The sequence below is a fragment of the Euphorbia lathyris genome, chromosome 2 (assembly GCF_963576675.1).
Source record: "Euphorbia lathyris chromosome 2, ddEupLath1.1, whole genome shotgun sequence".
NCBI classification, from domain to species: domain Eukaryota; kingdom Viridiplantae; phylum Streptophyta; class Magnoliopsida; order Malpighiales; family Euphorbiaceae; genus Euphorbia; species Euphorbia lathyris.
Window position 1 is genome coordinate 5,927,079 of NC_088911.1, and position 72,089 is coordinate 5,999,167.

Sequence of the window (72,089 nt, forward strand, 5' to 3'; positions counted from 1 at the left end):
CGCCCGGGCGGACCGGGGGGTGGACACCGTTGACGACAGATGCTGTGATTGGCGCCGAAAGCAACCAATCGCGGAATCAAGCTGCTCTGCAGGACCGGAGCCTGGAGTATGGAAGAGTCGCCACCCACGAATGGGAAATGAACACCGATCCCTTGCGAGAGACCGGTGAGGGTTCGGGAAACTTAGGTACGAGCCGAGAAGGCTAGCTCCTTTTCGGAGAAAGGCTACTAGGCACCCCGACATCGCCCGGTTATGAACCACCGACCTCCTACTTAGCGTGTTAGGCGATAACGGACTAATCGTATATTTCTTTAAGTTTAAAATTCATTTGAAACCTTTTCTTTCTTGCTTTGAAAACCGTTTTGAGCATGTTATTGAAAGCCATTTTAGTAAAGAATCACCCATTTTGCATAAATTTAAAGTATATAGGAGAGAGAGGGAGAAGAAAGAATTGATTTATTCACAGTGTGATTTATGCTTCAATTTATATATTAACTCTAAGCTCATCTCATTCCCCAAAAAACGAGTTTATTTACACGGTTCGTACCTTAATCGCCTTTGGAACGATTTAGGTACATTTCAAAACCCCGTCAATTTACATGATATCGACTCGAATCGCCGTTGGAACGACTCGAGCGTTTGAAAACGTGAGATGAGAAGCTTTAACAAAAAAACGTGATTAAGCATACAAGTCCATTAATTTTTGTACAAAACCGTTTAGTTGGGAAAACGATTCAAAACTCTATTAATTATAATTAAAAGACGATTTTAATTACAAGGTTCGCTTAATCCGTCTTTAGAACGAATTAAGGTTTTAAAACATGATATTTGAGGAATCGTTTGAAAACAATAAAGAATTAAGAAGAAACCTTTTAATTACATTAGGAACCTCTAGAAACCATTAGTTTAAATAATCAAGTTAAAAACTCTTTTGTGGTTTATTTTTCCCTTTTTCACTCAATTTACTCCTTACTTAAACACAATTACAATAATAAACAAATTAAATCCAAACTCACCCTAAATACATTTGAAATATATATATATACACAAAAATGAGTAATAATACCCATCAAAACCAAATAGAGAAAATAATACATATTAATAGGTAAAAATAATGGTGAAAATACTATTAGATATCATATACCTTTATTCAAATTAAAATCATGTAAAACAATGAACAAAGTTCATAAATGTAGAAAAACAACCTTTAATCCAAAATAGTTTTTTCCTAATAAACTCTAAACCAAGGTTTGATACCCCTCAACATCATCTATTAATTATCCAAAAAACCCCAAAAAACTATACATATATATATACATATAATTTACAAAAGCTAATTTAGTATAAGTGGTATCAAAATAGCGAATGAATAGATGTATAAATAGTATTTAATAGTTATATACCCCAAAAATAATTTTGATAAACATATTACATAGTTATATATATATATATATATATTTATATATTTATATAAGAATCAATTCCAAAAAGGTAAGAAAAAGGTTCAAAAATGGGCTTTTAAAAGTTCCAGCAGATTTACTGACGGAAAATCCGTCGGTAAACAGCCTTTAGGACAGAAAATGGCAGAATTACAGAAACAGCACCTAACTTTCCAGATTTATTCAAACACTTTAAATCTAATCTATTCTATCGTTTTGGGTCTCCGAACTACCAAAATTGGATCATAGTCAATAACGGAGACTCCTAAAACGATGTTTTATTTCAAAACGTTATTTGGAAATATTTTTAAAATTTATAATTACAACGTTTTGATCCCGAACTACCCTCAAATCGGGTCACGGTTCGTGTTGGGATGTCAAAACGAGGGTTTTTTATTTAAAACAAAAATATTTGTTTAATACGAGATGGGAATTAAATAAACGCGGAAAAGTAAATAAACGTGATAAATAAATAACTAAATAAATAAATAAAACTATATCCTAAAAATAAATAAATGAATAGAATAAATAAAATAAATAAATAAAACGAGTCTAGTCATCGGATAATACCTCAAGATCGGTATTGACAGCTGAAGTCGGTTGATTCCACGAATTATGATTTTTCGGTGTTTTTTGGTGTTTTGGTAAAATATTTAACTTTTAGGAAATTTGGATTTTTTAGGAAAAAAATTATTTTCTCCCAAAAAATTGACTTCGAGTTGGGCGACGCCCAACTAGCGCTGGGCGGACGCCCAACGCAGGTTGGGCGACGCCCAACGCCGGCTGGGCGGGCGTGCCCTGCTCTGCTGGGCGCGCGCCGGCCGTTGCTGGGCGCTCGCCCAACGCCGCTGAGCACTCGCGAGCCGTCTACTTGACGACACGCAATCCTTCCGGACCCTTTCGTGATTTTTATTGTTTAAATTATTGGAATCAACCGCTTCAACCGTCTTGTTTTGGGTTTTCGTCACAGGTCCTCCGACTCGGTGTCTACAACTGAGTATATTCCTTTTTAATTTTGTTTGTTTGTTCATTTAAGACAGATCAGCACATAGAACAACAAGTAAGTAAGCATCACATAAGATTTATCAGTTTGAATAAAAGATGCATAAATATATATAGATGGTCAGCATTAACACAATAGAACACGCCAGTAAAACTACAAGTCAAGAACTAAGACTATTTAATCTATTTCTTCCTGTTGACTTGAGCTTGGTTAGCTATTCCTTTTCCTTTGGCGATTCTTTGGTGCTGACGCTGATTGCCCGATTTGAGCTGAGTTCCGGAACCAGATGCTTCTCCCATTTTCTGCTGAGTTCCAGCAGCTTGCGTTTCTTTCTCCCCCGTTTTGCCAGCATCAGATGAAGGAGGAGTAAATGTCTCGCGAAGAACAACACGAGTCAGTTTTGATGAGTACGCTTGGAGTTGACTCGTACTCTCCCGAAGATCGTCGAAGACTACCATGCCATCGTCCAGAGTGGAAGCGGGTATCCTAATGGTGGCACTAAGCATACTGAGAAGATACTCTTGAGATTTCCCGATCCAAGTTATAGTGTCAGTCAGCTTGGCATATGATTGATGATACATTTTGAGCAAAGCAGCATCATAGAACTGACGTTGAGCATTGGTATGCCGGACATTTTTAAATGTGGCTTGAGAGTACTGCACAATCTCATTTGTCTTTACTTGGTCAGTGTCCATTTCTTCTTTACTCAAGTTGAGTAGGCGAACGACTTCACTAATTTGCTTAATGGAACACTGGGAGGAGGAGGAGATTAATTCACGAGCTCCGGTCAGCTCAGAAGTTACCTGGGAAAAAAGTTGATTAACCTCAGCAGAGGTTGCATAGATTGAGTTCGCAGCTGACAAATTATGGAGTTGGCCCTGGATAGAATTCATATGATTGACCATTGTCAGCTGGAGTTCAGCCAGCTTCACTATTGAATCTTGCTCGGGTTGTTGAGATGCGAAGGATGTCATGACACTCATCAAGTCCTTAAGACCCTTGATTTCGGTTAAAAGTTGAGTGACAGAGGATATATGTGTTGACTCAACATGGGCAGACCCAGCAGCATCGGCATGAGGCTGATGAATATCCTGAAGTAGGGCTTGAGCTGAGTCGATGATTCTTCGTCCAGACTCAGTGGCATGCAAGAAAGCATAGGATTCATCAGTTTGTGGTTCAGAGGCCGGAATTGGAATAGCACCGAATAGAGGAGGTGTTTGGTGCTGTCCAGAATTAGATGTGCCAGCGTGGTCAGCAGCTGGTCTTTTGTTCAGGTCAGCAGTAGGAACTGGCTGGTTTTCATTCCGCGTTGAAGGATTTGGAAGAGGTGGATCGGCAAAGATATTGACCTGTTCAGAGTCAGCTTGAAGATGATTTGAAGGTGAAGGTGAAGGTTGAGGTAGTTCAGTGCTGACCTGAGTAGGATTTTCCTTTGCTAACTCTTTGTCTTAAGTCGCAGGAACTTCGAGCACTTGCTCGGTAGAAACAGGACCTTGAGGAGCTTTGGGGTCGGCTTGTTCCTCAGCTTGAGAAATAGAGGCTTGCTTTTCCTTAAGTTGATCTGGAGTTGGTTCAGTGAAGAATTGAAACTGGAGTTTTGTGAGGGCAGTAATCGGTTCTCTTAGTGGAGAATCATCCAGAAGGTCAATGACTAGAGATTTTTGAGCCTTTCGTTTGAGTTGTTTGCCTATGCTGTTCTTATTAGTTGGAGGAGAGAGATCAGCAGCAATGGAGTCAAGAGACTCAGAAGAGGAGTTCAGCCCAAGGTCAGCATTGAGATCTCTCACATCTTTGTCTTTTGTTGTTGACTCAGCGTGCTTTTCAGTTGGCTCAGCTTCAACTGACTTATTTTGCTCAGCAGCCACTGTCTCACTTGGCTCAACATCATCTGTCTTTTCAGTATCAAACTGACCTCCAATATTACCCAGTTCTTCCTCCTGGTCAGTAGGAGTCTTCTCAAGGTCAATATCTTGACTCCGTACAAAGTGAGATTCAGGAGTAATCACGAAGTCAAGTGGGTTGGCTTCGATTGGTGTCAGCCCAGAGCTCTTCTTCTTCTTTCTCAGAGGCATTTCAGGTGTGTCCTCACTTTCTTCTTCAGGCCCAACTGGACTTTTCTGTTTTTCTGCTGACTTAGGTTCCTCCTAACCTTGCTCAGCATCAGCTTTCTTCACATTTGATACAAACCGAATCTTCTTCGGAGCTGAGTCAATATCTTTGGAAGAGGTTTGGGCAGCTTTCCTCTTTTTATCCTGTCTAGTGCGATCAGCAGGTTCCTTGTTCACCATCACTTTCTTTCCTTTCTTGGTTGGCACATCTTGTGCAGCTTCAACCCCTTCTTCATTTTCTTCTGCACCTTTCCCCTTTTTAGATTTAATCGGCTGGTTATAAGCTAGCCCAAACAATAGTGCCGCTGTGATTTCTGTACCCTAAGTCTCAACTTCTTCGACCGTGCTCACCTGATGGTCCTCAAGAATTCTTGTGATGAGGGAGCCCAACCTGAGTTTCCCAGTGCTCCGTTGGAATGCACCGACAAGAAATACAGGCATGTTGAGCGGTTTGTAGGTCAGCATGTGCCAGATGAAGCACTGCTCGAAATTGGAGGCTGATGAGGTGGAGTTGACCTTAGGGAATATGAAGTTGGTCAGGATGGAATGAGCCATTTTTTGATCCTGACCCATACACGTGCTGGCTATTTCACCTTTGTGGGTTTTTGGCTTACAGAACTCAACAGGATAGTCAAGTTTGGCATTTGTGGTTCTGAATTCTGTACCTTTGGTCGGCAACTTTAGCAGAGTTGCTAGATAGGATGGAGTAATCGTGATGTCCTTGCCTTTGACCTTGGTGATAAGATGGTCAGCGTTGTCCTCATCTACTCTGAGATTCGAATAGAATTCCTTTACTAATCGGGGGTAAGTTTTACCGGGGAGAGAGAAGAGTCCTGACCAGCCATTTTTTGGAGATCCATTCACAGAACGGTTGTTCAGCTGTTACAAAACCTGGGGAGAACCACTGGCAATGAAGCACCTCAAAATTCTTCACACTGTTGTAAACCTGAAGAAATACCTTTTCCTTAGGTTGCTTCTTCTTCTTCTGTTTCTTCGACGGAGTTGCTTGGTCAGCTTGGTTTTTGCTAGGAGTGGTAGCCTTGTTTTGGTCATGCTGACCATGTCCTTGAGACTCACTTGATGTCTCGTCATAGTCCTGCTGAGCAGGAGACGGAGGATTTTCATCGGAGTGGTTGTCGTCGTAACTGGCACCGGAGATATTTTGTGAATCATCAGACATGATTCTTTTGAGAAATTTTGAGAGGTTTTGGGATTTAAGAGAGAGAGGGATTGAATGCCAGAAATTTCAGATGTAAAGAGCGACAAATGGGAATTCGTCCACTATTTATAGAAATGCCGAGTTGATCTGATACGTTGGAGTGGCAGTTTGACCTCGAGATGATCAATCGACAATTATCCTGGCATTTATGACACATTCGGCGCATGTGTTTTCTAATTATTGCACCTACATCATCCTAGGTGGCTATTTAATGCGCGTGCTAGCATTTATTGTTTTACTGGCTTTACTCAGTGTCTAGAATATAAAGCGTTTTTGTTTTTCTGAGTGCTCAGTTTTACGTAGAGGAAATATTCATGTGCTTAGCAACTCAGCTTAAGATAATCACTCAATGTGTATGTCTACTCAGCATAGGGTGATATAATTCATATTCAGCTCAGCATGCAATACTTACTGATTTAGCACAAATCACTCAGCATGGTAATCACTCAACATCCAATTTAAACATAGAATTTTATTGAAGAGGATTAGACATACCGATAGCTTCCCTTAGTATGTTAAATTTCTCACGAGCCAGAGGCTTTGTAAAGATATCCGCAAGCTGTTCATCTGTTGGTACATAGGTCAGTTTGATCTCCCCTTTGAGTACATGATCTCTAATGAAGTGATGTCGAATGGTGACATGCTTCATCCTGCTGTGTTGGATTGGATTTTTGGATAAGTCAATAGCACTCTTATTGTCGCATTTGACTTCAATTGTGTCAGTTTGTACTCCATAATCCTCCAGCTGTTGCTTAATCCATAGGACCTGGGCCACACAGCTTCCAGCAGCAATGTACTCAGCTTCAGTTGTTGACAGGTCCACTGATGATTGCTTCTTGCTGAACCAAGATACTAGACAGCTTCCAAGGAAGTGACACCCTCTTGAAGTACTCTTACATTCTAGCTTATCTCGTCCATAGTCAGCATCAGTGTATCCAATGAGTGTGAAGTCATTTTTATTTGGATACCATAAACCTGCATTAACTGAGCTCTACAAATATCTAAAAATTCTTTTTACAGCTATAAGGTGAGATTCCCTGGGGTCAGCTTGATATCTTGCACAATAACATACTGAGTACTGAATGTCAGGTCTACTAGCAGTAAGATAAAGTAGAGAGCCAATCATACCTCGATATAACTTACTGTCTACTGACTTACCTTTCTTATCAGTGCAAAGGACAGTGTCAGTACCCATTGGGGTAGATATGGGCTTACATTCCTCCATATCGAATTTCTTTAACATTTATTTGGCATACTTAGACTGACTGATGAAGATGTCGTTCTTCCCTTGCTTAATTTGTAATCCAAGGAAGAAGTTGAGTTCGCCCATTATAGACATCTCGAACTCAGTTTGCATATGTTTACTAAATTCCTTGCACATAGATTCATCAGTAGCACCAAATTTTATATCATCTACGTAAATTTGTGCCAGCAGGGTATTTTTACCCTTTTTCTTAATGAACAAAGTTGTGTCAGCTTTGCCTCTGACATAGTTCCTGGTCAGCAGGAAACTAGTCAACCTCTCATACCAAGCACGTGGTGCTTGTTTCAGGCCGTACATGGCCTTCTTGAGTTTATAAACGTGGGTTGGAAATTTTGGATCTTCAAACCCGGGAGGCTGACTAACATATACCTCTTCGTTTATAAATCCATTAAGAAAAGCACTTTTGACATCCATTTGATATAGTTTGAAGTTCATGAAACTAGCATATGCACGCAGTATTCATATAGCCTCTAACCTAGAAACGGGAGCAAAGGTCTCACCATAGTCAATGCCTTCTTGCTGACTATAGCCTTGGGCTATAAGTCGGGCTTTGTTCCTGACTACATTGCCTTGCTCATCTAGTTTGTTTCTAAAGACCCACTTAGTTCCTATGGTCTTTTGATTCCTAGGTTTTGGTACTAAATCCCATACCTCATTTCTCTTGAATTGATCAAGCTCTTCTTGCATAGCATTGATCCAGAATTCGTCGTGCTCAGCATCGGTGAAATTCTTTGGTTCATGGACTGAGACGAACGCAACATTGCTAAGATATCTCCTGAGTTGATTTCTTGTCATCAGATTGTTCTCAGCAGCATCAAGAATGGACTTCTCCGAGTGTCCTCTTGGAATTTTTATTTCTTTGGGTAATGTTGAGTTGTCAGCAGGTGGTGTTTCAACAATCTTTACAGTTTTAGATTGGTCAGCAAAGGTAATTTCGGGTTCGCTTTTACCTTTGGTCAGCCCGCGCGGTAATGACTCAGCGGCTCCATTTTGGTCAGCGGAAGCTGAGCTTGGGCCATCTTCGGCAGACTGACTTGATTTTCCTGCAGGGTCAGTTTCATCGAACTCTATATGGACAGACTCTTCTACAACTTGAGTTCATTTATTGAACACCCTATATGCTTTACTGTTAGTTGAGTACCCTAGAAAGATCGCTTCGTCAGCTTTAGAATCAAATTTGGCTAGGTTGTCTTTCTTATTGAGTATAAAACATTTACAACCAAAAGCACGAAAGTATCCAATATTGGGTTTTCGTCCTTCCAAAGTTCGTAGGTTTTTTTTAAGAATAGGTCTAACTAAAGCCCTATTGAGTATATAGCATGTTGTGTTGACAGCTTCACCCTAGAAATACTTTGGAAGCCTATTCTCACTCAGCATTGTCCTAGCTATTTCAACTAGAGTTCTGTTCTTCCTCTCAACTACCCCATTTTGTTGAGGAGTTCTAGGGGCAGAAAAATTGTGGTCAATGCCGCTGACTTCACAGAATTCATCAAACTGTTGATTTTTGAATTCTCCGCCATTATCACTACGGATGTGAGATAATTTTAAATCTCTGTCATTTTCAAGTTTTCTTATCAATGTTGAAAACATCTCAAAGGCTTCATCCTTGCTACTCAGCAAGAGAACCCATGTATACCGAGAGAAATCATCTACAATGACTAAGGAAAATTTCTTACCGCCCAAGCTGAGTGGCTGGAAAGGTCCGAAAAGATCCAAATGTAGTAATTCCAATGGACGCATAATTGATCTTTCTCAAATCTAAGTTTGGGCAATCCCTCAACTAATTGCTTTCTTGCTAATTTGGCAAGGAGGTCCATGCTTACATGACCAAGTCTCCTATGCCATAGCCAGGAGTTGTCCTCCTTTGACACTAAGCATATATTTTTTGAAAAATTCTTTTCTAAACTCAACATGTAGACATTGTCAACACGAGGGGCAGTTAAAATCAAATTGTTTGTTTTTCCCTCGAGTATCCGACACTCAGTGGCATCAAATACAACCTTTCTACCGCTGTCACACAGCTGAGCCACGCTCAATAGGTTATATTTGAGACCGCTGACTAAGGAGATTGACTCAATAGTAGGGTTACCTCCGATAGTACCTGAACCTACTATCTTACCCTTCTTGTTGTCTCTGAAGCTTATACTTCCACCTCGTTTACGCTCAAGTGTGATGAATTGAGTTTCATCACTGGTCATGTGCCTCAAGCATGCGCTGTCAATATACCAAAGCTTTGACTTTTCCATGCATCTCAGGCTCACCTGCATTTTGAACTATTCATCTTTAGGTACCCAATTCTTTTTGGGTCCTCGTTTGTTAGCATGAATAGGTGAAGCATCATATTTTAATTTGTGACGACATATGTTTATGGTGTGGCCAGCTTTACCACAGAAGTCACAATAGGTTACCCTTTTAGGGTGATTTTGTTTCTGGTCAGCACGATTGTGCTGAGCATGCCAATATACCTTAGTGGTATGGCCTTTCTTTCCACAGAAGTCGCATTGGACATTCCGCCGAGTATACCAACACACATCTATGGTGTGTCCTCTTTTCCCACAACAGTCACACTGAGTGAACCGTCTATGCTGACCAGTACCTTGATACTCAGCATTGGGATAGAACCCTTTCTTAGCCGATTTACTCAGCTGATTCTGTATGGTTGTGATGTCCTTTCTCAGCTTCTTTGACTCAGTTTGGACTTCCGAGACAAAACCATAAATGACTTTTATATTTTCATCTTGCCTGGTGTTGTCTTGGAGAAGATATCAGAGGTCACTAAGTTTGACCTCTTCAATCTCATCACATCGCCTGCTGAGTGCCTTTAACCATTTCATTTTTAAGCAAGAGTAAGGATGTTACCTCATTGGAGTGGTCCTCTTGGTCAGTGTCATTAGAGAGGTCAGCTTGCTCAGATCGACAGTGGTCAGCAGCGTCGTCGGCCATGAAGCATATATTTGCTATCTCATTTGCATCAGCTTCTGATGAGGTTGACTCATCACTGTCACTCCATGTGGCCACCATAGCTTTTCTGCTACCTTTCTTTTCTTTCTTCAGATTTGGACAGCTTGATTTAATGTGCCTAGTTTGGTGGCATTCAAAGTACGTGACAGGCTTGGAGCTGTCCTTTTTGTATTTGTCGCTGGACTCAGCTTTGTACTTATCGCTTCTTCTGAATGGCCTTTTGCTGTTCTTGTCATTCTTTCTGAACAGCTTCTTCATTTTGCTTGTAAAAATGGCCATTTCCTCATCATCTGATGAGTCAGCTTCGGTTGAGTCAGCTTTCATGACAAGTGATTTTTGCTTCTTGTCTTCTGACTTCTCTTTAGCTTCAAAGTTTTTCATAAAGATCTCGTGAGTCAGCAGGGATCCGATCAGCTCATCGTATTTATACGTGTTCAGGTCCTGAGCTTCCTCCACAGCTGTTTTCTTAGCTTGCCAGCTTTTGGGCAGACTTCTTAAGATTTTCTTCACCTGTTCTTCTTCAGTGAAGTTCTTATCAAGTCTCTTCAGCTCATTTATAATGTTGGTGAATCTAGCGTTCATTTCAGAGATGTCCTCATTGTCATTCATCTCGAACAGCTCGTATAATCTCATGTGTTGGTTCACCTTTGATTCCTTGACCTTGCTTGTACCTTCATAGGTCACTTCTAACTTCTTCCATATTTCCTGTGCTGACTCGTAACCTGAAATTTTGTTGTACTCTGCAGCATCTAACGCACAGTGAAGCATATTGATAGCCGAAGCATTATTTTATAATTTTCTAAGGTCATCTTTTGACCACTCAGTTTCACTCTTAACAACTTTTTCGTTGTCCATAGTTTTGTAAGGCACATATGGGCCTTGAACTATTGCAAGCCACGCACTCATCTTTGTAGCTTGAATAAAGTTTTTCATCCTGTTTTTCCAAAATGTATAATTTGATCCGAAAAACAACGGAGGTCGACTAATTGATAATCCCTTAGGGAGTATCTGTGTTGTTTGATTTCCAGGAAGGAAATGAGTGCTGTTCTCAGCCATTTATAGGGATCAGCTCAAGATAGTTATATCTTTGAGTAGTGAGCTACTTAGCTCTGATACCACTTGTTGGTCCCGTGTGATTAGTTCCAAGGGGGGGGGGGGTTAGGAACTAATGTAACTTTTTCGCTTAATTATGCTGACTTAATCAATTCTTTAAGTTACTTTACTTAGTTTAGGTCAGCACGGCCGAGAGATGTAAGATAGCTTTAGTCGGATGCTGACTAGAACTGTTTTACTTGTGAGTTGGAAATTAACACTTGAGGTCAGCTTCCAACTCAGCACCAAGGTTACTCAGTGTCAGCTTTTACAATTTATATCCTGAGCAATTTAATCAAGCAACACATACATATATATATATATATATAGAGAGAGAGAGAGTTAGAGATTACTCAGCAGACTTATCCTGGTTTGGCCTCTCCGCCTACGTCCAGTCCCCAGAATCCCTCCGGGCTTTTTCAATCCAATACCGAGCTCTTTAAAGGTAGAGCACAAACCGTTTACAAGGCAGTTGAATATGCAAGAGTACCTTCCTCTATTCGTCTACTCAACTCCTACTGAGCGCTATAACCGAACACTCAGATTTTTCTCTACCGCTGAGTACTAAAACCGAGTACTCAGCACCACTCTCTCAATTTTACAATTGATACAATCTTGTTCTTTCTAGATGAAGAACACTTTAGATGAATACAAATTCAATCTAGCTTTTACACAGAAATAGAAATTTGGTGTAAGATCTTCTTTCTTGTTTGAATGTGCTTTGTATGTATGCTCTTTTCTTTTTTGTATTTCAGTAAAGGATCCAAGAGTTGTACTTGTCCTTTTATAGTTGATTCTGAAGCTCTAATCATTTGAATCCGGAAGTATCCGTTGGATTCAAACGGATCTATTGCGTCATTCCCTTGGTCAGCATTCAGAATTGCAGGCCAATCCTGTCGTCTGAAATTAGCAGGCGTCAGGCTTGTCTTCTTCTGGCAGGTTCGTCTTCTAGCGCCAGTTCGTCTTTTAGCTAACGGCCAGTTGACCCATGCATCTCGAAACTGTCTCCGTGCATAATTCCAAAGCTTCTGTTATCGGTGCAGACAGTTGTCCGATCTTATCTTTTAGCAAGCGGATCAATCGCGCTGTCCTGACGAACACTCAGCTTGACTTTATTGACGTTGCTTTTGTTCTTTGTTTCTGAGTCATATTCTTACTCAGCTTTCGTGGTCAGCTTCGTCTGCAAGCTTTAGTTTAGAGGAAGACTTCTCTTCTCTGATACTGAGTTGCGTTCCACTTAGCTTCTTTGGTCAGCTTCATCTTCAAGCGTTTGTTCTGAAGATGACTTTTCTTCTATTATGCTGAGTTACACTCCACTCAGCTTGTGCTGTGTTCTCATGCTGACTTCGTCATGTCTTACTTTTTATTTCTTTTTTCGTTTATACTTATACTCAACATCGAACAAATATATTAGTACAATTAAATCAAAGCACTTAAATTTAATTGCCCCTTAATCATGGATTAACTTTAAATAGTTTTGTCAAATCAAAATCATATGGAAAGATGTTTCAACAAAAACTACCGGTAGCATTTCTTTTTCGGTTGTGGTGTAATTTAATTGAGCACCAGACAATGTGTGACTGGCATAATAAATAACATGAAGCTTCTTATCCTTCCTTTGACCTAAAACACATCCTACGGTTAAGTCACTTGCATCACACATGATTTCAAAAGGTAAATCCCAATCGGGTTTAGCAATTATGGGTGCACTAACTAAAGCTATCTTCAATATCTCGAAAGCTTTAACACAATCTTTATTAAAATCAAAGGTTGAGTCCTTCATAAGCAAATTAGTAAGTGGTTTGGAAATTATAGAAAAGTTTTTAATAAATCGTCTGTAAAAACCTGCATGTCCTAAAAATGACCGTACTCCCTTAACAGTAGTTGGAGGGGGTAATTTTTCTATCACTGAAGTTTTTACTCTATCCACTTCTAATCCTTTTTCAGATATTTTATGGCCTAAAACAATTCCTTCGTCAACCATGAAATTGTTGAAACACCTTTCCACAAGATTTTGATTTGACAAAATCATCCATGATTAAGAGGCAATTAAATTTAGATGCTTTGATTTAATTGTACTAATATGTTTGTTAAATATTGAGTGCAAAAATATATAAAGTAAAGACAGGACAAAAGTCAGCACGAACGAAGCTGAGTAGAACGGAACTCAGCATGACAGAATAGAAGCTGAGTGCAGTTAAAATTCAGAAGCAAAACGAAGCTGACTAAAGTTGAAGACTTCTTCAGGAGCGGTTAAATAGAACGGAGCTGACCTTGAAGGAACTCAGTATGAACGTTGAACATTCGAAAAGAACAAACGGAGCTGAGTAATAGTCAGGACAACATGAAGGATCCGTTCACTAAAAGACGAAGTCTGCCAATCTTCTGCACCAATAATTGGAACCTCGAAGACACCTAAAAGACTAATTCCAAGAGTCATGGGACGATGGATTATTGGAAAAAAACAACTGACGCAAACAGACAAACCAGACGCTAGAAGACAAACCTGACGCTTGAAGAAAACAGAGAAAAGGAATGGCGGTGCAGTCTGAAGCTATCCAGAAATTGTTCCCTAAAAGAGCCGTTTTGACATTAACGGTCAAGACATTTCAAACGATCAAATCTACAGATTTCCTTCTATAAAAGGACAATCGAAAAACTTCGATAAAGATGCAAGCATCAAAAGAAAAATACAAGAGAGAAAGTTTCAAAAGCACTCAAATACAAAAAGGATCTTACACCAACTTTTCTATTCCTTGTGTAAATGCTAGATTGATTTGTAATCATCTAAAGTGTTCTTTAGTTCAAAAGGAACAAGTCTGTGATCAATAGGGATATTGAGAGTGTAAAGCTGAGTGCTTGGTTGTAAGCATTTCAGTGGTAGAGAAATCTAGGTGCTGGTTGTAGCACTTAGTAGGAGTTGAGTAGACGAATAGAGGAAGGTACTCTTGCATATTCAACTGCCTTGTAATTGGTTTGTGCTCTACCTTTAAAGAGCTCAGTATTGGACTCAAAAAGCCCGGAGGACTCTGAGGACTAGACGTAGGCAGAAAGGCCGAACCAGGATAAGTGATACTGAGTAATCTCTAAACTCTCTCTTATAATTGCATGTGTTATTTGCTTTATTTACTCAACATATAAATTGCCTAAGCTGATCCTGAGTAAGTAAGTGGTGCTGAGTTAGAAGCTGGCCTCCAAGAGTGTCAATTCCTAACTCTCAAGGAAACAACTTTGGTCAACATCTGACTAAAGTTGTCCTGTGATATATCTCACCAAGCTGACCAAAGGCTGAGTTAATAAACTCTCAAAATAACATCCAGTCAGCTCAATTAAAACACGAAAAAGTCATATTAGTTCCTAACCCCCCCTTGGAACTAATCACCAGGGACCAACAGAAATGACATTTTTCCCAGTTTAACACTAAATTCATCTCTTCACATCTAGACAAAACTTTATCTAAATTTCCTAAACATACATCGAAAGAATCTCCGTAAACTGAAAAATCATCCATAAAAACTTTCATGATATCTTCAATGAAATCGTTAAAAATTGCAGGCATACAACGTTTGAAAATGTTGCTGGTGCATTACATAGACCAAAGGGCATTCTCCTATATGCAAAGGTTCCATAAGGACATGTGAATGTTGTTTTATCTTGGTCATCCGGGTAAATATAAATTTGAAAGAATCCGGAATAACCATCTAGAAAACAATAAAAAGCATGATCGGCTATCCTTTCGATCATTTGATTAACGAAAGGTAGAGGAAAATGATCTTTCCTGGTTGCTTTGTTTAAGTTCCTATAATCTATACAAACTCTCCAACCGGTGGTGGTTCGCGTAGGTATTAATTCACCTTCGTCATTCCTTACAACAGTTATGCCTTTCTTTTTCGGTACACAATGGATTGGGCTAACCCATTCACTATCCGAGATAGGATAAATGATTCCATTGTCTAAAAGTTTAGTAATCTCATTTTTTACTACTTCTTTCATGTTCGGATTTAAGCGTCTTTGCCTATCCGCTTTAGGTGGCTTATCTTCTTCTAAGTGAATTCTGTGCATTACAATACTAGGATTAATTCCTTTCAAGTCTGAAATTTGCCATCCCATACTTCCTATCCTATTTCTAACAACTTCTTTCAATTTTTCTTCTTGATCTTTTGTTAACTTGTTAAAGATAATTATAGGTAGCGAATCGCCTTCGCCTAAGAAAGCGTACCTCAAATGGTCTGGTAACTCTTTAAGTTCTAATTTAGGAGGTATTACAATTGAAGACGGAACTGGTCCATCTTCTCGAATCAAAGGCTCTGGGTCCTTATCTTCTAATTCTTCTCCCATTATAGGTTCTATTACTTCTTCTTTTTGAATAATGTCATTGACACATTCTTCAACTAAATCAAGTTTCATACACGCGAATTCCTCCATAGGATATTTCATTGCTTTGTTCATATTAAACTCGATTTTATCCTCTCCTATCCTTAAAACTACTTTCCCTTCCGACACATCAACTAGAGCACGTCCCGTGTTCATAAACGGTCTACCAAAAATTAGAGGACAATTAACGTCATATGCAAAGTCTAATATAACGAAATCGATAGGAAAAATAAATTTGTCAACTTTAACTAAAACATCTTTAATTATACCATATGGTCTTTTAGTGGTTTGATCCGCTAATTGCAAAACCATATTGGTATGTTTGATATCTTCTTCTAAACCTAACTTATTAAAAATAGACAACGACATTAAGTTTATACTTGCTCCTAAATCACAAAGACAACTTGGGAATTCAATATCTCCCAACTTACACGGAATAGTAAAACATCCGGGATCTTTGAGTTTAGTAGGCAAATTGCTAGACACTATTGAACTACAGTCTTCGGTTAGCGAAATGGATGAAATTCTTTCCCAACTAATTTTCTTCGAAACTAAATCCTTTAAGAACTTACCATAGTTAGGAATTTGCGTAATCGCATCCATAAACGTCAAATTAATGTGCAAATTTTTAACTTTGTCTAAAAACGTTAAAAGTTGTTTGTCATAATCCTTATTTCGGACTTTGTGTGGAAAAGTTGGTTTGGGTACAAAAGTTTTTGTACTTGAGTCAATTGGTGAACTTTCTGTGTTTAGTGTATCTTCTTTGGATTTTGGTAAATCAGTTCTTGGTAAAGTCGAATCTCCGGACATTTTCGGACCTAAGTAATTTTTCCCTGAACGAAGAGTGATAGCCTTTACATGCTCTTTCGGATTTTCCTCCATATGGCTGGGAAGACTTCCCTCTTTTCGGGATGGAATTGATTTAGCAATTTGTCCAATTTGAACCTCCAAATTATGGATGCTAGATGAGTGGTTTTTAATAAGCTGATCGAATTTATTTTCGATCCGTTTAAAACCATCGTCGTGATTACTTATTTTTCCACCGATAGCATCTATGAATTTGTCGATTTTAGAAGATAAAGTGCTAATCGTATCTCTTGATTGATTTTGATAATTATTGGTACGATTTTGATTAGCATTTGCATTATTATTATTATCTCTCCAGTTGAAGTTAGGATGATTCATCCATCCAGGATTATAGGTATTAGAATAAGGATTATTAGTTTGGTTTTGCCCTTAGACAAAATTTACCTGTTCAATCTCGCTCATACCTTCATAATCCACATCCGTTTGGATTGGATTACCGTTAGAATTGCACGGTGCCATAAACCTATCAATTTTGTGTGATAAGGCAGAAAATTGGGCTTGTAACATCGCAACTGGATCAAGATTCACAATACCTTTAACTGATGATGTGGTTGAGGACGATGGTTTTGCCACCGGTATATGTCCACGTTCCGCGGGCCACATACTGTTGTTGATTGCCATTTCCTCTAAAAGTTCTCTTGCTTGGGCTGATGTCTTCTTCATAAATAACCCTCCCGACATAGCATTTAATGAACCTCAAGTTGTAGGATTTAATCCATTAAGTTCTTTAAAACGTTCCCAAGCCTCATAAAGAGTTTCATTATCATTTTGAGAAAAAGATGTTAACTCTTTTATGACTCTTACGGTTTTTGCTAAAGGAAAATATTTTGATAAAAATGCTTGGGCTAGTTGGTCCCAAGTTGCAAATGTTGCGCCTGACATAGAAGTTAACCACTCTTTGGCTCTTTCCTTCAAAGTGAAAGGAAAGAGGCGAAGTTTGATTGCTTCGGCAGTCACATCTAGTATTTTAAAAGTGTCACAAATTTCAAGGAAATTTGTCAAGTGGGTGTTAGGATTTTCGTTAGGTAACTCATAAAATGTTACATTATTTTGCAACATATTAAGCAAAGCGGGCTTAATTTCAAATTGGTTTGCGGTGATTCTGGGTCTAACGATACTATTGGTTACACCGGCCACTCTTGGCCTAGCGTATTCCATAAGTGTTGGTGGATTTGCCATATTTTCTGGTTGTGGTTCTGAATTTTGTTTTTCTTTATTTGTCTTGTCTTTCTTTTTCTTTTTAATGGTCTTTTCAATTTCTGGGTCAATTGGGTTTGGTGTAATGCCTGAACTTCGAGAACTGCGCATGAACTTGAAATCTTGCACGAACCGAAACTACCTTCAAAACAGAATTTGAAAAATAAATATATTAGTAAATTAAAATTTATAAATTACAAAAGTTAAAATAAGTATGTATAAACCTAGATTCGAAATAAAACACGAAAAATCTAAATTTTTGTTAAAAATTTTGGCGTTCCCTGGCAACGGCGCCAAAAACTTGTTGAGCGATTTCCGCAAGTGCACGGTTTCGCTTGTAGTAATAAAAAATATAAATCCCACAAGGAATGTTTTTCAACAAAAAAATGTTTTTCAACAAAAACTTACTTATGTGTAGATTAAATACGACTTAAGGTTTATATAAATAGATAATCGTTATTTGAAATTGGTTTTGAAATTGATAGAATAAGAATTAGATTAGAATATGTAGAATGTTAGAAATCAATTCTGTTTTGAGTATGAATTTACAAAACAGAAACGTTTAGTGCTTAGAAAAAGAGAATAAAAGTATTCGTTTGCATTAAGCAAAGAAAAAAACTTTAAACTTTGTATAAATTATGAAAATGTAATAACGTAAACTCCTTCAATTAAAGGGCTTTGAACCGCTGACAATCCTCCTACGGTCGGGTTAGATTGCTACCTTAACCAAATTAGTACTTATATGAATAAGAATTAATTTGCCTAAGTGTTCAACAAAGTTTCTTTGTAAAGATATTGAATTCAACTACGTATTAATGAAAACACCAGAACTCACTTCGGATCAATTACAGAAGTGCTACATAAAAATCTATTGAATTGCATAAACTTTATTAGATGAAGTATAAATTTGATACAAGTTTACAGAGAACAGAAAGCATTGAAGCATTCAAAATGACATTCAAGTTCCAAGTCGTCAATCCTTTCCTCAAACCTCGTTAGAGTTTGTCAGGCTCCGGGGTCGAATCCGCTACTTAATCTTCTCGCTGAATCTTCGGAATAGAGATGGGTCGTCTACTACCAGAATGTAAACTAATATAAATAGATCTTAATCTAAATCTAAATGCTACTGTGTTTGTAATTATTTGATAAACAATGTGTGTACATCATATTGCTTTTTACAAAATCGAACTTCTAACTCTGAATTACTTGACTCAGAATTTCTGCATTAATTCTGTACTAAATCTTCTCTTCAATATATCATATCCGCTCTGAAATCAACTCTTTATTTATAGATGTTGAGGAGTCGAGTCTAAGGAACGTGTCTGCTGGGAAGAGACGTTCTTATCCAATCTAACGGACGCGTATCTTTGAAAACGAACAAGTGTATATTGGGCTACCTGAAAATCTGAACTTACCGAGAATGTAAATTCTTGGCCGAGAATGGAGAAACAGTTTTTTCAGCCTTCGAACGAAAGGGGGAAGTATCTGGGCGATGCGTGTCGCGACCGAGAATGGAGGATTCTTGGTCGCGATATGGGAGGTTTTTCTCCGTCTCTGACTTCGTCCTCGTCCTCGTTTCGGTGCGTTTGATTTTCATCGTCTTTGACTCCTTTTGTAGGGTTTTTCCTTCGTTTTTGACCTCTTTTCGTTCCTATTTGGATTTTACCAAATATTTAGGTACCTTGCATGAAAGAAACATATTCGGACGTAAAAGTACTCTAAATAGATATAAACAGCATGATTTCATAGCAAAACTGATGTAAATATTAATGATATTTTAAGTATATCTTGGGCTTAACAGTTGTTTTATGAGGTTTAGATGAAGCATCTCCTGTCCATGCGCATATATCTGCACCGCTACTTCCAATTTCTTTGACACGAGATGCCATTGTAATAGGAAACGATGAAGATAAAATCCAAGTTTCCCCCAGAAGATCATCAACTCGCACCTGCAGATAACGTTGGTCCTGTTGCAGAAGATTAAGTTGCTCTGCAACTGTCGGAGAAGACGATCTGCACATATTTTCGGTAACAAAATCAATGAGAGGGACAAATCTCTGAATTTCAAGGAGCATATAGTAAGCAATAAGAGAGTAAAGAATACAAGTTTTAATTATAATCGGAACATAACTGGAAAAGAAATCCACAAACTAAAAAATCAAATCCACATAACTGGTAGCATTATTAACTTTGTAATTTATTGATCAGAGACTTGGTTGTTCTCGAATTTGGTTCAAATGATTGTAAACCTATGTTTCACATCTGAAAATATTTTTCAAATCATTGATTAATATGATGAGACATAAGGATAATTGTGAGTACACACATGAGAAGCAAAAGTGTGAATGATGAAGATCTTGCCGAGTTCAAGGCTTCACTCGCCTCAAGTACTGGATCAATGTTCTCTATTACTCACATGCTTTTCTCAAATTTGTCGTGCTTTTTCATAATCGCCGCTGGAACAGAATCGGGTGAGATGTATGATGGAGAGAGAGAGGAGTTAGAGAGAGAAATGGTTTACATGAAAGATAGATAGAGAAAGATGGGAATGGAGAGACATAAGCGAGAGAGAAATAGAAAGGGGAAGGATGAAGATGAGGGTATAGAAGTAATTTTAAATTAGGTGGTCAAATTTTGACTTTGTTGACCGGTCAAATTGATGAAGTGGCGCATTGACTTTGCATTGACCGGTCATTTTACTTACTGTATACCAAAGTGGGAGGTCATATGTAAGTTCGTACATATTAGTGAGACAAATTGAAGGTTGTACACCAAAGTGTGAAAAATGGTAAAGGTTGTACACCATTGATGAAATTTATCCTACTTTATCCCTATGATCTAATATGTTTAACATAAACATATCTTTTGATAGGTTTCGTAAGGGGCTCCACAACCACGATATGAGTCGACTCATACTTCATATTAACTTAGTTGCGTGCAATTAGGTCCATAACAAAGTGGCACTTAATCTCTATGTGCTTTGTCTTGTTATGGTATCTCTGATCCTTAGCAAGAGCAGTAACACATTGACTATCACTATTCATTATGACTATAGTATTAGAGGTAGTAACATTCAGATGGTTTAAGAATTCGTTCAACCGTACGACCTCTTGAACTGCTGATTAGTATGATATGCAATTGTTGAAACACCGTTCCACAAGATTTTGATTTCACAAAATCATCCATGATTAAGGGACAATTAAATTTAAGTGCTTTGATTTAATTGTACTAATCTGTTTGTTCAATGTTGAAGTATAAAAGAAAATACGAAAGATATAAAAAGTAAGACAGGACAAAGTCAGCATGAGATCAAAGAGCAAACTGAGCAGAGTTGAACTCAGTACCAAAGAACAGAAGCCTAGCAAAGCCAAGTGAAATGAAACTCAGCATCAGAAGCCATCTAACCAGTTGTCGTGCAAAACAAAACTGACTAGGAGAAAATTCAGCGGAAGAGTTGACAACGGACGAAGACAACGAATCAAGTAGAAGCTGAGTAAATCTTCAGGACAGCATGAAAGATCCGTTCACTAGAAGACAAGTCTTGCAAATTCTCTGCACCAATAATTGAATCCTCGGAATTACGCAAAAGACATTTTCCGAGATATATGAGTCAAGGGATTATTGCTAAAAGACAACTGCCACAAAAAGACAACGCCTGCAGGAACAAGACAAGCCTGACGCCTGAAGAATTCAGAGGATAGGATTGGCCTGCAATATCTGAAGCTAACCAGAATCTGTCTCCCAAAAGAGCCGTTTGTGGAATTAACGGCTAAATCATTTCAAATGATCCTCCTACAGGTCTTCATCTATATAAAGACAATCAAACCTCTTGGATCATTGCCGAAGTACAAAAAGAAAAATACAAGAGAGAAAAATACCAGTTCAAAGCACTTCAAAACAAGAAAAAGATCTTACACTCATTTTCTATTCCTGTGTAAATGCTAGATTGATTGTCTGTAATCATCTAAAGTGTTCTTTGTCTAAAAGAGAACAAATTGTATCAATTGAGATATTGAGAGTGTTGTGCTGAGTATTTGGTTGTAGACATTCAGTGGTAGAGAAATCTAAGTACCGGGTTGTGGTGCTTAGTAGGAGTTGAGTAGAAGAATAGAGGACGATACTTTTGCATATTCAACTGCCTGTAATAGGTTTGTGCTCTACCTTCAAAGAGCTCAGTATTGGATTCTAAAAGCCCGGAGGACTCTGGGGACTGGACGTAGGCAGAGAGGCCGAACCAGGATAAGTGATACTGAGTAATTCTTAACTCTCTCAACTATATATATATATATATATTTGTGCTTGTGTTGATTGTTATATTTACTCAGCATATAAACTTTTAGAAACTAACTCTGAGTAAATCGAAGTGCTGAGTTGGAAACTGACTACAAGAGAGTCAATTCCCATCTCCCAAGTAAAACAGTCTTAGTCAGCATCTGACTAAAGCTATCTTACGCTAAGCTCACCCAAGCTAACCAAAGCTGAGTTGTTCAACTTAATAAAATAACTGAGTAAGCAAGATTAATTAGCAAAAAGGTATATTAGTTCCTAACCCCCCCTTGGAACTAATCACACGGGACCAACAAGTGGTATCAGAGCCAAAGCTCACTACTCAAAGATCTAACAATCTTGAGCTGATCCCGAAAAATGGGTGAAAACAGCACTCGTTTCCTTCTCGGGAACCAAACAACACAGATACTCCCTGAGGGATTATCAATCAGTCGGCCTCCTCTATTCTTTGGATCAAACTATACATTCTGGAAGAATAGGATGAAGAACTTTATCCAAGCCACAAACATGAGTGCATGGCTTGCAATTGTTCAAGGGCCATTCGTGCCGTATAAAACTGTTGACAATGAGAAAGTTGTTAAAAGTGAAACTGAGTGGTCAGAAGATGACCTTAGAAAACTTTAAAATAATGCTTCAGCTAGAAATATGCTTCACTGTGCTTTAGATGCTGCAGAATACAATAAGATTTCAGGTTGTGAGTCAGCACAGGAGATCTGGAAGAAGCTCGAGGTAACCTATGAAGGCACAAGCAAAGTCAAAGAGTCAAAGGTGAATCAACATATGAGATTGTATGAGCTGTTCGAAATGAACGACAACGAAGACATCTCCAGCATGAACGCTAGATTCACTAATATTATAAATGAGCTAAAAAGACTCGGCAAGAACTTCACCGTAGAGGAACAAGTGAAGAAAATCTTGAGAAGCTTACCAAAGAGCTGGCAAGCAAAGAAAACTGCAGTAGAAGAAGCTCAGGACCTGACTACATACAAGTATGATGAGCTAATCGGATCTCTACTGACTCATGAAATCTCAATGCAAAACTTTGAAGCTAAAGAGAAAGAAAAGTCAGAAGACAAGAAACAAAAGTCACTGGTCATGAAAGCTGACTCAACTGATGATGAGGAAATAGCTATGTTCACTAGAAAGATGAAGAAGCTGTTCAAAAGAAATGACAGAAACAGCAAACGGCCATACAAAAGAGGTGACAGGTACAAAGCTGAATCGAGTGACAAATACAAGAAGGACAGCTCCAAGTCTGTCACATGTTTTGAGTGCCACCAAACTGGGCATATCAAGTCAAGCTGTCCAAATCTCAAAAGAGATAAGAAGGGAAACAAGAAAGCAATGGTAGCAACATGGAGCGATAGTGATGAGGCAACCTCATCTGAAGCTGAGCAAAATGAAACTGCCAATATATGTTTCATGGCAGATGATGGAGCTGACCATTCTTAATCTGAGCAAGCTGACCTCTCTGATGAAACTGACCAGGAGGTACACAACAATGAGGTAACACTGTTGAGCGATTTCTGCAAGTGCACGGTATACGCTTGTAGTAATAAAAGATATCGATCCCACAGGGAACGTTTTTTAACAAAAACTTATTTTGAATTGGTTAAATATACTTTTAAGATTTATAATAAGGAAAATCGTTAAATCGGATTTGGTTTTGAAATTGTTAGAATGAGAATTAGATTAGAGTATGAAGATGTTAGAAAATACTTCTGATTTAGGAGTGAATTTGCAAGACAGGAACGTTTAGTACTTTTTAGAAAAGTAAACAAATGTATTTGTTTGCATTAAGCAAAGAAAACAACTTTAAACTTTGTATAAATTATAAAGATGAAATAAATGACGGAACCTCTAATTTTTAGGCTTTGAACGCAACAATCCTCCTAACTGGTTTAGATTGCTTCCTTAACCAAATTAAAACTCTACCGAGATAATAATTTGTCTAAGTGTTCAACAAAGTTTCCTTGTAAAGATTTTGAATTAAATACGTTTTAATGAAAACACCAGCATCAATCCACTTCGGATCCTTTACCAAAGTACTGCATAAAAATTTATCGAATAGAACGGACTTTATTAGATGAAATATAAATTGATACAAGTTTACAGAGAACATGGAGCATGGAAACATTCGACGACTTGCAAGTGAACGGGTTGTCAATCCTTTCCTTGGGTTTCGTTAGAGTTTGTCAGGCTCAGGGGCGGATCCTCTACTCAATCTTCTCGTTGAATCTTCGTAATAGAGACGGGGTCTGTCTACTACCAAAATGTAAACTAAATTTGAACAATGTCTAAACGCTACTGTATTTGTTATTATTGAATAAACAATGTGTGTACATCATATTGTTTTGAACAAAAATGAAATCTAATCTCTGACTCATTTCTAAGTCAGAGTTTCTGCATAAACTCTGCACTAATCTTCTCTTCTAACTCTCTCATAATCATCTCAACTCTCAAATCAACTCTTTATTTATAGATGTTGAAGAGTCGTGATTGAAGTGTCGTGTCCGTTGTGGAGAGCCATGTCCGCTGCGAAGAGACGTTTCTATCCACCCGAACGAACGTGTTTCTTAGATTTTAAACATGTGTTTGTTGTGCTTGGCAGAATTTCTGATCTTACCGAGAATGGCAATTCTCGGCCGAGAATGGGGAAGTGATATTTCAGCCTTCGGACGAAAGGGAGAAGCTGCTGGAGAACGCATGTCGCGACCGAGAATTTGGGATTCTCGGTCGCGGCCCCCAAATTCTCTACCGAGAATTTGGATTCTCAACCGAGAATTGGAATTTTTCTCCTGTTTCTGACTTCGTTCTTGTCTTCCTTATATCGGTGTGCTGATTTCTTCGTCTTTTGGCTCCTAACTTAGGGTTTTTCCTTTGTTTTTGACCTCTTTTAGTTCCTATTTGGATTTTACCGAATATTTAGGTACCTTGCATGAAAGAAACATATTCGAACGTAAAAGTACTCTAAATAGATATAAACAGCACAAATTCATAGCAAAACTAATGTAAATACTAACGATATTTTAGGTATATTTTGGGCTTAACAAACACCCTTACTCTTGTTTAGAAATGAGATGGTAAATGCCCTGAGTGACTTATACAAGCTAACTAAGAAATGCAATAAGAAAATAAAATCACTCAACAGGCGATGTGACGAGATTGAAGAGGTCAAACTGAGTGACCTCCGATTTCTCCTCCAAGACAATTCAGACTTACATACCAACATGCAAATAATGCATAAGTTTGTCACGGAGGTCCAATCTGAGTCAAAGAAACTAAGAAAGGACGTTACAACCCTACAGAGTGAAGTAAAAGGCTCAAATAAAAATAAACCTCATACTGAGTACGCTAGTACTAACCAGCATAACAGTTCACTCAGTGTGACTGTTGCGGAAATAGGGGACACACGAAAGATGTGTGTTGGTTCAACAAGCGGATTGTCCAATGTGACTACTAAGGTATGTTGGCATGCTCAGCATAACAATGCTGACTACACTCAGCATCACCCCCAAAGGGCAACTTATTGTGACTTCTGTGGTAAAAATGGCCACAGTATAAAAGTATGCCGTCACAAACTAAAATATGACTTTGCACCTGTTTATACTAACAAGAAAGGACCCAAAAAGAATTGGGTACCTAAAGATGAATAGTTTAAAATGCAGGTCAGCTTGACATGCGTGGAGAAGTCAAAACTTTGGTACATAGACAGCGCATGCTCAAGGCACATGACGGGTGATGAAACACAGTTCATCACACTAGAGCTTAAACGAGGTGGTAATGTAAGCTTTGGAGACAATAAGAAGGGTAAGATAGTCGGCTCAGGTACTATCGGAGGTAACCCAACTATTGAGTCAGTCTCCCTAGTTAAAGGTTTCAAATACAATCTGCTGAGTGTAGCTCAACTTTGCAAGAGCGGCAGAAAGGTTGTATTTGATGATGCTAAGTGTCAAATACTCGAGGGAAATACAAATAAATTGATTTTAACTGCCCTTTGTGTAGACAATGTATACATGCTAGATTTAGAAAAACAGTTTTCTGAAAACATATGCTTAGTGTCTAAAGAGGATAACTCATGGCTATGGCATAGAAGACTTGGGCATGTCAGCATGGACCTTCTTGCCAAATTAGCTAGAAAACAATTAGTTGAGGGATTACCCAAATTAAAATTTGAAAAAGATCAATTGTGTAAAGCTTGTCAGCAAGGCAAACAAACTAAAAAGTCATTTCATAGTAAAAATATTGTCTCAACCAAGAGACCATTGGAATTACTACACTTGGATCTTTTCGGACATATCCAGCCACTCAGCTTGGGAGGTAAGAAATTTTCCTTGGTCATTGTAGACGATTTCTCTCGGTACACTTGGATCATCTTGCTGAGTACCAAGGATGAAACATTTGAGATGTTTACCACATTGATTAAAAAGCTTGAAATTGACAAAGACCTAAAAGTAGCTCATATTAGAAGTGACAATGGTGGAGAATTCAAAAACCAACAATTTGACGAATTCTGTGAAACCAGTGGTATTGACCACAATTTCTCTGCTCCTAGAACACCTCAACAGAATGGGGTTGTTGAAAGGAAGAACAGAACTATTGTCGAAATTGCTAGAACCATGCTGAGTGAAAATAAGCTTCCAAAGTACTTCTGGGGTGAAGCTGTCCACACAGCATGCTACATACTGAATAGGGCTCTAGTCAGACCCGTACTTAAGAAAACCCCATATGAACTTTGGAAAGGATGAAAGGCCAACATTGGCTACTTTCGTGCCTTTGGGTGTAAGTGTTTTATACTCAATACAAAGGATAATCTTGGAAAATTTGATGCTAAAGCTGGCGAAGCGATCTTTTTAGGGTACTCAACAAACAGTAAAGCATATAGAGTATATAATAAAAGAACTCAGGTTGTAGAAGAGTCTGTACATATTGAGTTCGATGAAGCTGATCCTACAGGAAAGTTAGCTCAGCTCGAAGAAGATGAACCAAGCTCAGCTTCCGCTAATCATCCAGGAGCCTCTGTGTCATCAATAAGGGTTGACCAAAGGTAAGCAAGAAGTTGAAATTACATTTGTTGACCAATCTATTCCTGTAGAGATTGTAGAAACACCTGTTCCAAACGACTCAACACTACCTAAGGAAATAAAAATTCCAAGAGGACACTCAGAGAAATCCATTCTTGATGCTGCTGACAACAAAGTAATGACAAGAGATCAGCTTCGGAAGTATCTAGGCAATGTGGCTTTTGTATCAGTACATAAACCAAAGAACTTTGCTGATGCTGAGCACGATGAATATTGGATCAACGCTATGAAAGAAGAGCTAGACCAATTCACACGAAATGAGGTATGAGATTTAGTACCTAAGCCTAAAAATCAAAAGTCCATAGGAACTAAGTGGGTCTTTAGAAACAAACTAGATGAGCATGGAAATGTAGTCAGAAACAAGGCTCGACTTGTAGCTCAAGGCTATAGTCAGTAAGAAGGTATTGATTATGGTGAAACTTTTGCACCAGTTGCTAGACTAGAAGCTATACGTATGTTGTGTACCTATGCAAGTTTTATGAACTTTAAATTATACCAAATGGAAAGTGCATTTCTAAATGGCTTTATAAACGAAGAGGTATATGTTAACCAACCTCCTGGGTTTGAAGATCCAAAATTTCCAAACCACGTTTATAAACTCAAGAAGGCCTTGTATGGCCTGAAGCAAGCTCCAAGAGCTTGGTATGAGAGATTGACCAACTTCCTGCTGACCAGGAACTATGTCAGAGGAAAAGCTGACACAACCTTGTTCATTAAGAAAAAGGGTAAACATACCCTACTTGCACAAATCTATGTAGATGATATAATATTTGGTGCTACTGATGAATCTTTGTGTAAAGAATTTAGCAAACAGATGCAAACTGAGTTCGAGATGTCCATGATGGGTGAACTCAACTTCTTCCTTGGACTTCAAATTAAGCAAGGTAAGAATGGCATCTTCATAAGTCAGTCCAAGTACACCAAAGAGATGTTAAAGAAATTTGATATGGAAGATTGCAAACCCATATCAACCCCAATGGGTACTGATACTGTCCTATGCAAAGATGAGAAAAGTAAGTCAATAGATAGTAAACTTTATCGAGGTATGATAGGTTCCTTACTTTATCTCACAGCTAGTAGACCTGATATACAGTACTCAGTATGTTATTGTGCAAGATATCAAGTTGACCCCAGGGAATCTCACCTAATTGCTGTAAAAAGAATTTTTAGATATTTGCAAAGCTCAGTTGATACAGGTTTATGGTATCCAACCTCAAATGACTTCACACTCATTGGATATACTGATGCTGACTATGGACGAGATAAGCTAGAACGTAAAAGTACTTCAGGAGGATGTCATTTCCTTGGAAGCTGTCTAGTATCTTAGTTCAGCAAGAAGCAATCATCCGTAGCCCTGTCTACAACTGAAGCTGAGTACGTAGCTGCTGGAAGCTGTGTTGCTCAAGTCCTATGGATAAAGCAACAGCTTGAAGATTATGGAGTGAAAACCGAAACAATAGAGATCAAATGTGACAACAAGAGTGCCATTGATCTATCTAAGAATCCAATTCAACACAGCAGGATGAAGCATGTCAACATAAGGCATCACTTCATCAGAGATCACGTACTAAAGGGTGAGATCAAACTGACCTATGTGCCAATAGATGAACAGCTTGCAGATATCTTCACCAAGCCATTGGCTCGTGAACAATTCAACATACTAAGGGAAGCTATCGGTATGTCTAATCCTCTTCAATAACTCTATGGGTAAAATTGAATGTTGAGTGAATGCCATGCTGAGTGAATTCAAAATTAGTAACTGCTACTTACTGGGCTTAAAATGTAGAAGACCACTCTATGCTCAATAGATGTACATGCTGAGTGACTATCCTATGCTAAGTTACTAAGAGATAAGAAATTCATCTACTAGGTACTTAGAATCACAAACGTTCCATATTCTAGTAAAACTTAGTAAAACCCACCTGCACCATTTAATGCAAACACGTGTAATGAAAAGGGGCTTCTAGGATAACGTAAGCAATAAAGGCAAAGCCCATGCGCCGAACATGTCATAAGTGACAGAATGTCTGTCGATTGAATATCCCAAGAGAAAAACGGCTAGTCCAACGAATAGGATCAAAAATCTCTATAAAAAGTGGAAGATTTCCCACTTAATCATCTTTACGCCTGGATCCTTTGGTATTCCAATTTCTCTCTCTGAATTTCAAAAATCCTCGAAAATCTCTGAGAAAAAGAATGTCGAACCCTCAGAATGTCTCCGGTGGTGATTCCGGCAAACATCACACCGATGAAAATCCAAAATCTCCTCAGCCTAACCAAAATCCAAACAAAAACCCTCAAGCTGAACCAGCAAGCTCTTCAAAAGAAACCTAAGAAAAGGACTATGGTCAAAGTCCACAAGAAAGTTAACAATCTGGAAGTTCTGAAATGTAAGTGGTTCTCTCCTAACTTCATCACCTCTGAAGAACCCTTTTGTGAATGGATTGAGAAGAATGAGTGGGTAGGACTCTTCTCTCTCCCAGGGAAAACCTATCCTAGGTTAGTTAGGCAGTTCTATTCCAATCTTCACGTTGACAAAGAAGATGCTGACTACTTGGAAACTTTCGTCAAGGGTCACAAAATTACAATCACACCATCCTACCTAGCAACCTTACTCAACCTGCCAGAAAAAGGAAAAGAGTTTAGGACAACCAAAGAAGCGCTTGACCACGTCAAAGGATTCTGTAAACCAGAGAATCACAAAGGAGAGATACCAAGCACCTGTATGTGGCAAAATCAGAAGATGGCTCATTACCTGTTGACCAACTTCATCTTCCCCAAACTCAGCTCATTATCGTCTGCCTCTAATTTCGAGCAGTGCTTTATATGGCACATGCTAACCTACAACCCACTCAACATGCCGGTATTTCTGGTCGGAGTATTTCAATGAGGAGGCAAGAAACTCAGATTGGGCTCCCTAATCACCAAAATCCTTGAAGATCAGAAAATAGAAACCATCAATGAGACTCAGAGTTTGGGAAATGAAATTACAGCGACTCTGCTGTTGGGGTTAAAATTCAATCAGTCGTTGAAGGGATCCGAAGATGTTGAGGAAGTTGAAGAAGAACATGATGCTGAACAAGAAGAGGAACCAAGGAAAGGAAAGCAAGTTGTTGAAGAGTCTGCTGAGCCAGTAAAAGCAAAGAAAAAGAGAAAGGCACTCGAAACATGCTCAAAGGATATTGATGATGTCCCAAGGAAGGTACGAGCTGTGTCAAAAGGGAAGAAAGTTGATACTGACCAAACACCTAGGTCAGCAAAGAAACGAAAAGGGCAAGATGAGCCCGAAGAAGAAAATGAAGAATCTCCAGAGCAACCTCTGCAGAAGAAAAGAAGAAACTCTGCATTACAAATTGTTGAAGCTAATCCCCTTGACTGGGTTGTCCCTCCAAAATCACACTTCGTCAAAAGTCTCGGAATTGATCTTGAGCAAACCCCCATTGAGCAAGAAGAGGAAGAACAGCTGAATGATGATGCTCAGCCTGATGTTGAGGAAGAAGAGCATGCTGAGCAAACACAGACTGAAGAAGATGATGAGCAAGAGGAGAATCCACCTATGGCACTTCAAACAGTGGAAGTTGAGCTCCCTGAACATGACATTGCCGAAGATGAGGATAATGCTGAGCTCACAGACAATTCCTCCTCTGATTCCAATGAAGATATTCAAGCTGATCCTTCACCCCCTCGAGCTAAGTCTTTCAAAAGGCTAAAGAAGAAAGCCTACAAAGCACATGTCATTGATCTACTAGGAGATTCTCCGCTTCGAGACCCAATCACCGATCTGTCTGATATCCAGTTTACGTATTTTTCAAAAAATACTGAGTCTCCTTCTACGGAACCTGCGGAAAATCCAGCCTCTGTTACTCACATTGAGGAACAAGCCAAGACTCTAGACAATCCAAATCCTGTCGAGCAAGTGCTCGAAGCCCAAGATAGTCAAGCTCGGGAGAAATCCATGGAACAACCTGTTCAACTCTTCCATCATGATGAGCAAGTAAATGACTCTGTAAGTCCTTTGCCACCAACTCCAAATACTCAAGCTGTTGAGCACTCAGCTCCTTGTACTGAGGTTCCGCAAGGTATACCTATTAATCCATCTGATAAGCAGCCAACTCCACCACCATCAAGTTCCACTTCAATTCCTGCTTCTATGACAAATCCTGCTGACACAATGGCCTATTTGAGTGCTACTGAGTCTGGACGCAAAATCTTTGCCTCTGCTCAGTCTCTCCTTCAGGATTTAAATCCTATGCCTATGGATGCTGCTGGAACTGCAAATCTTGAGTCCTCCCAAATCACATCCCTCACTCCACTTCTGCATGAAATTCGGAGCCTCAAGGATATTATCAGTATTATGAGCACAATTCAGACACAGCAACCTAAGCAAGACCAAATTGCAAAGATCATTGAACTACTGCTCATGATGGTCAACCACATGAATGCACTTGAAGGCAAAGTCCAGAGACACTCTGATGTAAATCCAGGATATGCTACTTCTACTGAGCTCAAAGATTATTTTGCTAAGCTGACCACATACATGGCCCACATTGGATCTACGGGTCATCCTGTGTATGCTACCTCTGTTGAGCTGAGTCAACACTTCTCAAAGCTGAGTTCTGATCTGCACTGCACTCGTGAACTAATTTCCTCCACTTCTCAGTGCACCATTGATCAACTGAATGAAGCTGTGCGCCTCCTCAATGTCAATAAAGACCAGATGGATATCGACCCCGTCAACACTGATGCATTCCTGAACTTTGTGCAAGACATCCATGATCAACGAAAATTCTTTGACTCAGCCGTACTCAAAATGTACCACCAATCCTATGCCCAGCTCACTGAGTCCGTCTCCTGGCTCAGCAAATCACATGAATATCTCATTAGCATCCTGAGCAGCTCCCTGCGAGTTCCTAGAACCATTGAAGATGATGGTGTTCCAGTAATAGATGGCTTAAGAGAAAGTACTAAGCGGTTGACGCGTTATTCCAAAGCCTTGTCCACTGCGACTAGAAATGATACCTTCGTTCCTCCTCCACCCGATATTGGCAAAACGGGGGAGAAAAGACATGGAACTCAGCGCACTCCGTACGCAGGTGGCGCATCTGGGAGCAAAGACAAGGGAAAAGGCAAGTTGTAAGCTGGAGAGCCCACCTTCAGGAAGAGAAAGTAGCTTAATCATATTTCAGGACTAAGCATGTACTTTGTGCTTAATATCTTTTCGGTTTGTTGTTATTTTTGTGCACTTTGATTGTTAAGCTATGGTAAGTATTATTCTATCCAAACTCTCTAAAAAACCATGTGCTGAAAACTGATAAATCAAAATTGAACAAACAAGCAAAAGTAAAACATACTCAGTATAAGATTAAAACACCAAAACAATCTGTGTATCAAACTGAGTATTTAACCACTTTAGAAAAACTGACCTAGATTAAATCTTAAATTTAAGCTAGGACAATTAATGCAACCCTTACGGGGGAGCAAATTCAGAAAAATGAAACAAAAAATTCAATCATGGGGAATTTCAAAACTGAGTTCCGTAATTATGTATTTTGCCAACATCAAAATGGGGGAGTTTGTTGAAACACCGTTCCACAAGATTTTGATTTGACAAAATCATCCATGATTAAGGGACAATTAAATTTAAGTGCTTTGATTTAATTGTACTAATCTGTTTGTTCAATGTTGAAGTATAAACGAAAATACGAAAGATATAAAAAGTAAGACAGGACAAAGTCAGCATGAGATCAAAGAGAAAACTGAGCAGAGTTGAACTCAGTACCAAAGAACAGAAGCCTAGCAAAGCCAAGTGAAATGAAACTCAGCATCAGAAGCCATCTGACTAGTTGTCGTGCAAAACAAAGCTGACTAGGAGAAAACTCAGCGGAAGAGTTGACAACGGACGAAGACAACGAATAAAGTAGAAGCTGAGTAAATCTTCAGGATAGCATGAAAGATCCGTTCACTAGAAGACAAGTCTTGCAAATTCTCTGCACCAATAATTGAATCCTCGGAATTACGCAAAAGACATTTTCCGAGATATATGGGTCAATGGATTATTGCTAAAAGACAACTGCCGCAAAAAGACAACGCCTGCAGGAACAAGACAAACCTGATGCCTGAAGAATTCAGAGGATAGGATTGGCCTGCAATATCTGAAGCTGACCAGAATCTGTCTCCCAAAAGAGCCGTTTGTGGAATTAACGGCTAAATCATTTCAAATGATCCTCCTACAGGTCTTCATCTATATAAAGACAATCAAACCTCTTGGATCATTGCCGAAGTACAAAAAGAAAAATACAAGAGGGAAAAATACCAGTTCAAAGCACTTCAAAACAAGAAAAAGATCTTACACTCATTTTCTATTCATGTGTAAATGCTAGATTGATTGTCTGTAATCATCTAAAGTGTTCTTCGTCTAAAAGAGAACAAATTGTATCAATTGAGATATTGAGAGTGTTGTGCTGAGTGTTTGGTTGTAGGCATTCAGTGGTAGAGAAATCTAAGTACCGAGTTGTGGTGCTTAGTAGGAGTTGAGCAGAAGAATAGAGGACGGTACTCTTGCATATTCAACTTCCTGTAATAGGTTTGTGCTCTACCTTCAAAGAGCTCAGTATTGCATTCTAAAAGCCCGGAGGACTCTGGGGACTGGACGTAGGCAGAGAGGCCAAACCAGGAAAAGTGATACTGAGTAATTCTTAACTCTCTCAACTATATATATATCTGTGCTTGTGTTGATTGTTATATTTACTCAGCATATAAACTGTTAGAAACTAACTCTGAGTAAATCGAAGTGCTGAGTTGGAAACTGACTACAAGAGAGTCAATTCCCATCTCCCAAGTAAAACAGTCTTAGTCAGCATCTGACTAAAGCTGTCTTACGCTAAGCTCACCCAAGCTGACCAAAGCTGAGTTGTTCAACTTAATAAAATAACTGAATCAGTAAGATTAATTAGCAAAAAGGTATATTAGTTCCTAACCCCCCATTGGAACTAATCACACGGGACCAACAAGTGGTATCAGAGCCAAAGCTCACTACTCAAAGATCTAATAATCTTGAGCTGATCCCGAAAAATGGGTGAAAACAGCACTCATTTCCTTCTCGGGAACCAAACAACACAGATACTCCCTGAGGGATTATCAATCAGTCGGCCTCCTCTATTCTTTGGATCAAACTATACATTCTGGAAGAATAGGATGAAGAACTTTATCCAAGCCACAAACATGAGTGCATGGCTTGCAATTGTTCAAGGGCCATTCGTGCCGTATAAAACTGTTGACAATGAGAAAGTTGTTAAAAGTGAAACTGAGTGGTAAGAAGATGACCTTAGAAAACTTCAAAATAATGCTTCGGCTATAAATATGCTTCACTGTGCTTTAGATGCTGCAGAATACAATAAGATTTCAGGTTGTGAGTCAGCACAGGAGATCTGGAAGAAGCTCGAGGTAACCTATGAAGGCACAAGCAAAGTCAAAGAGTCAAAGGTGAATCAACATATGAGATTGTATGAGCTGTTCGAAATGAACGACAACGAAGACATCTCTAGCATGAACGTTAGATTCACTAATATTATAAATGAGCTAAAAAGACTCGGCAAGAACTTCACCGAAGAGGAACAAGTGAAGAAAATCTTGAGAAGCTTACCAAAGAGCTGGCAAGCAAAGAAAACTGCAGTAGAAGAAGCTCAAGACCTGACTACATACAAATATGATGAGCTAATCGGATCTCTGCTGACTCATGAAATCTCAATGCAAAACTTTGAAGCTAAAGAGAAAGAAAAGTCAGAAGACAAGAAACAAAAGTCAATGGTCATGAAAGCTGACTCGACCGAAGCTGACTCAACTGATGATGAGGAAATAGCTATGTTCACTAGAAAGATGAAGAAGCTGTTCAGAAGAAATGACAGAAACAGCAAACGGCCATGCAAATAAATTCAAAGTTTTAAGTTAAGAGCGATACAAGTCTATTCTTAAGTAGACAGGCTATCAAATAAATTCAAAGTTAAAGGAACAACTTAGTGCAAGTGTTATAAAAAACAGATATATAGGAAATAGGTAAAAACACAGCTAGAACGGACAGTTCTAAGTTAATCACTTACTGAAATGCACAAGTTATAATGATCTAATGTATCTTCCACTATTATCACTGAAGTAAAGTCTCTTTGTCTTCCTATGATACATTAACCAAGTCTCCTTGCACTAACTTCATGATTAAGACGAAGAACAAAGAAGCAAATTCTTATAAATCACCCTTAGCACTAGATCTTCATGTCTCCAATATCAATCTACATGAAATTTATGATTTTTTCACTTATTAACCCAAGTCTCCTTGCGGTTAAATCAGCTAAGATAAACTGGTCTACTTATTTTTTTTAAGTGCTCACATTAATTAATCAGTTATTATCCTATGCATTTAGAACAAACAGATTAATACATTGAACCATCAACCCTTGGCTGGTTTTACCATAGTCAAGGAAGATACTGCTACTATAAAGAAACAAGCCATGAATAAATGCTTAAAATTAAATGATGAATACGAAGTAGATAGAAAATTAAATTATCAAAATAATGGTAATTGATTACAAACAAAATCAACATTTATATAGGTGTTGGAAAGACAAAATAATAATCTAAGTACAAGTTGCCAATTTGCAAAAGATATATAAGATGAATCTATCCTAACTACTCTTATTATGCAACCTCCATTTTTCTCACTCTGTTCACTCAAAATCAGAACAGTCTGTATTGGTTATAGAACCGCTCAAAACATCCAATAAAATCAGTTTAAGCTTCCAGTTATATCATAAACAAAAAGGATTGCGGCTTGGTGAATATATGTTTAGTGTTGAAGCAGTTGCCTCTGGCATCTTCGCCTTTAGAACAACCAATCAAAGAAGATATGCATTCTGGAAATTAATAAACAATCTTCAAAATGGGGTTGACCTTTTTGATTTGATTGACCTTACTCTTTTGATTTGATTGACCTTAAACAACTCTAATTAGTTCAATGAACCAATCAAATCATTCATTTTTTCCGCCAATTATTTTTCTTCTATTTCTTCCTCATTTCTAATGTGGCAGGAATTACGGAGTGACGGAAATATGGAATGACATAAATAAACCAAAAAATAAATACACCAAAAATTACGAAGTGGCATAAATGCGTTAAAAAAAACGCCATTGAGACTTTACTTCTTTTATTAGACTGTTGTGAAAACCACCTCAATCTCCATTTCAATTTCTAAAATCTATCTATTTATGAATGACCCAAACCCCACTCTCTAATCTCTCTGAAGGGCTTTTGATTAGAGGTGGCAATTTCCGTGTTCATATCAAATTCTGGGTTAGTGTCAAAAACCCAAACACGAAAACACATTCGTGTCAAAAGCTCAAACCCAAACACGACTCATTCTTGACACGAACAACAAAAGTTTTGTATAAAAGTAGATAAACATGTTAATTTGACCCTGTTGACACGAAAAACACGACCATGGCGAGTTTTTTATTTAAATATTGTTAACCCGACACGAGTCGACCTGCTAATACCTTAAGATGAACCATTTCACCACCCTCAATCATCAAGACTCTTTTTGTGTGCTCAACAAATGGCATTAGCAACACATACAGCCTGACACTGGTGATTTTGAACTCAAACAGTGGATTAGACGATGGATTTCCACGACAGGTGGTGGTAATATTTATACATTTTCTCTCATTAACTTTCTTTTAGTTTCATTTATTTCATCCTCTTTTGATTATAATGATTAAAATAATTGATTTTAATTCTTATATTTATACGTGATTAATTTATTAATAAATACACATCTATTTATAAAAATTATTGTTAGCTCTGGCTTATTACCTCATTTGAACCAAACAGTAAAAAAAGGGAATTAGAGATATATCATTCTCTTTCGGAAACTAAAACAAACCGATTAAATAATTCAGTATCATTTCATTCTTTTCTCCTTATTTTTCTTTCTTGAATCTATTTCGTTACCCTTACGCGAACTAAGGCCCCCTAATTGCTTTTGCCACTGCCTAGAAATTTGGAATTATTCAGTGGAGAGAAAAAAAAAAGGTATTGCTATTTACCATCCCAAAATTATTTATCATCGCCTCCATTTGGACAATTTTACCAAAAAACTGGAATTTTCTTTTTAGAGAATCGGCCAAAATTTGGCCTAGGTGGATGCGGCATCCGCTTAGACCAAATTTTGGCCCATGCAAAATCGTAAAATTTTTAGTGACGGAAAATGCAAAATTCTCTTATTTTTTATGACGAAAACTACAAGAACGTCATAAAAAATATGCATTATTTTCATGAGTCCTTTGATAAAAAAAAATACGTAAATTTTAATATTTCCGACTCGTAACCATCCATTTCCGGGGTTCGGGTAGCCACACATCAATTATTTTCATATTTTCAATTATTGTTGTTCGGGTTTATGATTTTGGAGAAAGAATTTTCGGTTTTTTATTAAGGGGGTGTTTGGTAGCTGCTTTTCGACCTCCTGTTTGCCTTTTCACTTTGAAAAGGAGAGTTTAAAGTGTTTGGTTAGACACCTCCTGTTTGCCTTTTACAGCCGAAAAGTAGCTTTTTATAAAAGCAGGAAATCCCTGCTTTTTGGAACAGCAGCCTTTTCAAACAGCAAACCGTAATAGGAAACAACAAACAGCAACAACAAACAGCAGGTAAAACAAACGGACCCTAAAATTATGAGAGGAGCAAAAAAGTCCATATGGAGGCGATAATAAGTAATTTGGAGGCGGTTATTTAGCAGCCCACAATGTTCATTTTTATTTTTAATATAAGATAAACAAATATCTAAATTTTATATATATATATAATGTCTTAGATGAAAAATTATAAATACAGCACAAAAATTAGGAGTTATAAAACTTTTCAACCATACAAATTAAAACCAGTACAAAATCCGCACAGCAGAGAAATGAAAATAAATTGCAATATTGATTTTTGGGTTATACTTAGAGACAACATATTACTTCCACTGTAAACCCTCATCGAGATTCGTGGTTTGTCCTGACCTTAGGAATGGATAGACCTACCATTACCTAAACTTTTCGGGATCAAAAAAAAAAAGAAAAAAGAGACAACATATTACATTTTTTCAAGAGAAAGTATTAATTTTTAAGGCCTTAAGGACACAATTAACAATGGAATTCTACCAAAAATTTTTTTTAACAATTGGAATTTATTTAACTATAATTAAACTCATCTGAAACCATAAGAAAATGTCAAAAAAATGAAAATCTGGTTCCTAATTTAATGGCTTAATTATTTATTATTATTATTATTATTTTTAATAATAATAATAAAAATCTAAAACCCATTTCTTAATTTAAAATTTGCCAATCAGCTGCAGTTTCTCCTGAAAACAAATAGATAATGCCTTAAAAAATTAAAACCATCTCTCCGATAACATTATCAAACGCCGACTAATGTCCTCACCCGGCGGCGCCGACAACACCATGCCCGATTTCGACCCGTACGAGCACTTACACATCGCTCGAAACCCGGACGGCACCATCACTCGCTTACTATCTCCTCCTCTCGAAGAAGCAAATCCCGACGCCATCACCGGCGCAGCATCGAAAGATATAACAATAAACGCTGAAAAACAAACATGGATAAGATTATTCAGACCGGCGAAATTACCTTCCAACGACAACACTGTAGCCCGCCTTCCCATCGTTTTCAACTTTCACGGCGGCGGATTTATTTACTTCAGCGCATCAATGAGAGAATCGCATAATCTCTCTGTTTCATTAGCCACCGAAATACCTTCCATTGCCGTTTCCGTGAACTACCGCCTTGCGCCTGAACACCGGCTTCCTGCGCAATACGAAGACGCCATAGACGCCATTCTCTGGGTAAAACAACAGTTTATTGACAAAAACGGAGAGCAATGGCTGAAAGAATACGGCGATTTCTCCCGATGTTACATCTCCGGGAGAGGTTGCGGCGGAAATATAGCGTTTCACGCATGTATAAGAAGCTTAGATCTGGATCTAACGCCATTGAAGATCTCAGGATTGGTGATGAATCAACCGATGTTTGGAGGTCTTGCGAGGAATAAAACGGAGTTGCAGCATTTGGAAGATCCAATACTTCCGTTGTCGGCCACCGATTTGATATGGGAATTAGCGTTGCCGGAAGGTGCAGATCGGGATCATCCATTTTCGAATCCGTTATCGGAGGGTTTTCATAGCAAGAAGGTACCGTTGTTAGGGAAGTGTTTGGTGTTTGGATTTTGTGGAGATGTTATGGTGGAGAGAGTACAGGATTTTGTAACGCTGTTAGTAATGGCAGGGGTGAAGGTTCAGGCTTGCTTAAACGACGACGGATTTCATAATATTGATATTGTGGATAAACGATGGTCTCGTGTGTTTGTAGACGCCGTTAGAGCTTTTATTAACTCATGAAACGACGTCGTGTTGTTTGGTTAATTCATTTTTGAGATTAGAATTGATTTTAGGAATAAGTATAAAATTAAATTTTGTTGGAATTGTAAAGATGTTATTATGGTTTTAAATTTACAAACACAGGTATGAAGTTTACTTCTTCTTCTTTTTTTTTTTTTTTTTAATAGTTTTGTCTTATTTCTCGGTTCGAGACTCGTCAGACACCCTTTATATGAATCATTTCTCAATTAAAGTTTTATACGTACACTAGAACTCGAACTCGAAATATAGCTTAAGCGACTTGAAACTCTTAACCAGTCAATCCAAATTAAGTAAGTTTACTTCATTATTAAAAATAGACTTTTTTTTTTTTTTACTAAAATGATCAGTAAATAATGAAAATTTTAGTTTTTTTTAAAAGCTTAATACATCATTTGTCTTTTGAAGTTGTCCAAAAAACTTGATTGCCCCCCTAAACTTTCAAAGTGTCCCGATAATTCTAACATTAAAATCATAACATTATCTCGAGTCTCTCGTTCACTTACCTTGGTGTTCCTTTATTCAGGGACGCCCCGAGAAGTCGACATGTGATGCCTCTTGCTAACTGTTTCCTTATAAAATTTGCTCACTGGAAAGGCAAATCACTCTCCTTTGTGGGACGTCTGGCCTTAATAAAATCGGCTCTCTCAGGTGCTCCTATACACTCATTCATGGGTTATCGTTGGCCGTCTTCGACCCTCCACAAACTCAACCATGCAGTTCGCAATTTCCTCTGGATGGGTTGTAAGGATTCAAAAAAACTTAACGATTGCTTGGGCAAGTTGCTGCAGGAGTACACGTAATGGAGGACTGGGAATAAAGAACTTTAGCATTTGCAATCTCTCTCTGCTTGGAAAGTTATGCTGGGAATTCATACAGAGAAACTCCTTTGTAGTGAACTTGCTCTGAGACAGATTCCTGTCCCGCTCTGGTCAGCCGAAAGCATACTTAGTAAACTCCTCGGTGTGGGTCTCGTGTAAACCAGCTTACTCCACTCTTCGGGGTCAAATTAAATGGTGGATTGGGAGCCGTTCTGTGCTGAATTTTTGGACGGACTCATGGATAAGCCCTTCTGTAGCGGATCAATTGAATATTCCTATCCGCAATCAGGATGGTCTTTTTAATAGTGTTGAGGAATTCCTTAATGATGAGTTATGGGTTAATCTGGACCGTTTTCCGCCATCTGTTCGTGAAAATATTCTGAGTATTCAGCGGGCGACGGATGAAGCTGATTTCTGCGCTTGGACGGCGGTGGACTCGGGGCTATTCACCGTTAAGGCCTTCTATAATGATCTGATCTCTCCAACGCTACAGGTCGATTGGGGACGTTTCATTTGGCGAAGATTTATTCCGCCAAACAGATCAACGACTTATTGGAAAGCAATTCAAAGAAAACTACTAGCTCATGATTCGCTCTAGGTACGCAGTTTTAAACTTGCATCTCATTGCGAGCTTTGTTGTTGTAAATCGGAAACTTTAGACCACTTAATGGTTTCTTGTTCGTTTGCTACTACGATCTTGTATGGAAACCATGGAACTACCACGCTATGAATGGAAACCATGGAACTTATTGACGAGCTTGTTCACGAACTTTGCTCATGGGCAGCACATTAATTCAATTCATGAATTTTGTTAACGAACAACTCATTATTTTCATTAATTATATTGATCTGAACTTTTTTAACACAAAAAGTACATAATTTTCAAACCTACAAAACTAAAGTATACACAAAAGTACATTGTTTTACATTTTTCCCATATAGAAATATTCTTATTAAAAAATAATTGAATCAAGATTACTCACGAGCATGCTCATTAACATTATAATCGAGCTTGTTCATAAACCTATAAATTAATCAAGTCTGCTTGTAAACTTTCGAACCGAACTTTATCGTGCTCAAGCTCAGCTCGTGTATATTCGATCGAGCTTTTATTGAACCATTCATGAACAGCTCGACTCATTTACATCCCTATTTGTAACCTAGTAAATAATTGACTGCATTTGAAGCAAGTTGAAGAAACTATCGTTTTATTAAAAACTCTTTTCACTTGCATATGAAACTAATTACACACTTTTTAATCCAAATTGTTGTTTATCTTACTAATCAACACCTTAATACACATGATTATAACTAATCAAAAACTTAATATGTCAAAATTCAAATTAAAAGATCTTATAATTAATATATATAAATTTTCATAATATTCATCATTGCATGGTTTCCACACGATCTTCATCTTGATCACCACCACTAACATTTTTACCGTGTTCCTCAGATGAAACAGACGCATCCTGATCACCACACGTGGCAATCTGACTCGCATCTTGATCACGACATGTGGCAGTCGGACTTTGATCCTGATCACGACACGTGGCAATCTGACTTTGATCCTGATCACGAGATGTGGCAATCTGACTCGCATCCTGATCACGACACGTGGCAATCTGACTTTGACTAACTAATTTCGATCTTATAAACATCTTAATATGAGTTAACATCTCCACCCTCCGATTAGAATCAATGATCTCAATCCTATGAAATCCAACGTCTGAGAAATGAGCTTCAACTTTGACTCCATGACTAATCAACATCTCAACTAACATCTGATACCGATCGATCAACGGATCCATTCCGTACCCCAAAATCAAGCACGGAGGAAGCAGCTTCATCTTATCTTGGTGTGGACCTTCAATCACTGGATTACAATACCTATGATCTTTATCAATCGCTTTAGGTAAAACTAATTCCCACACTAGATCTAATGCCGGTAACGGAATTATCTGATCCGTCGCATATCGGATCTCCGATTTCGTCCTCTGTTTCCCTCCAAACAACGGTTGATTCAATATTATCCCGATGAACTTCAACGGTTTCAAATCGGAGTCCATCAGACGTAAAGCTGTGTTGAACGCTATGTTTCCGCCATTGTTAGATCCGGAGAAGAAACATTTGGAGAAATCGCCGTATTCTCTAACCCAAGGATCTCCGTCGGGATCTGAGGCTTGATTCTTCAGCCACATGACTGCGTCGGCCGCGTCTTCGTATTGGCCGGGAAGTCGGCAATCGGGAGCGAGACGGTATAAAACGAGGATGATTATAGCGGGGAGAGAACTGGCGGTCCATTGACGGTCTTTATGTAAAGCGGGATTGTCGCCGGAGAACTGAACCCAATGGCAGCCGTAGAAGTAGAATATAATCGGAATACGGTTGCCTTTGGAGATGTGTTTTAGAGGAAGGTAGAGGCGGATTTTGAGATCTTTTTCTTCGTTGAGGATTATGTCTTTGGAGAGTACGGATTCGCCGGAATTTGGATCGGCGTTGGGTTTGGCCGGCGGGAAGTGGAGGAGACGATCAATTGTGCCGTCGTCGTTACGTTTTAGGTTCAGATGAGCGTATGCGTCGAACTCTGACATGGTTGGAAATTGATAATATGAACGTAAGTAATTATTTTGCATAAAAAAAAAAGAAAAATTTATTTAAATAATGAATTTGATTAATTTTTATTTATTTTAACCATGAAATTAGGAGATTAAGTAGTAGTTTAATTTCTAATTTTAATTTCTGAGAAAATGTTTTTGACAAGTTTTTGTGTTTTCTCCATTAATATAGGTAATTTAATTTGGTATTGTTTATTTTTTATTTTAAAAAATAAATAAATTAGTCCATCATTAATTTTATGGTTGTGGAGAATTTTTTTTACAATGGATGGATGGTGCAAAAACTTTGCAATTGAAGGTTAAAATTGTCACGGTAACGGATCGAAAAATTGAAAAGATTGGTTAATTCCAGAGCGCGGTTAGAAAGATTAGCCGCTATCTGAGCGGTACCACCCATCCTACCCTACCACCTATAGGCGGTCGTCCGTGCTAGAGCCGTCTGAAAAGGAACTGCAATGAACTTGAATAGGAATCCTACAGCGATAGATAGAATCCCTATAAAAAGGCTACGCTCCTCGAGAGATTTCTTCGAGGCCTTGGATCATAGTTAAAAAAAGCTAGTCACTATCAGAACGACTAAACATTCTCGTACTAGCGTTCGTTGACATGTGATTTTTTTTTTTTTTTGCATCAATACAACTTGATCAAGTTTTAGTGTATCACTAACCCAATTATAAAATTATAAGTTATCTATAAAAAAAAATCAAAATGTCTAAAATATTTAATGTGTTACTAATATAGTTACAAATAACTAATAAAAACTTATAAAAAAAAGTATAAAATTATTTTAATTTATCGGCGAATTTATTTGAAATGCTTAACATACATCTAAAATTAGTCTAGTTTGAACGCTAAAGTTGAATTTGTCATTTCAAATACAATGGCCCTGTTTGGGAATTAGCTGTTAGCTGATTACATTAGCTGTTAGCTGTTAGCTCTTAGCTGATTACATTAGCTGATTTGACTAGCTAATTTGATTAGCTGTTTGTGTAGACCTGTTTGGTAAAAATTAGCTGATTGATAATAGCGGTTTGTGCAAAAAGACGAATAATGGCATTAATTTTGGCGCAGGAGAAGAGGGAGTCTATCTATTAGGGTTAAAGAAGTCCATTAATTTTAATATTGCAAAACGCTAATTGAAAAAGCTCATTTTAAAAGCTTTTTCTAAATTAGCGTTTTCATCCCAAACCTCTCTTCCAAACCTCTCTCCACCAAACACTCCAATTAGCGGTTTTAGTGGTCAAACATCTAAAGTTGGTCAAAACCGCTCTTTTTATCTCAAAACGCTCTTTACCAAACAGGGCCAATAAGGTTCAATATTTTACCATTTGTTAAATTTGATATACTTTTGTCAAATATTACAAACTTTAGAACTGAGTTGATACATATATTTCGATTGGACTAAAGTGATCGTCTTCCAACTTGAGCAGCCATTTTTAATTGTAATTCAAAATTGCAAGACGTGGATACATATTGCAATATAAATATATTCCGGGAATGTTTGGTAGCTACTTTCATACTTCTATTTGTGTTTTCACTCTGGTTAGTGACTTTATATTTGCCTGTTACCATTGAAAAGTAGCATTTTACAAAACGGGTCATTCATCTTGCAATTGCTACACCATTTCTAGTAATTAACATTTTAATATATCTTCCCATTTCATAATAAACAAACTTGTTTAGGGGGTGTTTATTTTCTCCATTTTCACATCCTGTGTGCATTTTCATATTGAAAATGAAAGTTTCAAGTGTTTGGTTATGATCTGTTGTTTGTTTTTTTTCATATTTGAAAAGTAACTTTTACAAAAGTAAGGAATCACTGCTTTTTCAACAATAATAGTAAAAAAAATAGGTAAACCAAACAAACACTTATTCTCTATCCAAAAAGTGCATAAAATATACGACATATCTCTTTACAATTCAATTAGCAAGCGGATCTAGATGCTTTTACATTGATACAAGATTAATTTTTGTCTTGGGATGGTAAAATTGATTAATCCAAAATTAAGTTTGAATATCAAATTGACTTTTCAATTTGTCATTTTAAAATCAAATTAATCTAAAATAACATTCGTGAGTATATGGCTGGTAGATATTTGACACGTGTTACTTTTTAATAATGACATTAACTTTGGGGACCGAATTGAGTCTTTAACTTGTATCAATTTTATTATTAAATTTTACGTTGCTAAATTTCGACATTATACGACTTTGTATATATGTGAGATCGTTTGTTTATTTTGATGTACTTTTTGAGATAAGTTAAACCTTTGTAAAGAATGATAAAATGAAGAATAAATATAGCAAAAAGAACATTAACAAATGAAAGAAAACTTTAATCGATATCATTTTAGCTTAATGGTAATTAGACCTGTCCATGGATCAGGTTCGGGTCGAGTCTATCGGGTTTTTAGATAATCAATCCAAGTCCAGTCCAGCCAACTATTAATTTAGATGGATTCGGACCTGGCTGGCCTCGGGCTTAAAAATCAAATCTCAAGCTCAATCCATATAAACCCATCTAAATATATATAAAAAATTGTTAATTATAAAAAATAAATATTATACTTAAAAATAAATATTTAGTATATAAATATATACATTTATTAATTAATAGTAATAGGCGGGCCTGGCTGAACCGATCCGTATTATTTTTATTAATCCCAAGTTCGTCCAAAAAATAAGTGGGCTTTAGCGGGCCTAGGTCGGACTGGACCTATGAATAATTTTTATTGTCCAAGCCCGATCCAAGGGATACGGGTCTAGACAGACCAAATGGGTATCCAGATCCGTGGACAGATCTAATGGTAATTAGTGATTATTTGTTTTTCTTTACAACTATTTTTATTGATTAATAGAAGTAGTAAATATATAAATGTTTGGTTAGAATTGAAATTTTTTTAGTGCGGCGGAATTACAAATTATTAATAGGTGCCAAAAAAAACTCACTACGTATATCTCTCGTCCCCAAAATCTACAACACACGTAACTCTCTTGTTCTCAACGGACTATCTCTCTAGTCCCATGTGGTGTTCGATAGTTGGAGGTACGATGCTCCCATACATCCTCTACCACAGTCTATATATCGATAAACAGATACCATAATAACAAATAGTAAATAATAACAGTTAAATCAAATTGATATTTATTGAAAAGTAAAATATAAATTTGAACGATATTAAAATTTTCACTAATCCAAAAAAAAAACATATCAATAAATAATCAAATCAAGACAAAAAAAAACATCCCGATACTCTTAACTATTTCGATTTTGGTGCATTGAAATTCTGATATTTTATTTTAGCATATTAAGTTTTTGATGTTTTTTATACATTAGCCTTAGATGATAAAAAAAAAAATCATTTTTTAACATAAAATTCGATTAACAGAATGTACACATTCAATATTTGCATTTTTCACTGCTCGAAAATGAATTTTTTATATGTGTGATGCAGTTATAAAAAACTGTAAAAATCTTATTTTGAACTGTAAAACATCCAATTGCAGATAATATTATGTTAATCGAATTTTACGTCTACAACTAACTAATTTGGTAAACAATAGCTTAATCCGACCACAGACAAAAGAATTAAAGACTTAACGTGTTAAAATAAAAGATCAGTAACTCAATACACCAAAATCAGAATGATCCGAGAACTCGGGATTTTTTTTTCTAATGGTTAATTAATCACTTTAATTAGCTAGTTTTATTCATAAACTCTTTAACCAAATTATCAATAGCAACAGCTCTTCTAGGATCAACAAGTTCAATCCTATGAAACCCAATCTCATCAAATTGAGCTTGAACTTCAACACCATGTTTCACCAACATTTTCACAAACTCTTGTTGTCTATCGAACATCGGATTCATCCCGAATGCGATCACTAAACATCGTTGCAACGCTTTTAATTTCGTTGCATTATGTGGCGCATCCAGAGTTAACGGGTTACAAAATCTATGATCTCGATCCATCCCTTTTGGTAACGCTAGTTCCCACATCAAATCTAGCGCGGGTAACGGTAATATATTATCCGTCGCGTAATTCAATTCTGATTCCATTCTGGTTTGCCCCCCAAAAATCGGTTGGTTTAGTACCAGTCCTTCAATTTTTATAGGCGTCAAATCAAGATCCATGGCGCGTAGAGCTGCATTAAATACAACATTTCCTCCGCATCCGTTGCCGAAAAGGAAACATCTCGAAAAGTCACCGTATTCCTTTACCCACGGCTCGCCCTTCGGGTCCAACGCTTGTTTTTTAAGCCATAGGAAGGCGTCTATTGCGTCTTCGTATTGCGCAGGGAGTCGATTCTCTGGGGCGAGACGGTAGTCAACGAGGAGCATGATAGCCGGAACCGAACATGAGAGGTAGCTATTCCTCATGTGTACTTGAAAGTGTTTGGCACCGGATTGTACCCAAGCGGCATCGTGAAAGTAAAATATTATCGGTAGGCGTGATCCGTCAGTGTTTTTTAGTGTGAGTTTAGAAGAGACGAAAATTCGGAGGGTGGTTTTCTTCTGGGGATTGAGAATGATGTCTTTCGAGAGGACGGCTTGGCCGGAGTCAGGATCGGGATTATCATTTGCCGGCGGGAGATTAAGAAGGCGAGTAACAGATTCACCATCTGAATTGAGCTGAATGTGGAGTTGTTCATACGGATCGAACTTTGATTGCTCTACCGAATAACTGAAATCGGTGGCGGGAGTGGTGGTGCCGGTGGGCGTGGTAGTCTCCGTTCCGGTAATGTTCATATGGAAGATTATAAAGATTAATTACCCTAATTATGATTAGGAAATGTAGAGGAAAATCTTAATTAGTTCATTAATGAAGAAGAATAAGAAACCAAAATCAAAAGATTTTACTTCATTTTTTATTTTTGATATTGTGATTATTTTCAATGTCCGAAAATGTTGCATTATGTATGGATAATAAAGAAAGGCTAAGTTTAGATTTAATAATTATTTGACAATTTCAAATTATTTATCCGATTTAAACTATGATTAAATTAATTCAAAATTGAATTTTTTGTGGTTAATATTTTTTTTAAATTTATTATATAAGATGAATTAAACTAATTTTATGAGTTTTTTTTTAAGAAACTAATTTTATAAGTTTTGCATCTTCTGAATTTTTTTTATAGTTTGTTGGATTTCTCTCGTTAGACACTCTTTAGGTAGCTTTCTGCACATCCTAGAATTCGAACTCGAGATTTAGCTTAAGCGACTTGTGACCCTTAACCACTCAAGCCAACCTTAATTGGTAAAAAAATTAATAAAAAAATTAATATCATTATGTTTTTGGTTAATTTATGATTTGGGATCTATAATTAGAATTGAAAATATGGGATTGAAGCGACAAGACTATGGATATATCAAGCTCTGTATAGATTATCTATAAGCATGGCACCTCTAGTTCTTGGGTTCTAATTGAAGGTGTGAATGCTTCAATTATGAAAACTGCAACACTTTGTAATGAGAGGTATGATCAAGAAGATGTATACACATTCATGCCTCTCCAGTTCAATACATATTCCAGTGGTGAAAATGGCTACTGAGGCTCTAAATCCAAGTAAGATGCCAAAAATGGTGGAGGGTCTTAATTTTGTGGGAAGCAATTTTATAGTATGTGAAACATAAGTCGGAATGCATTATTGCTCACAAGCCTATAACTATTAATCACAAGAAGATGTCTTCTTATATAATATGTCTCACACATCTATAACTATTTAATCACAGGGAAGATGTCTTCATATGTAATATGTCTCACTCAATTTTTCACAAGTCTTTCTAATTTGAGTAAGAGTTGCACATTGTTGAATTAATTGAAAAGTGTGTAGAAATAACATATTACGATTCAAGGTTAGGAATAACATGTATGGGTTTATATTAGGTTTATTTGAGTTGAATGATGATGTTGGTGGTTTGAAACATATGATTTTAGTCAAGTCGATATTCAGTTTTTTTGTATTGTTTTTTGAAGTTATAAAAAAATAACAACCATGAGAAATAAATAACAACGTTAAATTATGTAGTAACTAAAATTAAATTGCATAATGAAAAGGAACAATCAGTAAAGATTAACATTTGATGAACTAATCAAAATTGCTATTACAGTCTTCTTCCATAACAACTTTCTTCTTTGTAGGACAATTCTTTGAATCATGACCAGTCTTACCACAAAATTTACAATGGTTCAAATTTACCATTTTTCTTTTGGTTTGGCCTATGGACTGGGGTTTGATGAACAAACAACCTGCTTTGATTTTAATATACTAGCCACAGTACGTCGACCCTTTGTTTTGCTAATATTGGAATCCAAAACTGTAACGACCCGGTCCGGAGTAGGTGGCGCTGGGGTAGAAGGCCTGAGCAAGGAGCGGCCCTAAGGGATGGCGATGGGGACATGAATGAACTGAATCCCACATTGGAAGTGGAGAGGAGTGATTGGGGCTTATTAGTAAGATGAAAATCCAATACATGCAGACGCGTTTTAAAGCCGTGAGGCCCAATGTATTGGAATTGGGCCAAGACGGACAGTATCTACATGGTATTGGACCAGGATGTTACAATTGGTATCAGAGCCGACTCTCCACGTACGATGTGTGGTTCGAGGACGAACCAGACGGAAGTTGGTGGGCCTGTAACGACCCGATCAGGAGTGGGTGGCGCCGGGGTAGAAGGCCTGAGCAAGGAGCGGCCCTAAGGGATGGCGATGTGGGCAGGAATGAACTGAATGCCACATCAGAAGTGGAGAGGGAGTGATTGGAGCTTATTAGTAAGATGAGAATTCAATACATGCAGACGCGTTTTAAAGCCGCGAGGCCCAATGTGTTGGAATTTGACCAAAGCGGACAGTATCTACATGGTATTGGACCAGTGTGTTACAATGTCCTATTTTTTTCTCTCTCTCCTTAACTTAACTTATCCGTATATATATAAAATCAAATATAACAATTTAATACTTTTTATTTATTTTATTTTTAATCATTATCTCATTAAAATGCTACTTAATAACTATTTAATAACTATTTTTATTGACTTAGTTGGTATGGTTTAATTTTTGAACCAAAGTTAATTTAATAATATTTTTTTAATAAAAACATAATTAATTATATAAATATAATTTATTATGTTAATTTTCTTTTAAGATGATAATACAAATAAAATTTAAATAAATATAATAAACGTCTATATAAATTATTTTACGGGCATTACAGTTCTTCCTCCCTTAAAAGAATTTCATCCCCGAAATTGACGCGCTAAACATTATTTTAAATGCAATGAAACTTTGATGAAATAATTTATATAGACATTTATTTATATATATAAAATTTGCACGGTCATTATTTATTAAATTAAGTTATATACGGATAAGTTAAGTTAAGGAGAGAGAGAAAAAAAATATTAATAATAACAATCATTATCTATTTTTAGTTGACAAAATAATAATAATTCAAGAATTAAATTAATTCTACCCTAAGTATATATATCCACAGGTTTTAGAAAAAGAGGCAGGGAGAAAAAAACCCTATTCTTTCGATTGCGGCAGCCAACATTAGATGAGAAAATTCTTCTTTCTTTATCAATTTTACACAGTAGAAAGAATAGAAGATTGATGATTGGAAATTGATTGTTATATTTAGTTAAATTTATTTGTATGTTCTCTGTATTTGATTGTTAAATTGGTAATTGACATGGTTCGTTGATTGATGTGTTAAGTTTGTGGTGTAAGAAACAATCGAGGGTTACAGAAAAAACCGAATTGAAATTGAGAATGGAAATCGAACAGTGCCGTGGCGGATGCCACTGCCTTGAAAGCGATTTCGGCAGATCGATGTGCAATCTGTAATTCTGATCGCTCCCCAAGGTTAACACAGAAACCTTCGAACTTGTGCACTCAAAGTCGAAGATGATGGAACAACAAGAGTGTATCTTTAAATGCCCAGAAAATTTGATTGAAGAGATTAGATGAAAAAACCGTGTAGAAAAGCTGGAAACTTATTGTATTTATAGGCCACAGAAATATGAACGTTAGAACGTTCATATACACGTTAAAACGTGGAGTGAAACCAGGAGATAAATAAGGTTCCGTTTTTTACTAATTAAAATGCTAAAGAAAAATTCAAAGAAGTTAAAACGGATAAAAAAATAAAATAAAATTCGGGCCCAGTCCAGTCCGGACGGGCATCGCGTGAACGAGCGAGCGCGCACGTGTGGTATATTTGCTAAAAACCACTTAACACAATTTAAAGACTTCTAAAGCCCAATTCTATATATACCCACTCAAAGGGTTATAAGTTTCCCATGTGAGATTGTAAAAGTGCTCTTGAGAGCAAAGTGGTTAAAGACAAATATACCCCACACTTTCAAAGCCATTTTTATTCAACACACCAAAGCCATTTTTTCTAACAATCCCCCACAAATGGCTTTATAAAAATAATTTTAAAATAGCACAAAGAAGATAATTTTCTGGGCAAATAAAAAGAATACGATAAGGGTATGAAGAACTTAAGTATCAATGTCTTTCGATTGAATTGATACGTAGTGAGATGAGGCAACAGGGTGACGTTTTAGAAGTGAATTACTCTTGAACTTCTAAAACTTTATCTGAGACCCCCACAACACGTAAATAACCTTAAAAACTTTTGTTGTTCTGCGATAATACATTACAACGCTTTTGAAGGCCATGCGTACACCTTGGGTCTCATGAGTGCTCTAGAAAGACTGCCTGAGTCTTTCATAGAAGGCGGCCCACCTCCACACTCAAGTAGGTGATCTCAAAATGAGATCATTAAGAGTTTCTCGTAACTCAACCTTCAAAACACATCCATCAGGTCCATTATCATGAACCACCACTTACTCGGGCTATGGATTACACACGCACTATTATTTGCCATAGGAATGGGAGTAGTATAGTGCATAACAAGGACAATATGGTTTCGTTTGACCATGAATGGTGTCCACCATATTTCCTTTACTCAACAGGCTTTAGTCCCATTCCCCTCGACGACTCAAGTACAACTCTTCTAGGTAACCCTTTGGTAAAAGGATCTGCTAGATTCTTTTCCGGCCTCACATAGTCTAAGGCAATTACCCCATTCTTCAGGAGTTGTTTCAAAATTCTATGTCTAATGCGAATAGGTCTTCTCTTTCCATTATAGACACTATTCTTTGCTGTACCGATAGCTGCCTGTGAATCACAATGCATTGAAATGGGTGCAGAAGAATTCCCCCACAATGGAACATCTGCTACTAGAGCTCTCAACCATTCTGCTTCTTGACTAGCCAGTTCAAGAGCTATAAATTCAGATTCCATGGTTGATCAAGCAATACAGGTTTGCTTGGATGATTTCCAAGACACTGCACCACCACCTAGAACAAAAACATAGCCACTGGTGGAACTCACCTTATCATTGTTAGATACCCAATTTGCATCAGTATATCCTTCTAAAACAGCAGGAAATTTAGTAAAGTGCAAACAATAATTCATGGTACCTCTTAAGTATTTCAATAAGCGATAAAGTGCAGTCCAGTGTTCATTACTTGGACAGTGAGTATATCTACTCAATCTACTAACAGCATAGGCTATGTCAGGTCTAGTATGGTTCATTAGGAACATTACACTACCTATGATCTTAGCGTATTCCTCTTGGGAGACACTATTTCCTCCCTTATTACTTGTTAAATTTACACTAGGATCATAAGGAGTTCTAGCTGGAACTACATCAAAACTGTTAAATTTTTTCAACAGCTTTTCAACATAATGTGACTGTCCTAATGAGAACCCATTTTCTATCTTAGTAATTTGGATGCCAAGAATTACATCCGCTTCTCCCATGTCTTTCATGTCAAAGTGAGAAGATAGAAAGGATTTTGTGTCATTAACCATATCTAAGCTTGTCCCTAAGATAAGCATGTCATCTACATATAGGCATATAATCACATAATTCGAATCACAAGATTTAGAATAGACACATGTATCCGATCCATTAACCACATACCGATTGGAAAGTAAAACACTGTTAAATTTTTCATACCATTGCTTGGGTGCTTGTTTCAACCCATAGAGTGACTTTCTCAATTTGCACACTTTGTCACACCCGACCCTAAACGACCTCAATCGGCATCGGGCGTGAAATAGAAATATCATAATCAATACTTAGGAGTCTCCAATTTATCCAAATATCATTATATCATATTTATTTATTTATTTATTTTGGCCTTAAAATAATAAACTCGTATTCCTATACATTGGTCATTCAAGAACCTCAATATATTTACCAACTCCATTATATTACAATTGCAATACTAAAGTTCTAATGGTAATTCTAACAATAAGCAACAACTTCTGATCATTGCCTAATCGGTCGGTAACCTTCTCTCTATCATGTACTTTCTCTCCTAAAAACATTTAAACATTTAAAAAGGTGAGACAAAAATCTCAGTAAGAAACTATCAGCCATAAAAACCAACTTTACTTAACATAGCTGTATATATACATTTATAAAGGGATTTAATCAAAACCTTATAAAATATATTCAAAACTTAAGTTCATAATATAGTCAAAGTACTACACCAACCGAAAACATAATCCAAATGAACTTAAAACATTGTATCCATCATCGAGTTTCTCCCCTTAAGTATCAATCCATAACCACATATATAGTCGAGACGTCTCTTAACATTGCCTATCCCATATGGTCTTACCCAACACTTCACTGCCATACCCAATAGGTCTTCAGACTGTGTACACAGACCATGTCCCTCACTGAACATGGTCTTCAAATAAAAAACCACCGATCCGGATAACTCTCGATGGATATACCGAAGAGTTTTACAGTTTCGGCAGTGTTTGGAGGGAAACGTCTTAGACAGGATTTAGAGGCGGATTGAACGGGTGTATTTTCTTCAATTAATAGCCAAGGTAAGTAACTATCAACTATATTTTGAGTTTTATGTATATAGATATATCTATAATCAAAGAAGTTTCAGAAATTGATATTTTAGGGTTTTTTCATGATTTTGCTTTTTATTGTGAAATTACGGTTCAAATGAAGCTATTGCTTATGCTTCTATGTGAATTTCATATTTTACTTGATTATGTTGATTTAAGGCTTAATTTGGTTGATTTACATATCAATTATAACCGAAAACATAATCCAAATGAACTTAAAACATTGTATCCATCATCGAGTTTCTCCCCTTAAGTATCAATCCATAACCACATATATAGTCGAGACGTCTCTTAACATTGTCTATCCCATATGGTCTTACCCAACACTTCACTGCCATACCCAATAGGTCTTCAGACTGTGTACACAGGCCATGTCCCTCACTGAACATGGTCTTTAAATAAAAAAACCACCGATCCGGATAACTCTCGATGGATATAAAATTATAAAATCACAACGTACTCAAATTTCTTTTTACAATCAAATTCCAAACTATTTCATAATCATAAATCATTTGGCTTCAATTAGCCCTTTTGTATCATAAAAATCATATTTGGACTTCAACCCAAAATAATAACAACAATAACCGCAACAGATTTCTCAATAAAAAAACAATCATCAAATTCATTTTGTTCATCTAGGTATAAATTCTAGAAATTTAGACCCAGACGTGACACACTTTGTCCTCGTGTCCAGGTATGACGTGTCCTTCTGGTTGGTGTACATAGATCTCCTCTTCTAAATCCCCGTTTAGAAATGCCGTCTTTACATCCATTTGATGTATCACCAGGTTATGAATTGCTGCAATGGCAATCAGAACTCTAATAGTAGAGATTTTAGTAACAGGAGAATAAGTATCAAAATAGTCAATTCCTTTCTTTTGACTATAACCCACTACAACTAATCTAGCTTTAAATTTTTCAATGGATCCGTCAGGCCTCAATTTTCGTTTAAATATCCATTTACACCTTATAGGTCTAGAGCCTTTTGGCAGATCAACTAATTCCCATGTATAGTTGGCCATAATAGAATCTATTTCACTCTTAATAGCTTATTTCCAAAAATCAGCATCTATAGAAGTGACTGCTTCTTTATATGTTTTTGGGTCTTCTTCTATTAGATAGGCAGATATAATCTCATCAGTAATGTTATCTGGATTTTCTAATAGAAAGGCTGAAATGAAAATCTGGTCCAAAGCTATTTTCTATTCTTCTTCTTTTGCTTCTCCTAGGTTCAAAAGCAACATCATTTTCATTCTCATCCTGAGGTAGAGATGAAGCAGACACAATTGGAGTAGGAATAGGTAATGAAGTAGAAGCACTAGTTGCATCACACTGTTTGTCTTTCTTTAGGGGAAAGGTGTTTTCAAAAAACACTACATCTCTAGATTCACATATGCTATAGTCGTTTAGATTCATGAACCTATAAGCGACACTATTTGAGGCATAACAAATGAAAACACAATCAAAGGTCTTGGGTCCTATGTTTGGCTTTCTAAAGGATGGAAATGCAACTTTAGCAAGACAACCCCAAACTCTCCAAAACTTCAAATTGGGTGCAAAACCCTTCCACAGTTCATAAGGAGTTTTATCTAAATTTTTTATGAGGAACCCTATTCAGAATATAACATGCAGATAAGACAGCTTCCCCCCACATGTTATCAGATAACCCAGAACTAATTAACATGGCATTCGTCTTCTCTTTGAGAGTTCTATTTTTCCTTTCAGCTATACCGTTTTGTTGAGGTGTATACGGCGCACTAGTCTCATGTACAATGCCATTATTCTCACAAAAGGACTTAGGGAAAAAGGTTCCATACTCACCTCCCCTATCGGATCTAAGCCTTTTTATTTTCTTATCTAATTGATTTTCTACCTCTGATTTAAACTTAATAAACATATGCTCAGCCTCATCTTTTGATTTCAATAAATACACTTTGGTATATCTAGAGAAGTCATCAACAAAAGTAATGTAATATCTTTTGCCACCTTTGCTAACATAATTTTTAAAATCAGCCAAATCAGAGTGAATTAAACCAAGCAGTTCTGTACTTCTACTCTCAACAGGTAAGAAAGGTTTCTTTGCAAATTTTGCTTCCACACATATAGAGCATTTGGAGTTAATTTCAGAATTAGTGACATTTATAACATGCATATTTCCCAATTTTTTAATGGAAGCAAAATTTACATGTCCTAATCTACCATGCCACAAATCAATGGATTCACTCAAGTAAACAGAAACAGATGTAGTTGCATTAATTCCAACAGAATTCACATGGACAGTGTTCAAAATAAAGAGGCCATTAGCTAGGTACCCTTTTCCCACAAAAGTCCCATTCCTACTGAGAATAACCTTATCAGCCTCAAAAATAATTTTTAAACCAGCCTTATTTAGCAAGCTACCAGAAATAAGATTTCTACGAAGAGCAGGCACATACAGCACATTATTTAAAGACAAGCTTTTTTTAGAAGTTAACTTAATTAAAACTGTTCCTTTACCGACAACACCAGCAGTAGTGGTGTTTCCCATGTAGACGCATTCCCCATCGGCAGCGTCCTTAAAGTGATTAAACAGGTCCTTGTTTGAGCATAAGTGCCTTGTAGCTCCAATATCTAGAACCCAGTCCATTTTGTTTTCAACCAGATTAGCTTCCACCACAATAGCAGCAATAATTTCTTCATTTTCCACCAGATTGGATTGTAGAGCAGCTCTGTTGTTTGGATTCTGATTGCTGTGTTGTTGGTTCTTCCTTTGGTAGCACTGAAATGCCTTGTGGCCAGGTTTACCACACACAAAACATTCCACTACTTTCCTCTTCTGAATTCTTCCATTCTTCTTGAAAGGCTTGTTCTGGTTTGAGCCTTTTTGGAATTTGGTTGAGGGTCCTTTGGTCCTGTCTTTTGGCACCACAACAGATTCAACAATATTAGCATTAATTGAAACAGATTTTGAGGAAAGTTGCTTATCTTTCATTCTATTTGCTTCTTCAGTTCTCATGTGGCTGACAAGCTCTTGGAGACTGAAGTCCTTTTTCTTGTGCTTCAGATGGTTTCTGAAATCACTCCAAGAGGGTGGAAATTTTTCCAAGAGGACATTGGCTTGCAGCAGATCAGACATTGTCATGCCTTCACCCAGAACTTCAGCAACTAGATTCTCATATTCATGAATCTGGTCAATGATTGGTTTTTCATCAACCATTTGATAATTGAGCCATCTTCCAACCATGTATTTACGTTTACCTGCATCATCGGAGCCGTATTTTTCTTTCAGGGTATCCCAAATTTCTTTGGCAGACCTTTTATTGACAAAAATATGGAACAGTGGGTTCGACATATGATTTAGGAGATGACCCTTAACTGTTTTGTTGTCCTTTTCGTATTTTGCAGAACGAGTGTCGTACTGCTGAACAATCAGAGACATGGCAGGACCATTTGGGTCAGAGGGTGGATCCTGGACAACAACATAGTCCAGTTCGAGCTGTTCAAAGAAAATCAGAATTTTCTACGACCATCTTTTGTAATTAAGACCGTCCAGAGGTTCAAGTTTGGAGAGGTCAGGAAGGGATTTCGCAATTAAAGCAGACATGATTGCGAAACAGAAACTCGCTTTCAAATTGTAAGAAACAATCGAGGGTTACAGAAAAAACCGAATTGAAATTGAGAATGGAAATCGAACTGTGCCGTGGCGGAGGCCACTGCCTTGAAAGCGATTTCGGCAGACCGATGTGCAATCTGTAATTCTGATCGCTCCCCAAGGTCAACATAGAAACCTTCGAACTTGTGCACTCAAAGTCGAAGATGATGGAACAGTAAGAGTGTATCTTTAAATGCCCAGAAAATTTGATTGAAGAGATTAGATGAAACAACTGTGTGTAGAAAAGCTGGAAACTTATTGTATTTATAGGCCACGGAAATATGAACGTTAGAACGTTCATATACACGTTAAAACGTGGAGTGAGACCAGGAGATAAATAAGGTTCCGTTTTTTACTAATTAAAATGCTGAAGAAAAATTCAAAGAAGTTAAAACGGATAAAAAATAAAATAAAATTTGGGCCCAGTCCAGTCCGGACGGGCATCGCGTGAACGAGCGAGCACGCGCGTGTGGTATATTTGCTAAAAACCACTTAACACAATTTAAAGGCTTCTAAAGCCCAATTCAATATATACCCACTCAAAGGGTTATAAGTTTCCCATGTGGGATTGTAAAAGTGCTCTTGAAAGCAAAGCGGTTAAAGACAAATATACCCCACACTTTCAAAGCCATTTTTATTCAACACACCAAAGCCATTTTTTCTAACATGTGGATATGAAACGATTGATGATGTCTGCCCTTTTTATTTTCGATGATAATATTGATGATGTTGTTGTTAGGAATAATTGAAATTACGATAAACGAAAAATAAGCAAACACACAAGAATTGTTAACCCAGTTCGCCACTCGATTAGAATGACTACGTCTAGGGGCACTACCAAGCCAGGATATTTCACTATAATGAATGAGATGCGGATTACAGAGAAAGAGGTTACATTTATACTCCTGAAACCCTAACCGTCTGAAACCCTAATCGCCCAATAGTTGGATCGCTGCAGTTGGGCCCATCGCTTTAGTTGGGCTTATATATTTTAGTCTCCATAAGCCCAACAGTTGTGACTTGCCTAATGAGTGCGGCTAGTGGTATGTATATTAATGTAATATTAAATATTATGAAATAATTATTATTGAGGAAAACGGACTTGAATGTTTGTGGTAAAGAAAGGAGTTGAGAATAATTAAAAGCTCATCTTGACGAAATATATTCAATGGTTCATTCGTGTACGTGTTGATGGTACATATATTTGAGTTAAGATGTGATTTGCTAGACAATTGTCATTGAGGCTAGTGTCGGAGTATCTCGGGATGCAGGAGATACTTTGTGCTGTTTTTGCTACGCACCGGGATGGTGCGGGGGTACATGGCCGAGAGCGGTATCATATGCTGTTGATTATGATGAGATTGTGATATTTTGAATTGACGGTGAATCATTGGGTATATCTCTTCTTGACAAGCAGGGCCCTTAGACGGATGTTAATAAATAAATAATAAAAGTTGTGTTTTGATGTTTGGATTGCCTATTAATTATTAAATGCATGTAGACTAAATTGTATGCGCATGTCGTTGTGCTATGTATATAATTAACTATCTTACTGAGCCTCCCAAGCTCACCCCACTCTCTATCAGTTTTCTTTTCAGGTTAAAGGTATTAATTGACTCTCGGTTCAATTGTCAGTATGGTCAATATGTTAACCTACGTTGCAGTCTATAGTAAAAATATAGACTTATTGTAAGGTTTAAGGTGTAAAGCTTTGATCAATTAATAAATCGGTGTATTTAAAACATCTACTTGTTTTAATGATGTTTTAATCGTCTATTATAGCTAAATGTTAATTAAATAAAACGGTTTTTTTGATACGGGTGTTACAAAAACTTCATTAGGAAACACTCCTTCATCATTTTAAAGATGTTTGAACTCGTTATCTAGGGGAACTTTGGACAATTCCACATTCAAGTCAGATAAAATTTTCATAGCCATTTCAAATGCTTGTTCCGATCTTGAAGCAAGGTAAGAAGTTATACAACAATTCTTTGTTAGTGTTCCGTACCTCAAATTTTTAGCTGCTTCTGGATGAGGGTACTTTCATCCTTGTCTCCACTCTTAAATACATCTGTTATTCCTTTAAACACTTTCAAATTCATTTTCTAATGGAGGAGAATCATTAATTTCACTATCTTGGCTTGCCTTTCTCTTTTTTCCTGAAGACTCCCCTACCACATTTCCAAACTTCTCTCCAGACATAGTTATGAATGAGTATAATACTTCGATATTAGTAATGTGATATGGCATGCAATGATAAGTGACTATTAATAGAGATTAAAACACCTTTTCCAATTCCCAATGATTTAAATTGACACTGTTTGGATTTCACGAATACATTGTAGGCAAATTGGATTTGTATTCAGTTAGATTCGTCATACCAACCCAATCGCATTTGTAAGCGTTTTCTTATAGGTATTCATGTTATATTTTAAAATTTTCATGCATTTATAACGCCACATTAGTGATATATATAAATATGTTTATGTATTTAATTCAGATTATCAAAAGACTTTTGAGATTAAGGACATTGAATTTGAATTATTGTGAGACTTTTGGATTATCAAGGTATTAATGACGCAAATACAAATGAGTCCATTAAATGACATTCAAATTTGAAAATTATAGTCGTATTTTATTTTTCTATATAAATATCACATACTCTCAAGGTGTGCTAGTCATTCTTCAACTTTGAATTAACATAGTAAATATTTCCAATTCAATTGATCCTTCCAATGAAGATGCCAATTTCTCTCCCTACCTATTCAAGGATGATTTTCATGTTATTTCTCCACTGAGAAAAATCAAGGAAGAGAAGTTTGAAAAAGAGGCGGCAGAGCCTTCATTAGGAAAGAAAAGAAAGGCACAACAAAATAAGGAGGTCAATGTACAGAATACATCAAGGAAACTCGTGCTTGGGATGACTGATGACGATGTTAAGCTTTTGGGTGAATTTTCATACAATACTCCTTCATCAATACATGAAATTGAAGGTGTTATTCAAGGATGTGTCAAGAATAACACCTTCAGTTTCATGTATTAATGAAGGAGTATCGTATGAAAATTCACCCAAAAGCTTAACATCATTATCATTCATCCCAAGCACGAGTTTTCTTGATGTGTTCCCTACATTGACCCCTTTGTTTTGTTGTGCCTTGCTTTTCTTTCCTAATGAAGGCTCTATTGCCTCTTTTTCAAACTTCTCTTCCTTGATTTTTCTCAATGGAGAAATAACATCATGAAGAGTATCCTTAAATAGGTAGGAAGAGAAATTTTCATCTCATTGGAATGATCAGTTGAATCAGAAATGTTTACTATATTTACATTTGAAGAATGAGTAGCACTAGGGTATGTGATATTTATATAGAAAAATAAAATACGACTATCATTTTCAAATTCGAATGTCATTTAATGGATTCATTTATATTTACATCATTCCAAAAGCCTCACAATAATTCAGATTTAATGTCGATAATCTCAAAAGTCTTTTGATAATTCGAATTAAATACATAAACACAATTATGCATGTCATTAATGTGGTGCTAAGATAGTGTAGATACCCATTTTTGTCCGAGACATTTTTATGCTTTAACTGACAATATTTGGAATTTCGACAAGTTTATAAATTATATCGGAAATAAAACACTTCATTCTCACATATGATTTATCTAAAAAATGGAGCTTTTGCATACCAATTTGTTATATCTCAATATAATTACCAAATCACACTCAAGGTATAATTCATTGGAATAAATGAATTTTCCATCCTGCTATAAATTATATGTGAGATATAATGTATTATTTTTTGAATATGATTTTGAAATTGTTATATTTCAAAATATGTTGTTAGTTAAAATCAATTTTTATTTAATAATTAAGTTAACTTATTCATTTTACGATTATGATCAAGAAATGAATATAGTTTTAAAGTATGATTTATTGTTAAGAGATTAGCTATTGAAGATAATTTTTTACATAAAATCATATTTAGAACACAATTTATTTCTTAGAACTAATTAATCATCAATGAATTAAGGTTCTAACTATTAAGAAATAATAAAACAAAAATAAAATAAAGTGCTTTTATGAAAAAAATAAAGTTTAATCAATTTTCATCTTTTGTTTTACAGATAAGGTCTACATGCAAAAACTCCAATCTCAATCTCAAGCCACAAGAATCAAATGCATTATTTGATTTGAATTTAAAAGCAGAAAAGGACGAATCCACCATTAAAGGCAGCCAATGCACTCCATCTTCATCTTGAAAAGAGCTTCAGTTTGAAAAAAGACATCTTGAAAACATGCAAGAGACAAATGCTGCAGAAGACCCACAAATCAACAATAACCTCACATTTCAGTTCTGAATATAGTTTATAATAAAAAAATCTTTCATTATGATCCTTTTTAGCTATAAAAGGGGGGCCGAATTGTTTTAGAGGGTGGGGGAGTCCAGTTTTCAGAAAGGGAATTTTGGTCCAAAGCTTAGAGAGAGCATATTTTTAGAATGTAATTAGAAGATTGGTTTCTGTAAATGTTCTCAATGTGAGCTTAATCTTGTACTCTCCATCAAACTCAATACAAACTCATCCTTTTTACATATAGTCTTCAAAGCTTTAAGCTAAGGGTTTTTATTCCTAGCTTATAGAAACAGTGATTAAGAGCATACATTTTGCTTTTAATATGAACTGATTCTATAAGTTTTAAATAAAGATCTATTAGCTCTCAGCTGATTTAAATACTTGTTATTCATTATCTTTCATATTTCTGATCTATATATTACACTAACATTATTATGTACATTCAGTTTATACTAATCATCTAACATTATTATACTAACATTATTATGTACATTCAGTTTATACTAATCATCTGTTATTTATGCTAACCATTTATATTTATTCCAATTAATTATATTTATTTTAATTTTCTAAATTAACCAAGCTAATTAAAGTTTGAAATTAGTTCATTTGTAAATTATTATTTTTTATTACCCTTCAAACAGATTAAATCTGATTTCATTCAAATCCCACTGGTACTCTCACTTCAGCTCTCATCATTTTGCATAGGGCAGATTTCCACTATTATATTTTTGTGTTACAGGTTTTCAGAAAAAACTCATTACAAAAGATCAGAAAGACAAAAAAAAAAAACTAATCAGCAAGCTAACTTAGAATCTATATATATATTTCCTCCTTTATTTTTTTCCTTTCCAGGAGCTCCGCCGCCGTCCTCCGATCACCGGCCATCCACCAGATCTAGAAACAAGAGAACTTTTAAAATAACAGATCTAACCAAGAACGTAAAAAGGAGACAACATAGAAATAAAAAAAAACCTTACCTCAACGCCGGCGAGACGAGATGGAGTTAGATGGCTTGAACAGTAGCGGCAAGAGCTGAGTCGATACGACGGAGGGGCAGACGGCGCATCAAAACGGAGGAGACGACGAGCAGGTGCACAATGGAGTGCTCAGGCAGCAGCAATGGCAGACCAGAGACCGGAGTGCGACTGTAGATGCGGAGGCAGACGCAGTGACTACGTCTGAGAAGAAGGCTGAGCGGCGGACTGAGGCAGCAGGAGGAAAACGGACGGGGAGGAGCATCCAGAACGAACTATGGCATCAGGAACGGGTGGCGCCGGCCAAAGGGGTGGCTGTCGCTGCAAACTTCTTTTTGAGAGAAGAGAAGGAGGGGAGCACGAGTGTGGCTGCACATGAATATGTGCAAATAAACCCTAAAAATCCAAAGTTATATATTTATATTCATATTTTTGTTATTTTAAATTTACCCTTCAATTTTCATTTCATTGCAATTCAGATCCCATAGTTTTAAGTCATTCATATTGAGCCTTCTTATCAATTTGACTTTATTAGTTCAAATAACTCTAAATCTTTTTTCATCTACCACATCCTAATTTCTGAATCCAACTCATAAAACCTCCGCCATTGGGTAATGATCTGGTGCTTACTTCATAAATATGATGAATTTCTCGCCAACTTTGCTAAAATTATATTTATTTAATGGAAATGACAATATATGATTTTCTGTTATTTTATCGAGTCTCTACCGCTGGATAGCAACTTTTAAAACTATCAAATCATCTCGATCATTGGATAATGATTCAAATAAATAAACGATAAATAATTAATAAATTATATACTATTAATATCTTTAAAAAATGTGTTGATATTTTAAACTATATTTAATCAATAAATAAAAATAATTTACGGGTTCCTCTATCAATTTTGATCGTTGGATAACGATTCTATTACGGTCGTATGACCACAACTTTACGAGTATCGTCAAAGGCTTGAATAGATACTATTAACAACATTTCGAGGCAATCATAAACACAAGCACGTAGAAGTACAACAGTACCGATTTATCGGGCGGGATAGGGTGAGATTTCGTCTCTTCCCTATACGTAACCGGAAACCGAATTTGGAATCATCGCAGACCAATACCTTATCCGAACTTTACCCGAATGGGTCAATTCGGAATCAAATCGGTGTCCAATCAGACCGTCAAACTGATTGGTGGCGACTCGAAAACCCCTTGGACCAGTCTCCTTGGAGGGACTGTCTAGCACCGTTGAAAACCAGTAGAGCGGGAGCCATATCGAAGATATAAATAGTTCGCGATCCGCGGGCACGGGCGCGACAGATAGATGCATAAAAAATTTAAAATATAACACGAATTCCTATAAGAAGACGTCTACAAATGTGATTCGGTTGGTATGATGAATCTAGCTGAATACAAATCTAATTTGCATACAATGTATTCGTGAAATCGAAGCAATGTCAATTAAAATCATTGGAAATTTTGAAAAGGTGTTTTAATCTCTATTAATAGTCTTTTATCATTGCATAAAATATCACACACTACTATCAAAATGTTATACTCATTCATAATTATGTCTGGAAAGAATTTTGGAAACGTGGCACATGAGTCTTCAGGAAAAAAGAGAAAGGCAAGCCAAAATAATGAAGGTAATGAGGCTCCGCCATTAGGAAATGAATTTGAAAGTGTGTTTAATGAAATAAAGATGTATTTAAGAGTGGAGACAATGATAAATTTATGAAATGTATTACATCTGCAGTGAAATTTTCCTTCGAATCAATGGTTGACTATTTTGAGTCAACAATGGAGAAGAACGAAGAATTGAAGAATAAGCTGAAAGATACATAAGTTTTGTTAGATGAGGAGAGTCGGAAAAATATAGATTTCATGTTGGATATCGTTTAATATTTTTTTTATGTTGTTTTTACTTTATTTTGTTTGCCTGAGTAATTATTTCTTGTTAAATACTACAACACATGTTCTTTATGAAACACATGGTTTTCTCCTTTTTCTCTATTTATGACTTCATTATTAGTGAAATATTATGTTTATTGATAGTAAATATTTTAAACTATTTATATCAAAATTAAGTATTATAGTAACTATATATTCATGTCAAAATTAGTAGTAAATATTTTAAACTCTAAAACGGATTATATAACAAAATGGATAGAGTATCTACTTAGAATGTACTTTTAAATTACAAGTTTTTAAATGTACTATGAAGAAACTAATAGACTACTGAAAAGACGTTTCATGAATTGATTTAGTTTCCAAATTAATTTCTTTTTTTTTTGTCTTAATACATAATTAATTAGACCTACTTAATTACTACAACAAATTTTCCTGTTCCTTAAAATAAAAAGTTAAATCCCTAGTAATTTTAGTCAACATTAATTGTTTATCTTGATATGTGTAGAACTCGTCTTTTAATTAGGAACAGATGGAGTAATATTTGATAATCCATAACGGCTAAAAATAATTTGAACTTAAAAAATACACCTTCAAGATCTTTTTATAAAACTTAATTCTCAATATGTCACTATTTTCTATATATCATAAATAAAGTATGATTTTATGTCCTAATTTATAAATTTTAGACCTCAATTCATAAATCCTAAACTCTAAAAAATATATTTTAGACCTCTAATATGTACAACATAATTCTAAAAATATATGAAAAACAATGATTTACTTAATTTGATATTATTTAAATAGGACTTGCAAAATTTTATTGTATCGACTAAAAACAAGTTTAGGCATTGCAAAATCAACCTCTTCATGCTCATCATCCAAACTTCTCTTCCTCTAATTTAGGCATTGCGGAATCAACCTCTTCATCCTCATTTTCTTTGGAATGAGCCATAGAATTGGAAATTACTATGACAGACATATTTATTGAATGATTACTAAACTTTGATAGTAAGTGATATATTTTTCATTGATACGTGTTGGGGACACTCTGATGTCAAAGTCAGTATGATATTTCATAAGAAAAGGGGTAATGCCAAGAGTTTGGAGGAAGTTATCTGAAACATATCCAAGTTAGGGTATTTATATGCTCTTTTGTAACCTCTGAGCATTAAAGATGTTCGAATTGAACAGTCACATCATTACTCATCTTTAATTGCTATTAATTGTCATTTAAGTATATTAATTCCCCTTTAAAGAAAATATAAAAGTGTTGTTTGATCTTTCTTGAAACTATTGAGATGAGATATGATAGCGGGCATACATCAGTTGGCGGATCTCCCTATCTAGCTACTTCTGTCGTATCTTACTTAGATGGTGTATCTTCCTAAGTTTGGTTCAGGTGGCGTGACATAGTGTTGTAAGCTCCTTCTCTTTCTACGTTTTTACACATTTTCCCCAGGGATATATTTGAATGTTATCAAGTTTAATTATCATCAATCCTCCATTAATTATCATTAATCCTACATTAATCATGCATTAATCATCATTAATGTTGTATTAATTGTCATTAATTCTTCCTCTAGAGGGAATAACGGTTTGCCATTATTTGTATTTAATTATCATTATTCCTCCTTCTAGAAGGAATAAATCCGGATATTATCAAGTAATAAAAACTATTTTCAAATTGCTTAGATACGAGAATAAATGCAACGTTGAATTAAATACATAAACACATTTATGTATGTCATTAATGTGGCGTTAAAATAAATGCATGAAAATTTTAAATTTCATTTTGGATAACGTTTAATGGATTTTTATGTTTTTTTACTCTATTTTGATTTATTCTCCTTGTTTAATTAATGTTACATAGTAATTATTTTTTATTAAATACTTCAATACAAGTGTTTTATGAAACTCATAGTTTTCTCTCTCTTCTCTAATTATAACTTCATTACTTATAAGTATAATATTATGTTTATTTTCATGAATCCTAATTTCCAAAACACCAAATGTTCAAAATTAATTCCTTGGACTCTAATTAATTTTTTTAAAAAAAAAAGAAATATACACAAATTAAAATATACTATAAATTTCTTCATATTTAGTAGTTTATTAATTGATTCATTGATATTTGTAATATTAATATCTTGATAATCCAAGGGTCTCATAATTAATGCTTTGAATCTCAAAAGTCTTAATGTTTTGATAACAGAAAAATGGCTAACATTAATTAATTGGGACTTAAAAAAACACTTTCTAGATTTTTTTTCGAGTAGCTTTAAAAATCATATACGGTAAACAAAATTTTAAGTTTGTCTTTACATGTTGGGGTTTTTTACATGAAAGTCATATTTTATAAATAAATTACTATTAAATCATACTCTCTTCATTCCCTTAGAGCAACTCTAGTGGTGGCAATTAGGACCGATTTGTAATTTGGAGAGAGTAAGAGCATCTTCAATAGATGGTGCTTGAAAGAGTGTTTGGTGATACGACAATTGTTTTGAGAACTTTCAAATGGTGTCATCTATTAGAGTAAGGGTGATTGTTTAGCAATATTGCCACTTTTTAACAATCTTGTTTTAAAGTTGCCAAACTTTTTTTAATATATAAAAAGTGATTTCCTGGATTATTATTGGTGCACATTTTTTGAGAAGTGTCGCCTTTTACTATTGGTTGACAATATTTATAATTAAAATAAATCATATAAAAAGTAATGATTTGTGGAATCATTATGTCAACTTTTAAAGTTGCTTACTATTGGAGCATTTTTAAATAAAAATTATAAAAAACGATGTGGATGATTAAGTTAATAAAATATTCGCTCAGTTCCAATATACTTATCATTTTAAAGGTGGGCACAAGAATTAAGATTTCATTGAATGCTTGTCTAAAATTATTTTTTTATCCTTATTAGTTGGACATAAGTGTCTGTCAATATATTTACCCAAAGATTGATATGCTGCAGTTTTAAAGGCAACTATTGAACCCTTTCCATCCCTAACTAATAAAATTCATAGAATTATAGGAGCTCGTTCGTTTGGACGAAATGATAAAAGAATATCCGAAAATACATCTACAGAAGTTTCCTATCGGAATCCAGAAACAAGCTATATAATTGATCGAGATACACAATGAGGATCGTATCTAGACGATTTTGCACTTCTCGACAAATATAATCTCTTTCGTCATACAAAATAATCATTAACAAAGAAGAAAATATCACATTTATGGCAACTAATGCAATTGTTTATGTTTATTAATCCTCAAAATGGGGTCTTGGGCATTGAAGAGTCTCCTTGGAACATGTTGGAAGGTGAATTAATAGAAAATTGTGTAATTTAATTAATGAACCATTTACATAAAAGTAAATTTAAATAGAGGTATATTTCGTAAAAATTAATTTATTTGTATAGATTAAATCAAAATGATATTATTATGGAACAAAAAAAAATTCTCTAGAAAAACATCTATTATGGAACGGAGGAAGTTATATTTTAGTATGATTTGTTAAGTTTTGGCACTCTAAAACAATCTCTATTGAAGATGTTCTAACTAACCACTAGAGTGAGCATTGAGAGATCCCTAAAAGCAATAGACTCGCCTGACTGGCCGAGTCTCCAGACAAATTTGGAAAAAAATTAAGCTGCCACAAATTAAAGAAGAGAAAGGACTTCCATAAAAAAAAAGTTAATGCACTTAACGTTTTGTATCAGGAGCAATTTTACCCTTAACGTTTAAAAGAATAAATAATTTTAATTTTAATTGCCTCTATTTTCTATTCCCACCATTTCATCTTCCCTGAGAAATTTTATAATTTTAATTGAAAGAATAAATGAAGTGGTTATTAATTCATTAGAAAAAAGATAATAAATTATAAAAGAATAAATAAACTTGAGTTTCTCACCATCCCATTTCATCTTCCGTCAAGAAAAAAATCTCATTCCCTCCATAATATTCCCCACCATTTCACCTTCCTTTTGAGATTTTTTTCTTTCAATTTCTCGATTTTTTTTTCTTTCAATTTATGTCCTCACTTCCTTTCCACCAACAAAAATAATAATCAAATTGGCCTTTGAAATTTAAGGCCTGAACACCCTCTCCACTTCCTTCTCGCCATTTCATCTGTCCAATTTAACAATCATTTCTCATCTCAATCAAATAAAAAAAAAAGATTTTCAACTCATAAAATAAAAGAAAAATCATAATTAACAACTCATAAAAAATAATGTCTATAAAAGTGGCCCAAAAAATTAGTAGTTTAGTTGAGTAATCTAATATTTGATTAAAAAGATATGATTCAAATCTTTATTACATGTATCAGCTTTGTTTCTTTTTGTCGATGCACCGTTCAACACAATAGCATCACTTAAAATAAAAGAAATCACGCCTTACAATTATACCATCTTTTTTTTGTTCGATCTTTCCAAATGCTAAAACCGTGTCGGCGTGCATAATTTTGGTAAAATACCCATGCTTCTTCTTCACTTAAAAATGTTTGACCCACAAATGGTTGTAACCGTAGGCTTGCTTGATCATGATTTTCTTCTACATTATCTTCTTCCATGAACGCAACTATTTCTTCATTGGATGGGAGGACATTCAAATCAAACATTTTGCTCTCAACTTAAAGAAGTGGAAATGAAATGGCAGAAATGAAGTAGAGGGAATGAGATATTAAGCCTTATAATTGAAAGTGTAATCTGATTATTATTATTTTTTTGCGGAAAAGGAAGTGGGGGGAAAAAGTTGAAAAAATTATACCATTTCTAAGGGAAGATAAAATGGTGGGTAGAAAATAGAGGGAATGATATGTTATGATGGGAATAAAATGGAGTATTTAATGTTCATTTAATAAAAAAAAAAAATTAATGATTAATTAGTAAAAAAATGATTAATGATCAATTAGTAAAAAAAAATGGTTAATGATCAATAATAACATCCTTTTATTTATTCTTTCAATGTAGCAATTAATGACAATTATTTTTCTTATATAGTGCCTCTGGGGGTGCTCGTTAGCTTTTGCCTTTATAAATTGAGACTATAATTATTACATTAGGTTACTATATGTTAAGGAATGCAAGTTCAATGATTGTTATAAATAAATGAAAGCTTAACGAATTATAAAACCTATGGATTTACAAATTGAGCTAAAAAAACTCAAGGATTTATTATTTGAAAATAAAATTATTAAGTTACGTTACGGTACGTTAGAGATTGTAAGCTCAATGATTGTTTATAAATAAATGAAAGCTTAAATAATTACAAAGCCTATATATTTACAAATTGAGCTACAAAAACTAAGGATTTATTAGAATGAATTTGACAATTGTGGCAGACTTCTACGAGTTTCAGGGCATCTTGTTTTGCATTTGGCCAGAAATATCCCAGCAGTCTAGCTTTCTTAAAGAGTGTAGCAGATGCCACGTGAGCCTCACATATGCCCTCATGTAGCTCTTGCAATATACATTTCAGCCAAGGCTGGCTAAACGGTTTTCGGTACATCTACTTATTCATAAAAGCATAATGTTCTGCTTTTTTTTTTACTAATCTTCCTGGTTTATAGTGTATGAGATTGAATTGGTTGAAATTGTAAATTCATAGGTTTTATAATTATTATTTTTTATGATTATTATTTTTCTTTTGTTATATCAGGGCACACATGGTTAAATTATTTTGAACACATATTTTTTGAAGGAAAAAGTACAAAAGTAAACCTTGTGGTTACATCTGTTTTCGATTGCAGCCTTGTGGTTTAAAAATTTACAAAATGGTATCTTGAGGTTCATTCCGTTAGCAAACACATACCAAATTGACTAATGGTGTTAAAAGTCAAAAGAAAAAGAGTTAATTTGGTCCTTATATTTATTTATTTTATAAATTAACCCCATTTGTTATCTAATTATCACAAACAAACCCGAAAATTAAAAATAAAAATCAAATACACATTCTTCTCAATCTTTCTCTAATTTCTTATTTTTTTCTTCTTTATCCCTCTTCTCTGTCTCTAAAAATATAAAATCAAAAACATTAAAATTAATTTACCCCCTTAGCTATTATCACAGCTCCTAAAATATTCTAACTTTCAATTACTTTTACTCTCCAAACCAATCTGATTATGTATCTTCTTCATCGCCATATTCCTTCTTCTTCCGTTTTACTAGTCACAGTCACAGTCCAATGCCCACCAATTTACAATGACTTTGAAGCATTTCGCCTTTTTTATTTTCTTTTCATGCTCTGGAGCACTGCGACTTATGAAATTGATAAGGTTTTATAGTGTATTATTGGGTTGGGTCAGTCTACGAAGTCTTCAATTCCTCAAAGCTTGACCAATTATAATCGTGGTTCAGTTCCTTGATAGAAAATTAATGAGAAATTCAACACCATTTTCTAGCTCCAAATTACAGTAATGAGAAATTCAACACCTAGAAGTTATCTCTAAAAACAGTTTATGTAGCTTACCTCGTCGTGAAATTCACCAGTCGAGCATACGAATTAGACACTTTACCATTGAAGGTATTTGTTAAAGTTGGAAACTTCATATCATAGGGTAAAATCTTCCTTTGTCAGCGATAGAAGAACGAAAATGGCGAAAACAAATGTCGAAATTTCAAACATAATATAAGCAGCAGGGTTTGTGAGAGGAAAGATGGGTAGATAGAGATAGAATTGGGGTTAAAAAAAGGTCTTGTATTTCTTATTTTGTATTTTTAGAGAGAGGAGAGAGAAAGATAAAAAAATACGAAATTAGGGAGAGATGGAAAAGAAAGTGTATTTGATTTTTATTTTTAATTTTGGGGTTCGTTTGTGATAATTAGATAATAAGGGGGTTAATTTATAAAATAAATAAATATAAGGACCAAAATAACCCTTTTCCTTTTGACTTTTAAAACGGTTAGTCAATTTGGTATGTGTTTGCTAACGGAATGAACCTCAAGTTACCATTTTGTAAATTTTTAAACCACAAGGCTGCAATCGAAAACAGTTGTAACCATAAGATTTATTTTTGTACTTTTTCCTTTTTTTAATACAACACATTTTCTTATCTATGAAGGTTTATACCATAACTTGAATATAACTTATTTTTAGGTGAAAATTTATAAATTAGGGCATAAAATCATACTTTATTTGTGAATTATAGAAAATAATGAGAGTTAATTTTCTTAATAAATTTATAAATTAATTTTTGTATTGCTCACTTCATGCCTTTATATAAGTAATTCTTTTTCTCTCCAAATATAAGTCATTCTAGTTAGACGCTTTTGAGGATTTTACACGAATTAAGAAATTTATTAATAGAACTAATAATTGACAATGGTGAGCTTGTTGAGATCAACACCACGGGAAATCAATTTACTTGGACTAATGGGCGTCAAGGTGCTGACCATGTAGAATGCCGTCTTGACAGGGCATTAGTTAACGAAAACTTTGTGGACTCTTGGGATCGTATCACTTG

General features: G+C 36.0%; 3 protein-coding genes, 1 long non-coding RNA gene and 1 other non-coding gene across 5 annotated transcripts; 2 read left to right on the forward strand and 3 right to left on the reverse strand.

Annotated features, from left to right (window-relative positions):
* The first annotated feature begins 17,020 nt into the window (after positions 1-17,020).
* LOC136221252 (small nucleolar RNA R71) lies at positions 17,021-17,128 on the forward strand. Its single transcript, XR_010685029.1, has one exon. It is a non-coding gene; the product is annotated as a small nucleolar RNA R71 (small nucleolar RNA).
* A 21,170-nt stretch (positions 17,129-38,298) lies between these two features.
* Positions 38,299-39,391, forward strand: LOC136216868 (probable carboxylesterase 9). The gene has a single exon (XM_066003415.1). It carries the CDS (start codon positions 38,356-38,358, stop codon positions 39,337-39,339), a length of 984 nt encoding a protein of 327 aa, XP_065859487.1. The 5' UTR covers positions 38,299-38,355; the 3' UTR covers positions 39,340-39,391.
* Positions 39,392-41,412: 2,021 nt separating this feature from the next.
* On the reverse strand, positions 41,413-42,772 carry LOC136217157 (probable carboxylesterase 9). Its single transcript, XM_066003743.1, has one exon. The coding sequence runs from the start codon at positions 42,770-42,772 to the stop codon at positions 41,567-41,569; it is 1,206 nt and encodes a 401-aa protein (XP_065859815.1). The 3' UTR covers positions 41,413-41,566.
* A 3,721-nt stretch (positions 42,773-46,493) lies between these two features.
* LOC136216628 (probable carboxylesterase 9) lies at positions 46,494-47,546 on the reverse strand. The gene has a single exon (XM_066003181.1). The coding sequence runs from the start codon at positions 47,544-47,546 to the stop codon at positions 46,494-46,496; it is 1,053 nt and encodes a 350-aa protein (XP_065859253.1).
* Positions 47,547-62,449: 14,903 nt separating this feature from the next.
* LOC136220346 (uncharacterized) lies at positions 62,450-63,221 on the reverse strand. The gene is made up of 2 exons (XR_010684498.1): positions 62,718-63,221; positions 62,450-62,634 (listed from the first exon to the last, which is right to left on the reverse strand). It is a non-coding gene; the product is annotated as an uncharacterized lncRNA (long non-coding RNA).
* Positions 63,222-72,089: the final 8,868 nt, after the last annotated feature.

Excerpts from the sequence above, each read along its gene's own strand:
- LOC136217157 (XM_066003743.1), bottom strand. The coding sequence starts at position 42,772 with ATGTCAGAGTTCGACGCATACGCTCATCTGAACCTAAAACGTAACGAC.
- LOC136216868 (XM_066003415.1), top strand. The coding sequence starts at position 38,356 with ATGTCCTCACCCGGCGGCGCCGACAACACCATGCCCGATTTCGACCCG.
- LOC136216628 (XM_066003181.1), bottom strand. The coding sequence starts at position 47,546 with ATGAACATTACCGGAACGGAGACTACCACGCCCACCGGCACCACCACT.